This window comes from Sipha flava, unplaced genomic scaffold, assembly GCF_003268045.1.
Source record: "Sipha flava isolate LNK unplaced genomic scaffold, YSA_version1 45_pilon_pilon, whole genome shotgun sequence".
Taxonomy (NCBI): domain Eukaryota; kingdom Metazoa; phylum Arthropoda; class Insecta; order Hemiptera; family Aphididae; genus Sipha; species Sipha flava.
In genome coordinates this window covers 214,051-286,139 of record NW_020273227.1, presented here as the reverse complement: position 1 = coordinate 286,139, position 72,089 = coordinate 214,051, and the positions used below count along the sequence as shown (strand labels likewise).

General features: G+C 30.2%; 3 protein-coding genes and 1 pseudogene across 3 annotated transcripts; 3 read left to right on the top strand and 1 right to left on the bottom strand.

Annotated features, from left to right (window-relative positions):
* The first annotated feature begins 22,832 nt into the window (after positions 1 to 22,832).
* On the top strand, positions 22,833 to 25,461 carry LOC112689601. The gene is made up of 7 exons (XM_025563383.1): positions 22,833 to 23,012; positions 23,130 to 23,312; positions 23,505 to 23,654; positions 23,742 to 24,028; positions 24,105 to 24,252; positions 24,665 to 25,133; positions 25,208 to 25,461. The coding sequence occupies exons 1-6, from the start codon at positions 22,833 to 22,835 to the stop codon at positions 25,103 to 25,105; spliced, it is 1,389 nt and encodes a 462-aa protein (XP_025419168.1). The 3' UTR covers positions 25,106 to 25,133; positions 25,208 to 25,461.
* A 16,271-nt stretch (positions 25,462 to 41,732) lies between these two features.
* Positions 41,733 to 44,703, top strand: LOC112689629 (cytochrome P450 307a1-like). Its single transcript, XM_025563424.1, has 3 exons — positions 41,733 to 42,295; positions 42,468 to 43,268; positions 43,351 to 44,703. The coding sequence occupies exons 1-3, from the start codon at positions 41,914 to 41,916 to the stop codon at positions 43,686 to 43,688; spliced, it is 1,521 nt and encodes a 506-aa protein (XP_025419209.1). The 5' UTR covers positions 41,733 to 41,913; the 3' UTR covers positions 43,689 to 44,703.
* Positions 44,704 to 55,496: 10,793 nt separating this feature from the next.
* LOC112689600 lies at positions 55,497 to 60,562 on the top strand (annotated as a pseudogene).
* Positions 60,563 to 62,609: 2,047 nt separating this feature from the next.
* Positions 62,610 to 65,445, bottom strand: LOC112689613 (tubulin gamma-1 chain-like). The gene is made up of 9 exons (XM_025563399.1): positions 65,231 to 65,445; positions 64,446 to 64,651; positions 64,103 to 64,386; positions 63,840 to 64,034; positions 63,654 to 63,765; positions 63,211 to 63,345; positions 62,960 to 63,142; positions 62,708 to 62,896; positions 62,610 to 62,628 (listed from the first exon to the last, which is right to left on the bottom strand). Exons 1-9 carry the CDS (start codon positions 65,277 to 65,279, stop codon positions 62,614 to 62,616), a joined length of 1,368 nt encoding a protein of 455 aa, XP_025419184.1. The 5' UTR covers positions 65,280 to 65,445; the 3' UTR covers positions 62,610 to 62,613.
* Positions 65,446 to 72,089: the final 6,644 nt, after the last annotated feature.

Here is a 72,089-nt window from a genome sequence, read left to right as displayed (position 1 = left end):
TTCTTAATAAAAATAAAAATTAACTAAATAAAAATAAATTCTCCACCAACTACATGTGCAACGAGCTTATTAGACGGTTAATGCACCAATACGGATCCCTCCTTTCTCATGACTATTCACGAAATTCAATTACTCTTCTGTATTTACTTATTGTAAAATGTATTTTCTACTCATTCTACTGCTGTATAATATTCTGTCTGTTTCGTGTATTAATTTAAAAAAGGGCCTCGCCCGTATATTTTGATAAAATAAAAAAAAATAAAAAAATAAAATAAAATTATCTCTGTCATTTGTTCGTACATTGAATTTATGTTCGTTGTCATACATAGCGATTAAATAGTTTACTTCAATTTATATAAAATTAAATGCACACAATGATTAATTCAATATCCCTCTATTGATGGAGTATAAATTACATAATATTGAAGTTTTTATAAAAAAAATATATTGTAATAAATTTAATTGTAGTACAGAGTATGTCTAATGTTGATCGATTGTCCTGTCGGTCGAATATCCATGTTCTGATAAAAATTCGCAACGGTAAATATTGTTGCTGAGACAAACGAACAAAAAAAAAAAAACAAATGTTTTCGTAAAAACCCCGTGTTTTCTTGATAGTAACATATTTTTAATGGTTACTAGGTGTTATCCATTAGTAACAGTTTAGACGTTTGTAGGCGCGTTTACCTTATTGTTCGATAATGTCAATAGAGATGTTGAAATGTATGTTACTCTTATATTTTATACAAATATCGAAAAGTATTAACGTGTGTACTACGCACAATACAAAACACTTTCCAGATATTCGATCAATTTAATTGTATCTATCGACGGGGACCTAGATAGTCATTTTATTCACTTTAATAACAACAATACTACTGTTGGGCTTGGCGAATAAGTCGATAGAATACTAGGATGCATGGATGTTTGCCTTGACGGTGACCCGAGAACCTTGGTCGAAGGACTGCCATCTCTATCGTCATCGAGTAACTTCGCTAATACATAGTGGTCCTGGCTCGTTATGATGAGTCAATTAGAGTGGCAGCGAAATCGATGTCTGCATTTAAAAGTGACCGTTAAAGAAATTGAAGTTCCTCGTGGGATGCGACTTTTTTGATTGTATTTAACAGTTGAACACTGTTACTAAAAGCCCGTAGAAGGTGTGTGTACCACGTCACAGTTTAAAATTATTTCGGCTCCGCCGTCGATGAACACGTCTTGATTTTGCAGACTTGTGCGAATAGACGAACTTGTAGTAACAGATTTTTTTCTGTTCCTCCTTCATATTTCGTTAGAGAATACATCTCAACTATGTGTTTTATGGTTTGAGTATGCCCATATTCACAGAGTGGACTATCTGACATTTTCCATTTATGTAAAAAAAAACTTACATTTTAAAAAAATGGGGGTATGTGCGCTATACCTCCTCGTAGCCCCCTCCTCCCGTCTAGCAGAGTTGTTAATAAATAAAAGTCAGAGCGCTTAAACAAGATAATTTCAAATAACAACGCGAAGATAGATAGCATATAACAGGCGGCCTAACGTCGATAGACCGCCTAGCCTTATTAGCCGAATTACCAGGTGATGTTTGTGGTAGAAATTATCTATTGTAAGTCCGATGGACGATCAACGTTAAATGGCAGCTATGTAGTTTTTTCGTGACCTTGTTCAAAGAAACTATTGTGCGCAAAAACCAGCTAGATAAACACCACGATATTTAGATTGCTCGTGATTGGTCCAAGGCTGCGAAACAAATCGCTACACCAACGACAATACCACGTACCCGACAATTATGAAAATATATGTGGTACAATATAATTTCAAACAAAATATATATGTGTTAGATAATATATTTTATTATTTGGCTTCAAATTGATTTGATTTATGTAAAAGCAGTATTATCAGTCCAAATACTTATGAAAAATTTGTAGAATGTTAGTATATTATATTTAAACAAATTTTCGATGTTTCTGAAAACATGTAAAAAAGTAGATACGTGGTACAGTCATTAATGCAGCGAAACATCACAATTGAAATGTGTTTATATTATGTTATTGGCGTGGAAAATCTCCGTTTGAAATATTAAATGGATCGTGGCCGTTGTACATACACGTATGATACGAGTCCATGTGAAAATTGCGAAAATAAAAATCACGAAAATAAAATAGCGAAAAGAAAGAAATTATTTTCGTTAGTGGGTATACCTTTATTATATAATAATACTAGATCAGCAGTTCCCAACCTTTTTTAGTAGTGCAAACCACCAATTTCGTAGAAAATCTTTGAGGCCCCTCAATATTTATACATGTATAATGTGCGCTTATGTCAGTTATCACAATTTATTTATTAAAAAAAAAAAAACTTCATTGAACCAGAATATTCAAGAGTTAAATAATTTAACGTAATTTTGAATTGTCCCCATGAGAAAATCAACATCTGGATTAAAAATGATAAGTTTTAACCTTAAATCACTCAAAATTCAATTTATTCCTAAATTTTTTTTTAAAAAAATTAAAGTAGAAAAAGCTCGTTCACACCAACACACAGGTTGTCGAAATACAGCCCATCAAGGGAAATTTTAGAAATTGCTGGATAGTCTTGCAGAATATTTAACTAGAATGGTTATAATGGTGTAGTTTTAAAAATCGGTTTTAGAGTTTGATCACATGAAAGTTCAATCAACGAATCTTCTTCACTTGCTGATATTTAATATTTTAAAAATATATGTAAGTCATGTTAATATAATATAGTTCACGGCCCAGTACCACCTGTTCGCGGCCCACTTGTGGGCCGCGGCCCATGGGTTGGGAATCGCTGTACTAGATAATCAATAATGTAATTTTGTACTATTGCGTCTTGGATCACGTAATAAAGATAAGCCGTGGTTAAACCTAACCGCTGTCAAGTTTTATATATATATATATATATATATATATATATATTGTGATCATCGCATAATGTATTGATGATACATTTTATATACTAACACAAGTTTAGGAAAATATCAAATTTAAATTTTATTTTATACATCTAGTATTTTGATTTTAATGTTATTTAAATGTTAATTAGTTAATTATTACTTATTATATTATAAAGATATATCCAGGTATATTTCTTACTTTTTGCTATTAATGTTTTCGCTGTTAAAATATTTCGCGATTTTTATTTTCGCCCTTTTATTTTCTCGATTTTTATTATAGCAATATTTTTTTCACGATTTTAACTGGCACCCGTATGGTAAACGTAATACATGATAAAGCGCGAATCCAGACATATTTTCATATGTTCCTATGGATTCACGGAGTATTTGTACAGTATTATACTGTACAAGTCTTAGATCACAAACAGACTGTGTTCAGTTGCTATGGAAAATGTAATATTGTAGCATATAGAATTGAACTGGTGTTCCTTATTTATGATATGATTATCTAACTGGAATTAAAGTTACATCCCAAGTGATACATAGCATGCTACGATCAATGATTGATATTTTGGGGAAGAAAACAGTTCGATCTAGTATGAGTATAATATTGTATATGTATAGTAAAATATTATAACTATATAAATTATTGATTTTTGAAGGGTAATGTTTAAAAATGTAATTTCATTATGTTGTCCGAGAACAAACTAATTTACCATTTCAGTAAAAATAAGTAAATATATAATTTTAAATACTTATTGCAATATTTTAAATATAGTTATGAATCATGTTTGGTATTTGTACTGTTGCGTAATTTATACTTGATGTAAGCGAATGCCACGCAATTAATTGGTAAAAATGTAATTCGTCCATTTACTGAGATAAATCATTCATTGATAAGTAATTTATTTTGAACTCGTATTTTAATCAAATGACAACCAATTTCCAACTATAAAATAGTAATGTTAGGCTTCTGTATTATTGCTTAATAAATATAAATTCATATTTATATTTTGTAAGCAATTAAATAATTGAGATAAATCCCTTAAAGAAATGTCCTTTCTTTATGTATTTATTTACGGTTTCTCTGTAAAAGCTATAGTGAAATTATTCGAAGAAAAAAATGATTATGATTATATTAATTGGTTTTAAGAATAATACGTAATTAAGAATATTTCAAAAGAATAAGAATCATTAATTTAATACCTTGGTAATTCATCCAGATTTTTAACTTAACAATAGGAATCATTGTTATTCTCCATTTATTCAAATTGTTATTTATCAAACATATAGATTTTATAAAATATATATATTGGAAATAAATAATGAATACGCAGTAATAAATAATAATTATTATTTAAAATTTGAGATAATGTCATAGTTTTCCTGAGTATAAAATGAATGTAAACATGTAATTGGTATTAAATATAAATATAAATAATATTGATTACGTATTATTATTAAACAAAATAGTGTAAAATAATAAAATGATTTATAATAATTATTATATGAATTAAAAATAAAATTAATAATAACTTTATTCATCTTAAGGTCAGTTTTCAATGATTATTCATAAATATTTATACCAGGGATGAGAAACTCAAGGTAACTAGAGGTCCAATTTATAGAACTTGAAAATCTGGTCAGCCAGAGCAAAGGAAGCACAATATAGAAAAGAAAATCATTAAAATTGTCAATTAGTATTTATTTTTTATAATTTAATTTGATGAATGAACTAATACAATACTTACTCAATACCTAAAGCTATATTAACTATGCCAAAATATATTTAATACAAATTTAATGCCAAACATTTAATAAAATAGCTGCAGTTTAATATTATAAAAAAATATAATATTTATATTTTAAATCAACGCGATAAAATGAAAGACTGATAAACGCTGTATTGTATATTATATTAATATGTTAATGTTAAGAAGTAATTTGAAAATGTAGTGCAGGTCAGATAAAAAAAGTACGCGGGTCGCCATTCTTGATTTTTACGATTAAAACATACACATTGTCGTGACTTGTAAAAATAAAACACTTGTACAAAATATAGGTGAATAATTTAATTCAATGCGAATAATATTAAAAAGAAGATCATTACGTATAGATACAAATTAATCAATTATAAAATACCAAATGTTGGTTTAGAAAGTGAGTAAAAATAATTATCAACATTTTAAAAACTATAAAATTTATGCATATTTTATTTTAAATATAGGCTATAGAAATATAGAATTATTGAAAATATATTAAAAAAATTATAACATTTTTACTTTGTTCAGAAAATATAATATAACAATATGCCGTCGAATGAAAATGTCAAACTGTAGATTGATTTCATATAGTTAAACTCTATTGTATTTAAGATTGTTATTTAAGATTTAACAAATATTTTTTTATAAAAAAATCCGGTATTGAGAAATTGGTTTTTAATAATATATTTTTACAGTTCACCATTGAAAATTGATATACTTAATTCGTTTTTAAATTGATATTAAGAAAACCGTATAAAACCAAATTATTTTTAGTCATAGTGTTTTTTAAATAAATGAAATTCCAATGTTTGCACGTAAACTATCTAGCTGCGTTTAGGTATATCTATGTTCAATATAAGAAACAAAAATTATTCAATAAATTGACTAAAATTTTTTCTTAATTACCACATTAGTAAACACTGTTCATTGGAGCGAGTTAATTTAATGGACAGTTCACCATTCGCGTTGTTGAACACATATGTGGTATTTAAAATCCGTATGGCGCATTTGGTTGATTATCAAACGTATCACATTCGTTGTTAATGGTGTTACATCGTCGGGCTAAAACACAAGCACAATAGCCCGTGTACAATATACTGTTTGTGCGTCGTGCAGCACGTAAAACGCGCATCAATATAGCAGTTTATAATTAATTTTCAACATCGTATTGATCGCGCATCGCAGATATTATTAAACATGCACGTGTATATATAACCAAACTAATCTAACCTACATACCAACCGGACCCATTATGAATAATATAATGTACGTACGCATTTCCATACAAATATTAATGAATGTTATCGTGAGAATGACAATAGTTACGTTGTCAAGTTTTCGGTGGTAGTGATGTATCACTTGAACCCATCTTGTATCCGTTGAAACTAAGAGCGATTGGGTAACCTAGGAACATAATTTAAATTTGTAGTCACATGAGAATGATATTTTTGGGGCTTCTGAAGAAATGGAAGAACGACATACATCTTTGAATATCTCTGAAAAATTAGAAAATATATTCTCCAAATGGATTGGATTACAGATAATGCTAACCATTTAGTAAACGCTGTTCAATTACTTTCTTGTACAAGAAACGCTAACATTTCAAATGTGACATGTGCAGCTCATGGCTTACAACTTTGTATACATAAAGCGTTAAAAGAAGATTCTATTTCCGAAACAATTAAGCTAAGCAGCAGTTTAGTAGGTTAGGGACTTGAATTTAGCAAAACGATCATTATTAAATAAATAAAAACAATTAGGTATGTCTGAACAGTATTTATTGCAGTGTTGCAAAAAAAAAAAAAAAAATGGAATTCAATCTATCCATCTCAATCTAATGCTTGAACGTATATTTAAAAATAAGTGCCCAATTCAAGTCTGGATAAGAATCGAATAGGTACATATTTTTTTATTTTATTTTTTGTACTAACAACAAAATAATTTTTTTTATCTTATACGGTAACCACTTATATCATTAAAATTGATCACACATGACATCAATTTTTCATATAATAATGCATATATCAACATAATATTTCTTTTTCTGTATAGCATATTATTAAAACAGACTGTGGTATTTAATCAGATGGTACATTTTATTATACAGATAATTATTATATAACGATGCATTAATTGAAATGGTTGAAATAAAATTTAATATTTTGGCTTAATTAAAAAAAAAAAAAACCAAATTTTCTTACGTGTGATTTTATAAGAATTATTTAAAACGTTGAATCTGCATTAATCAGAATCTTTAAAAGAGCTGATCACCTCATAGCACGTGTATTTTTTTTTTTTTTGTGCACAAAATATTAGCTTGCAAAGAATAACTACGACAATTATACAACGATAGTATTTTAGCTTACAGTGCAGTATTTCGATACTTTTCGTGTACTACACTTTTTTATATTATCAAAGGGGGCTTTTTCCATCATTTTAATTTTGATTAAATAATCACAGAAGAACAAACACCGAGTTAACTGTAACTGTCACAATTATCCTACACAGATTGACCATTATTTTATTATTGTCTCGTATATTTTTGTGTTGAAAAATGTTTACCTGTACCGAATGTGCCAACGTTTTTATTTGTATGGATAGCTTACAAAAACATATGAAGCTGCACGCTGATATAATGTTTTCATGTACGTGTTTATGTATTTTATACATTTTTAAATATATTCTATACAATGTTGTTCGATTACATTAAAAATTGGTAGAATTAGTCCCTGCGATACTTTCTACTCATTCGCTTGAAGTATGACAAAATTATGGCTATGATAAATCGCTTCATCACATGGCGGATAGCATTGAGAATGTTGTTTCCTGCGACAATTCAGGTAGAATTATTTTTTAAAATATAAAATGCCAAATGGTATAATATGTTTGTCACTAAATTAATTTATTCCTTAGGGATCTCTAACCAATGTAATAACTAAAACACGAAGAATAATGGGCAAGTTAAAAGAGCTCAGTTAGATTTGGTGAGAAGTGCTGTTGATTTTATTAATAATAATTGGCGAAGGAAGTGAATCGTATCCACTGTCATCATAATATTGTGTCTATATTAGAAAAATTAATTATTTATATTTTCACAATTATTTGTTTTGTAACTTACCATATCACCAAATATATTTTTAAGCTGATCAATGTTCATTATTAATAGTATTCAGGTCTAACATTTAAAACTGAGAAAATACACGGTGGATATAAGGATTTCCTCTGCAGGGATTAAAACAACGATGTGAACAGACAAGCGCGTACTGGCCCACCAAGATACCGGGAAAATCCAGGTAGACCCTCTCAAAAATTATTAGACCTGGGCCCCTTATTAAATAGGTACCTTTAGTATCAGTTAAATTCAGTAATTTTATTATTTTTAACAATTACAATACAATACTGATTGACAGTCGACTTCTTAATTTAGTATTAGAAGTTTAATGTGTAATATATATTTCACAAATAAATATTACATATATCGTAATAAATGAACGGAGAATGAATAGCAAATATATACAAAACAATTTTATCTGACCTACCTTTTTACTAATACTAAATATCAGGAGTTTCGTCAATGAATTTTTGTTGAAGTCAAAACTTTGGAATTTTTATTTTTAATCCACTTGATTTTCTCTTTAAAAAAAAACTTGTAATTTTAAATTAGTACAATTGTAATATAATGTTTTAAATTTTTCAAGCTTTTAAGCATTAAATAAGTAGAACATAGAGTTGACGGTTTAATTTCTGTAGATAATTTGTTAAAATTTGAAAGAAACATGTTTTCCGACAACGATTTGGTTTTATATATTTTTCTCATTTTTAAAAGGTTTTCATAAGCCATTATATATCTTTCTTTTAATTTTTCAGGTAATAGATTTAGTGAAACTGCATTTGTCGTTTTAACCATGTATGGTGAAGTCAATGGTTCACTACAACTACTGTACTGATTGTCATCTTTCGTATTTATGCTTGTTTGCGCGTTTCGCAGTCAAACCATCATTGGTTCGATTGTGTGACATACTTGCATTGTTTGCAATAAAAAAGAATACTTAACATGGATAATTAATAAAATTATAACAAATGCCGGGATAAACGGGCAAAAAAACGCCACAGTAATATTAATAAAAAAAGTGATAATAAATATGATAAATCTAAAAATAAACGATAAAATCACGTATACTCCAGACGCGTTGTAATAATATAACAAATCGTATAAAATTAAATATAATATTTTAAACAAATATAACGGAAAATACCTTGGACGGTCTGGCGTTCGAGTGGTTATGCCTATACGACCGTATTCGCACGTGCGACGAACGCCATAACCAGCAGTAGAATCGGTTGATCAGCGGCGTCGGTTTCGATTTACAATAACTGGCTTCTCTGCGCACGACGATAACCGAAAGAAAATTTCGCGGACACGGGTCAGCTACGGTTCAAACAGTCGTCACACACACGAAGTTGTCATCGGAGATGGCGACTCCACCGTGCTATGCCGCAACCACAAAAACACACGGCTGGTGGCACGGGAAAAACGTAGAGTCGGACGTTCGCAGAGAAAGTCGGTGGAAAAAAGTCCCGGCAGTTATGGCGTCCATGTACCAGTAACAATCGTACCGCGATCACGCGCCGATCAAAATTTCTCGAATATTACACAGCGAAACCGTAAAGGTCGCTCCACACTATGCATGTTTCGCGTTTCGTGTTTCATAGTAGTTAGTACGAAAAGTACGAAAAATGTTTTCGTGTCCTTTGATTTCGTCAATTTTACCGCCTCGTTCGCGAAACACTACGAAACCGTTTTCACGAAAAAAATTTTCGTGAAAAAGCTATACACACTATTCACGAAATTCAACGAAAACGTGAAAACATGAAACGCGAAACGCGAAACATACATAGTGTGGAGCGACCTTTACTGGGTGCTCCGGTTAACACGAAATTGGATAATTTGAACGGCGACGTGACATTTGTGCAAACGATTTCATTTTATGATTCGAATTATTATATTAATCGCGCAAAACAAATTTATCCGTAACGTCCAACGCACTTGTGTGGAAATAGTGAAAACGAAATATGTTTAAATGTTTATGCGTCGTGCAAGAAGGTTATGATATGTGTGTAAGATTTAACCGAAAGTTTAAGTTTTGTACGGACCATGGTATACATTTAAGTTTCTGGTTGTGCTGAAAATACGGGGCCAGAGCTCTTGGAAATTTCCACTTTACTACACGGTGTTATGAGGATTTCCACTTTTCTACCCCTCCCTCCACACTTTTTGGGATTTCCACTTTACCGCCCGCCACTATGGGATTCTCATCTTACCGCCCGCTGGACGGATAAATGTGATATATCAACGCTTCGACCGAGGTCGAAAACCAAACTTTCGCTACTTATGTGATAAAAATGTTATACCTAGAGAGTCATGTTTTAATTTCGATTACCGTTTACCTTTGTGTTTATTATTTCGATTTCTTTATTGTATAGTACTTACGAGTGTAACGAGAACTTTGAATGGCTGATGAAATTATCTTTTGTGATGAAATTAATTTAACAGTGGACGATCCAATAAGTAAGGGAGCAGGTTTTGGAATTTTTCAAGAATTTTGTGAAAAATTAAATACTCAGCAAACGTTTTCAACGCTTATAATATATACAAAAACCGTAAGATAATGATATATATTGAAATAATAGTCTTGAAAGATTCTACCGATCTCGTCAAACATTTCCGTTCTCTCTTAAAATAACAATTATATACCGTCACCATAATAACACACCTTCACGAAAACAAATAAATTGATCTTGTTTCATCGTTATTAATATACCTAAGTTATTTTGAGTATTATGATTTTTACTAAAAGTAAGACTTTTGAGTTTATTATTAGTGCTTTTTCATATGCAAAACTTTACATTTCAATTGTATACTGATGTATCAGATTCCATTACCTATTACCAAACTGATTTTAAAGATAGCTATAATCCATCAAATATTGAATGTGAATGGAGATTATGGAGAAGTGAATGGAAACTTTTTTGTTTAAATTCATCTAACAGCATTCCAAAAAATGCTATTGAAGCTTTAAAAAAATGTAACAAAGATGAATTTCCAACAAATATATGTTCTGTTGAAAATATTATGTACCATACCTGTTACTACTGCATCTTTTGAAAGGAGTTTTTCAACACTAGGTCGACTCAAAACATTTTTGAGAAATCAACAAGGCAACGTTAGATTGTTGGCCCTTACGTTGATGACGATTCATTGTAACATACCTCTAAATGTTGAAGAAATTGTTAATATTTTAAAAAAAAATATATCATAGAAAAATGAATTTTACATAATATTAAGTCAAGAGCATTTTAAGTCTACCTACTGTAGAAAAATACTTAATTTATTATGTATCTTATTTAAATAATAAATTTAAATTCCTATATTTGTATTATTTATGTCTTAATTAAAACCACCCGTTCCCTTAAAAAATTCTAGCTGTAGCTATAGTGGGGGTAAATTGGCCTGTATTGAAAATAATTTCTATACACTGCCTTCATTAGTATAATACTCGTAATTATTCTAAAGCGGACTTTTTTTTTTATTTCGACGACGGTGGCAGCGTTACTCGCACCCGTAGTACAATGTACCACTGGTACATATTATATCAACCGACTGCGGATCGGTACTTTTTGTAAACTTTTCAAATCGATAAACCTTAATTATTCTTTACATACACGCTATTGTGTAAAAAGGTTAACGTAATTCATACGCGGATACGTATAGTGATGGCCAGGACTCAAGACGAACAAGATTTAGCGTTGTTAGCCGTTTCGTATCTAAATAAACGGCGTTCGACGTCCGTTTCACGCATAACATTTTTGTTACAATGTTGAGCGCGCACCGTGTGCTCACAGAACGTGCAATATAATACGTAGTCAATCGTCCGCTATCGTCGTGTGTACGCATTTAATTGTGCTGAATATAATATAATAATATAATAATAATTATTTTATAGTTTCTTTTTTTTTTTTTTTTATCAAAATACGTGTACACATTTATTGCGAACGATCGGCGCCGCAAATCCCGAAAGAGATTACCAGATACACAAAATCGTCTAAGAACGAATAACAATAACGATAATAATTATTGTAATATGTATTATGGCCGTCCATGTCGCAATAACACGGCTTAAACGTGCACTATATTATTTTAATGACGCGCTGTATGTTACTTTCATTCGGCGGGATTTGTTCATAAATAATTTACAACTCTGTATGAAATATGCCTTATACAACCTTATGTAAACCAAGATATTATACGAAATAACGAATTCGAATTGACAAACGCCGAGTATGTTACGAGACGACCACGATATTGTCGTCTATTATTGTATTTAACAAACAATGTATCTATAAATATATATCACAGAACTAGTGTATTATATAATATATGTTTCGAGACGATCTTCATAACTATGAATTAGATTTTTGAAATTCTATGAATAGAAAAACTAGAGACGTGTTCAAGAATTTTCAATTAATTGGTAAGTGGTGTATTATTTTTTCCCTAGGTTCAATAGAGCGCTAAAATCAAGTAATCATAACGAAAATGAAAGTACAAATAATTTCGATTATTTTTTTTTTATTATTATTCGAATATGAAGATGTCAATAAATAGCGCCATGATACAATACAGTGTTCACAAGAATATTGCAAATGCACCAATTATACATCTATTTTTACTCAAACTTTCATCCTAGTCTCGTTTAATTCTGTATTCGTTTTGACTAGTAACACACCATTGCCGATAAATTATTAAACTTTTCACATAAAAATTTTGCTGCACATTTCGTATACGTTTTTGGCATATATAGATTGAAACCAATTGATATAATCACGTGTAAAAAAATGACAATTTATAGTTATAAGAAAAATTTGAAAAAGATTTTGTCCTTTAAAAGTTAATATTCCACTGATATGATCAAAAATCACAATTTGACGTTGCAGAACTCGCCTTAATTAAAGTTTGGTTAAATATCACTTCATTTATCTTCAAAATAAACAACAATTAATACTTATTGCTGAATTACAAAATTCGTAAGTATGATATGATGTATTTGTAGTTATCCCTAAATAGAATATATTGTAAATGTAAGCGTATGCATTTGGAATTTTGTTTATTTTTTTATAATTTTTATATTGAGTCCTATTAAAGTACCAAGGTTCTACCGCATGCTCTTTATGTTTGTATAATATATTATTTTGTTGTAGAGCGTCTGTAAAAATGTTTTCTTAAAGCTTATTATTTTTTTTACAAGTCGTGTTTAAATAAAAATTCAATAATAGTAAATTCAAGGCTGAAATTTAATAAAAAAAAATAAGTGTAAAAGGCAGCGGAAATATTAAGTTTTGATTTATACATTTATCATACTTAACAAAATTTATAATGAAGTGCAAACACCAAATATAATAGTAATGGTAAATAACATCTATAATGGTAATTTTTTACAATAATAATAAGGATATGGATAAGGAAAAAAAGATAGTAAAATGATAAAATTAATTCAGATGAGATTGAATTGAAATAATATTATAATGATTAATCTAGTCAGTAGTACATAATATGTATTATAATATTGTAAATTATTATGAAATATTATAAATATTGTACCTTAATGCTGATCCTGATATAAACATACTTTATTACAATATTACTATAATATAAATAATGCTCAACAATTTAAAGACAAAACTATAAAAGTATAGCCTAAATATGATAACACAGAAAATCATAAAATTATTAAACTGCTTTAATAAAGAATAATAAATTATTATATTATTTATTATAGAATAGAAAAATCGTTCTTAGAATTGCCGTAAAAATAAATTTAATTATGTTGAAACAGTAGAAACACAATGCTAGAGAAGTGTATAAAAATTAGCAAAAGTGAAATATAGCAGATCTTTCACCTCTCTGTGACCGTATTATTTTATTAAAATTTATACATGCCATAAAAATCAAATAATATTTGTAAAACGTGCGTCATGTAAGATTATCTATTTTTTTATATTTATTCAATAATTTATAGTTATTCTTGTAATTATTTCTATGCATAAATTATACTTAAATGATTGAATTCTCTAGGATAAATCACGTTTATTTTCATAGTCTGTGACCTAACAGATTGATAATAGTACTTAACATTGTAGAAGAATAATTTAAAAAAAAAAACTCGTTACTGCAACTAATTATCATTAACTTTTTTCACGAAAATCAAAAAATTACTCATATTTAATAATAAATCAATAAATTACTGTAGTAATTATAGTATATTATTTTTTTATGATTTAGTTATTTTTATAAGTCAATAATAGTTATTGTAATAATATGTTTAGTTATAGGTAGTTAATAATATTTGTTTAATTTTTTTTTCATAATTATTATTCAGAAATATTTATAAATACATTTTATGATTTATAATATACTCTTATGCATATGATTTCATTGTTCGAGCTTACTTTGATTTAATACATTTATCACATTCATTTGCGAGTTTTGTGTACACAAAATAGTCGTTCTTGTTGAATAGGTGGTTAAAATAATAGACTCGTTTATAATTATTCAATATTTTACGTTTATTATGTAGGACGAATATAAATTAAATTAAATATTTTGGTTTTAAAATATTTTTACTATATAGAATTGTGTAAACATTGTCTATTCGTTCTAACATAAAAATGTATATAGTAGTATTGAAAAGTACTAATTTCGCCTACTTTAACAATCTTAACATCTTCGGTCATAATCTTATTGTATACCTTGCATCAATATTTGATTTTTTCTTTTGCTTTGCTACTATGTTTTAAACATTCGAATGCCGATATGAAGAGTGATACTGAAAAGCGCAGCGGTGATCAAGCTGCTCGCAGGTGGACTTCGTGGAGAGCGTTCAACAATGAGCGTCCGATGAAAGCTGCAGTGGCATAGGAAATCTTCAAATAAAATAACGTCTTAACGAATACATAAGTTACACTCCAAATAGAATATAATATTGTTTAGTAGTCATAAAATGTAAAAAATTGGACGTACTTGGAACATTATGTCAAAGTTACAACCACAAACAATACGATAAGTAGAGTTTATGTTAAATTGTACATTTATTCGCAGTATCGAACGTTGAATTTTTGTAGGACAGATTATAAATATTATATAGACGAATGGACAACCTCAGATTAATCGATGCTAGTTCGCAATTAAAAGATTCGAAAAATAATTTCCTAACAGCATTTCATGCCGAGAAAATACGAGTTAAAATAAAGTTATACGTATACGTGGGCGTGCAGAGGAAAGATTTTAAGGTTTTCATTTTATACAATTGAAAAGTCTAATACGTATTCTCTATTTTTATAGTATCACGTTTGGAGGTCAATACAAAGCTATACTTTTTGGATACACGTACGAAATTGAATTTTTTTATACAGTCTACTTGGATAAGCTTAGGAAATCAATCTAACAGTAATAAATTATAAATAATAATGCAAAAAATGTTCAACAATTTTGCATAGGTTCTATGGTAGAGATTATCGTAGCTAATATTTTAAAAACTTTACAGCAAATTTAAATTCCACGGCTGTAATTAATCTTATCATTTATAAAACTAAATATTTTATCGAGTTATGACACAGTAATCCACAGTATGAGTTTTAACATGTCGACTGATATTTTACATTTTCGCACGTATTCTCATATTTTTATCACAGCTCGTGGTACTGATTTATTCGTCAAAAAAAAATAATTTCAATATTCAAAACATTTCTTCGATACCGTGCAGTTAGTTTTTTAACTTTTGGAGTTTAAGCAAAACTTTTGCATACAGGAACGGTTCAGTCAAGTCGAGATTAACGTGCTCACGGGGGCTTGGCACTCTCGAATATTTTCCAAGTCCCACTCCGAGAAAAAAAACTATTGAAGTATGGTTTGAATTGAATCGAGGAAAAAAAAATTGAAAAGTTTGAAGCCTCCCGTTGAACATGACCCAACATCCTAGATCCATGTTTTTGCCGCTTAAAAATGCAACGGACCCGTGATATGAAGTTTCAGCATGTTTTCGATCAATTCGAGCCGACTGTATCCATATTTACCATACAGTCTTCCACAGTCGCCCGTGTTCCGTTGCAGTCGAGTAAGCGTGGGGGCGGCGGCAGCGGTTGCATTGCATTTCCTCCGTGCGGCCGTGCACCGCGCAATGCAGTTCGCGGTCGGCGTCGAATGCATCCCGGCAACGCGCCGTCGCCGTAACCGTCGCTGCAAGTGTTACGAATGTGAAACGAAAACAAACGGGTGACATTGTCACATATTATGTACATATTATTTATTACGAGAGCGAACGATTTTTCTCGTAACCTGCGGAACGAATCCGAACGGAACCAGGTCAACGACTACATGAATTTAAAACGGAATTACAAAATCGAAAAATAATGTGTGTACGCACCGCACTTGCGACCGGACTGTGATGATTGTATCCGTGGCTCTATTCGAATGGCCTTTCTCGACAGCTTTTTCGCGAAGAAGCGTTGTACGCGATGACCCGCGTCCGAAGCGTACACGCAGGGCCGATTACGATCACGGCTGTTCACGTTTGACGAGGCCCTTTCATCCGAAACAGTTATATTCGTTCAGTCGTATAGTGAGGTCTTGGGCTATTAATCTTATCTTTTCATACTATTCTTAGTGTTCCATAATTATTATTTCGATGTTGTTAACTTAAAAAAAAATAAATAAAAGTTGTTATAAATGCAATCTTGTATTTGTTGAACTTGATTTTCCGATCAAATGTGACAATTATATGTTATTAATTCACAATAATTGCTCAGGACTAACGGTGGGTGAAATAGAATGTTTCACTATAAAAAAATCGTAGTCTATCATTTTTCAACGAATATTGTAATATTGATCTACTAGTTAAAGCAATTAATTAATCGTCTGTTAATTGAAATTAATGATCTTAAAACTCAAAACACCTGAATAATGGATCACATTTTTCTAAGTTTATAACTTATGAAGTCAACGTGCACAGTTTGAGGGCGTCTAACTTATTAATATGCAATATTTCAGTCTAAATCAGATAAAGCAATTGATAGATTTGCTCACGATTTTAATATAGTTGGTGTAGTCATTAAAGCCATCAGGGATAGCATGGCACATCGTGATACCTAACTTGGTCCTTTTGTCACCTAGAAGATTTTTAGCACATAAGAAAAACTACCACACCAAGCTTTTAAAATATTGTTAAAAAATATATTGAAATTCACCAACTATAAAACTGAAGATAAAGTTTCATTACCAGATTCATGAAGAATTGATAAGTTTTTAAATAACTGGGAATCTATAAATGTCGATTGCAGATGAGTATGAAATAATTAATTGGAAGCTTAACAATTACGAGGATGATTTAGAAGATGACTCTATAAAAATAAGTAAATTTATGTGTAATAGTTGTAGAAACTATACACTGTGTTGTTACAAGTTATTGATAAATTACAATTTATATAGTAACGCTTATCAAGTCTTAACAGTTGCTTATAAACCTTTATTGTGTATTCCTGTTACCCAAGTTACCTGTGAACGATATTTATCTACATTAGTTACACTTTACTTATACTTTATTATAAGTATATAAAAAATAGGTTAAGAAGTAAACTTAGTAATTAAAATACTGAAGCGTTTATGTTAATGTCAGTTGAAAAAGAAATATTGATAAATACCTATTGATAATAATCAAATAATTGATTTATTGTTACAAAAAAATAAGCTTCTTTCAACTTGTCTTTAAAATGTCTTAACTTATTATTTATATTTAAAATATAAAATGAATTATAAAAGCTTAATTAATGTATATTCTTTTTGGTTTGTTTATTAATCGTTTATAAAATATGATTTATTATAAAACATTCCTTCTTATAGTAGGTATTGCTTATTTATTAAAATTAATGGTTAATTGAACTTTTTTCAATTATTTAAAGAAAATGCATAAAGTCACAGAGGTAGGCGTAACTAGGCCTTCAAAATTGAATTGATATAAACAGACAACAGTCTCACAAAAATATTGATACTGATTGAAGGATTATTTTTTTTATGTCCTCTTACATATAATAAAAACTAAAGAACTAGATAAATAAATAATTATAAAATAAATCGGTAGTGTTGTTTGGGAGGGGGTATAACACAAGCTCAGCCCTCTTCTACCTTCTCCCCCACAATTATAGTAACGGCGTATAAGCTAAAGATTGATATATGGCCTGGGTAATAATTTTTCCTAGCTTGAATTTTTCTTCCAAGTCGCCCCTGCTTATTTCTGATCTTGTAGATTTTTTTTTCGTATCACAAAATATTTTTAAACACAATGCTTACCCAGCATTAAGTCTAGTTGATATCTAATTTTATTCTAGCATTACATGATTTGATAAAAATTGTAGTATTTATTAATTATTATGATTAATAATATTTGTATTTTATTATAGTCAATGTGAAAAATTATGATCACTTGGTTTTTTTGTTTTAATTTTTTTCTCATTCTCTCTCGATAATAGTTTTTCCTTATTTTGTTTTATAGTTATAATTCTGATATTTATTTACTGTATTTTAACGAGCGTCTCGGGAGTAAAATTGCGTGACCAATCAGAGGCGTTCACATTTCTTATCAATATTTTTTTCTAATATATATTTCAAATAAAATAAAAATTCAGTATATTGCATTTACCATGAAGAGTTTCAAACGTTTTTTGTTTATTTTTCAATTTTACGCCATGGTCTGACTCTATATGAGATTTCAACATTTTTTTGTTTGTTAATGATTTATTGCATAACAAATCAAGGCATTGTATACTATTAATATTTTTGGATTTCTTAGACCCACAAGTAATTGAGTGTCGCTTTAAAATTCTTTTGTTACTAAAATATTTGTTACACACTAAACACTTAAGCTCTTCCGTGTTACTGGTTCCAATTTCCAACTCTTCCATATTATTATGTATAAATAATTAAAAGTGGGTAATTAATAAAAATAATAGTTAATAATAATTAAGTATAACGCCTGTATGATTGAAGATTATATCACAGAATAAAATAATATCAATATATTATCACCACAGAATATAACAATATCACGTTATATTTTGTATAAAGAATGATAAGAAATGTGAATGCCTCTGATTGATCGCGCAATTTTGCTCCCGAGACGCTCGTGTATTTTAGTGTATTTTTCTTATCAAAGGATAACTACCGGTACCGGTTTACCATATAAATATATATACGGTAAGCTGTTTTCAGCATTTTTTCCCTCGCCTAACACCGCATCACGTGTATTATGTGACATTAGGAAACTTTAGCTATTTCGTAACTCTTCCAGTAGGTACATTATACTAAAACCCCGGAAAAACATTTTTTTCCCTCTCATTCTTTACCGGTTCGTCCAAATCGTTTTTCTCTAAGAACACGGTGTACCACATAAGTGTCAACGCATCGTTTCGTTGGCGGCCTAGGTACTCCGCCGGACCGCGATAGTGTTACAGATACGTGATATTATCAATAACAGCCAAGCACAGCAACGCGATAACATTACGTTTATACTATTATCATTGGACCGCATTCCGAATCAACGATCTAGGTTATATTTTGTGCTTACGTACCGAAATATTGATTTAAATAATGCGCACTGGCCGGTCGAGCGTGATCCAGATCGTTGACGGTCGTAACGGTTACATTACAACTCGTACGCGTTATAAATGCGTATACGTAATATGTAGTATACGTTTCCGATTTGTTTTCGGATGGGTTCTTATGTTTTTTTTAGTATCACAAATATCTTTCCCTTACCCCTCTACTATTCCGTTGTTGTTGGTGTATTTTGCTGCCTTCGTTGAGTTTTCGAATCAACAACGGCACCGAATATAATTCATAAGTACACACAACGTTTCGGCTATAAGACGTTTTGATTGTCCGGACAGCGAGAAGGAGACTGCCGCTCGTTATTATATACAGAGTGACTATTTGTCAACCACTTTTGGAAAAATTATCTCAACTCGAATTGATAATCATCGTTCAACAGCATTGTTAAGTTTTTTTTTTATCTTTTTGACTCGTGTTTTTCTAGTTCATATTCTAATATGAAATATTAATCTGATATAATATTTATATATTTATATTAATTCGACATAATTAACTACCGCCCGGTCTCCCAGATCTACGTTAGTTGTTTTCAAATTGACGTGTTAAAAAAAAAAATCATACTCATAATACAAAGTGGATATTATTAGTTGTTATACGAGAAAAGTTAATGAAATAAAAATTATTAAACAGTGTGAAATTGAAGTTCTTTATTTTGAAGTAACTGATTGAACTTACTCGGTACCTATTGTTGAAGTTGTATAAAAATGAATTTTCAAAAACACTGATTGACCGAGTTGACAAGTGTACGTATTAAAATGGGCACTCTGTATAGCACCAGCTATTAAGTATTCGTTACGAAACGTATTCGAATACGAATTGTTATCTTTGTGTAAACTACGTGCAAAACGGTTAACCGTATAGTAAAACACGACGAGGCCATTATTGTTTTCTATTTACCGCTATTTTCGTTCATCCACCTGTCTCCGTTTGTTGTTAATGTTGTGTTTATCCGTTTGTCCGATGAGTGTTCGATAATTTTTTATTTTGTTTGTTTTACTTTTCTAATTTGAAGGTTGTATAAATGTACGAATGCGTTATATCAACTCAATCAATTGCGCCCATCATGTTTTCGATTTCCAGTTTTTATGACAAAAAGACGCGATTAAAGTGCGTTTACAATCGGTTTTTTTGGGTCAATTTTATGTAAGCAGTATAAAAAAATTTACTCAAATGTTTACTCAATGTATACATACTCATATATACATACATATATTTACCATATCGAATATCTTAAACATCTATTGTAAAGTCTGATTTGTAAACTATAACTACGAAGTTATATTTTTGGAAATAAATAATATTTATAAAAAAAATCTTATGAAATTTAATAATCTTTTCTATTATTTAATAAGTAATATATTCTTTTTTAAATGAGATAAAAAAAATAATTTATTGTTTTAATCAATTGAAAACAACATAATTTGAATCTATGATTTTCTAAGAAAAAAAGATGATAATTTTAAAGATTGAAATTAAATTTGATAACATTTTTTTGTATATAATAAAATCATTCAAGATAAGTAATAAAAACTGAACAATTTTTTTCTGCATTTGAAAAATAAACAAGATTGAGGCATAATGATTCTACGTCTGATGTCCACAGCAATAATATCATATAAAGCGACACATAACGTGGAGATAAAGCGGATTAATGGTTTTATAATAGTAATAAATATAAATTATATATTTTGAAGAACTACGTGGATGCAGGACGTATACCTGAAATTAGAAAAAGTTTGAAGATATAGAGTGTAGCATACTTTTCAAGTTCTTACTTTCTTTACCGAGCTGAAATTAAAAAAATTATATAATTTTATGAAATATATTTTACTATATTCTATGGATACAGATGTATATTATTTTAAATCATTTTAAGATTTAACAAAACATAATTTTCCCCGAATGCCGAAATTCAAAAACCTAAAAACCGCTGAATTTTCACCATGAGTACATATAACAATTAATATAGGAACAGTTTTCCATTCATAAATATGATCGGAATGGTGAAGTCCAGAAAAAACGATGTAGGTATAAACAAAAAATTATTATTTCTAATGTAAATATAATTGCATAAGAATAATACAATTTGAATGGAAAATAATTATGCCTATTGGCTTATATGTAATGCAAGTATACATTAATAGTTGGCTACTATGAATGAATAAATAACAGTTGTTATTTTATACCATGCACGTAACAACCAAATACGCTCTAGAGAGACGAATTATTAAATAACACTGAATTTTTAATAGTTGAAATATTTCATATACAAAATCACAAATCGTAATAGCAAATAATTAAATATTTCCGTCTCGAGAAAGTTTTGTACATCGATTCAACGCAATGGATTCTAGCAGTCAATCTTGTGAAGATCGCCATTCTGCCGTCCGTCAAATGATAAGAAACATGCAAATGTATTGTTTGAATGTGATGAGAAATCGTACAGTTGACCAACAGCTCAGCGACTTCTCGGGAATTATGAACAGTTCACTGGAACTGAAAATCATGTACAAGAAAACCGAATTGGAAGTCCGTTACAGCATTGGTTCGGCGATAAGCGCTTCAGTCGTTGGTGTTAACGAATCGGTACGTACGCATAAAAACACATTCGTCGGTTGTTTTACCGTTTATATTTTTCAATCATTCGTTTTTCCAGATTTGTGTATACCAGTGCAAACGAGATTTGTTGTGCCAACTAAGAATATTTTGCGGGTATACCAATAGGTTTTCAATGATATGTTTTGACTTGGCCAGAAAAAACGAAACCCCCGATTCGGCGGGTTCCATGCACGGCATATACTCAGAGGTCAGTGTAATGATTTTCGAAGAAATATAATCATACATTTGTATAATGTCAACTCCGTTATAATGTATATATTATGTATATCTACGTATAGACCGAATTGTATGATCCGCACGCGCCTGGAAAGGAACTGAAACTATTCAACGACACTGTGTTGATCGATGGAGAGATAAATATTTCAAATGATCTCTCCGACTTTATGGAAACAAATAAATCGCCGCTGGTCTTAAAAATAAATTATTTGCATACGGAACTGGAAATGACCTATGAAATCGGACCATACCGTTCATCGGCCAAGAGTTCCATAGAATCGGTATGTTTATTTAGAATATTATCACTATTGATAATCTAAGATTTGGTTTGACAATATTGCTTTATCGTACGTACATTTTAGTCGCGTATGCGTCAGTGCCGAACGCATTTGTTGCAAAAATTGAGCGCAGCTGTCAACAACGCCAAAAATTTCACTGACGATAATCCGATTAACCAAGAAGCTGAGACGTCAAATGTTATTAATACCATTTCTCCTGAGGTAAAAAATACCTTAACCGGCGGGGATTGGTATGATATATACTAAATGATACTAAAGTATTTAAAATCTATACTAAACAGGACGGACAAATTGATACCATGTCATGCCGAGAAAACGAACGACAAGAACTGACTTGCGAAAATAATTCAAGCAAGTCAATATTGAAGAATAAACGCCGGGAATCTTCAGATCCGACCATAGTTTCTACGGTGAATTCAGAAGCAACAAGCGACTGGACGGCATTGACTTATATGTCGTGGAATAATTCGATTGACACGGTACGAATCATGGGTTGTTTGTCATGTTTTTGACACATGAAAATTTTTAATGTTAAAAAAAAAGTTGTAAACATAAAATTAAAAAAAATTATCACCTTATAACATTTTTAATCGCAGAAAAATAATATTCCTGATTATGAGTCACTGATTCGATGGAATGAACAGAATCCTCGTATAAAAACGAACACGCCTGTCATTCGAATTTCGGAAGTTACGGAACCCACGGCATTTACAGCGGAAATACCAGCTATGACCAACGATCAACCAAAAAGGCCGTTCAATATTCTTAGAGTGCACGAGGTGATTAATGCCGGCCGCGAGTCGTGAAATAATTATATTATAAAAAACATTTGGTGTTATTATGTGAATGAATAATAAGAAATTACCATGTGATATAGAAACACGGTGGCGTGTGTTTTTATCATATTTGCGTGTGACGTAACGATAATTTTCGAAAAACAACTGTATGCTAATTTTAAACTTTGTTTTCAGAAATATGTCAAAAGAGCATCGGCTGTGATGAGAGACGTTACACCTGACACGTTTTCCCAGAGTGTCGATTTGTTTTTCGATGTTCTTGTCCAAGCGAACCATGCAAATCGATTTTACTTGGGGAAGGTCACAGATCTGATAGTGTTACAGGCACGCGCAATATTACGGCTTTTTATAATTTTTTTCCGCATCCACTTATGTGTATAACAGTTATTTAACGATCTGCAATATGCGCAGGCGATTGAAAGACCCGAGAACAGCACTATTTACGCAGAACTGTGTTCTCATGCCATCGGAAAGGCGTCTATGGATTCGAGGTTGACCGTATGTCAAGGGCTCCCGCGACAGTTCAAACACGAGTTGATCAAATCGTGTCAAGACATCTTAAGGAATGCAGGCGTTTTGCCCAATAAGGAACGTTTTGATGCGAGTTCGCGTACAGACCGTCGACACGACCCTCGCGAAGAGCAGGAATCGGAAGAATTCGATCATAAAACTCGCGTTCGTACGCTAGGAACCTGCAGGTAAATTCGGACTTAAATATTAAAAATATTAATCGATGTAATATATTCTAAACGTAATACACAACAATTTGTATAGATTCATGGGTGAGCTTTTCATGCAGGAACGCTTCAAAATGTTAAAAATCGTTCAAAGAATCGTGAACACGTTCATACAAACGCACGACGCGCTTTCGGTGGAATGCCTTTGCGTATTGTTGTCAAGAGTCGGAAAAAGATTCGAAAACGTAATCCTAGTATATTTATTATAATGCGTAGTTCTGTTTTGTTGTTTTCGCCGTTTGTTAATCAATTATTCATAAATTTATTTTTCAGTTTATACAACACCACTAAATTTAAAAGCCTAATTTACACTACTATTATGTAAATGTTGATATAAATAATATTAAGTAAATCTATGTAAAATTTTAGGTTGATGACTCAGATATCGAAGACTTTTCCTTAATAAAAAATAAAAAAAAAAAAATTTCGACGTGAAACTATATTAGTTCATATTGCGTCGTACTTAGTTGTGTAACGTTACAGTTGTATTATACCGTTGAATCGATGGACTTCTTGAAATCCAAAATCTTTAATTTAAGATCTTTAATATTGCATTTAATAACTACAACACACGTTATTCTGGTGTTGTTCTTGCAGATAAACGGAGACGCAGCCGCCCCGTGTCCACCGAATCAGGTGTACGAGAAGCTCGGTAGGTACTTAGCCACCGGGTGCGTGGGCAACAATCCCCTGCCCAGACGAACGTTGCAAATAATCGACACACTTCTCCGGGCACGTGAACTTTGTCGGGCCGGCCTATATCGTGATTGGTCTCAACACGCTGGACCTAACCAGCAACGGTTATGGCGCACCGCGAACGACCGCGGTACTCCGACTGCCGCAGACTACCGCGGTTACCGCAATCACCGTGTGAGACCGTTGTGGTACAGAGAAAACCCAAACCGTCAAGTAACGTTTGCACAACAATATAGCTTCCGCACAAACGCCGGAGCCGATGGGCTTTCCATTCGTTCTTCCGACCGTTCGTACGGAATCAGCGGCCGACGCCCAGACCGACGACAAACCCAACGCCAATAGCCGAGCCTGACTGCCAGCCATACGCCTTGTAAGTAGTCTTGTGTAACAAACGCGATCCAGTTCGTTCGCGTTACTAATTTTAAAACGAATTTTATCACCTAGGTCTTGGCGGCGCCGACGACATAATTGAGCGTAACGTACACGCAAAATAATACGGCTCAACACTGCTCGATATTATGACCGTGCTTACAACTTAGAGCAAGGAGTTGACAGTTTATTTATTGAGTTGGTCACGAGTGGATTGTAAAAAGTATAAAGAGTGTTTCTGAAATAAATCATAAAAGTAGAACCAAGTAACGCGATATGGGACGTCCCAAGTATCACATTTTTTAAATTATTTTCTCCTCCAAGATCTGGGTTTCATCAATTTGTTTTAGGTTATTGGATATAAAATTCAGGTTTTTGGAGGAAAATAATTTTAAAAATGTCCTCATTGCGTAGGCCTCCCATTGAGTACGCTTGTAGTAACATATTTTTCGTTTCAGAAACACGTAGTGTGTTCAACAATGAAGATAAAACGAAATTTAATTTTATTCGATTATTTTTTACTGCATACATAACTTAATATTACATTTATTTTAAAAACTTCAAATTTGTAAATTTTTTTTCTTGTGCACGTACTAAAAAACATTTTTTTAATAACATCCTGCTTTTTTAGTTTATAATTAAATTACATTTCATTATGTTTTTCTAAATAACTTTGATTAAGTAAGGTTAGCTCTATATTTAAAATTGTCTAATTGATAGTAAATAATAGTATTTAAAAATTTTTTAAATCAAATGGTACATTGTAAAACCGTTGGTAGACTGTTAAAAATACTAGAAATACATATGTTGTCCTTTCAAAAATAATCAGTTTTCAAGAAGTTGCCAATATTAATAAATAAATAGTTTATATATAGAAATAAATAAATAAAAAAAAAGCTTAGTCTGGAGTATTAATTATGTGTAAAGTTCGACCGGTTTTGTGTTAAAAATTCATCTTTAGGTGTATACAAAGCCGTGTACGCGATTCTATAAACTTTGTTCATACCTAACGATGAAATTCGAAACAGGTCGTATTTTACAACTATTATAACACTCCTGGGTAAGTATTTGTTAATTTATTTCTATTCTCTAACTATTTGTTTATTAATTATGACAACTTCTTGAAAATGTATTATTTTTTGAGAGGACAACATATGTTTTTATAGTATTTTTCAGTCCACCAACGGTTTTATAATGTACTATTTGATATAATCACACATTTCATAGATACTATTATTTACTCACCATTAGTCACTTTTCAAGATAGAACAAAACTTCCTTAGGCAAAGTTGTAAAATGTAATGTAATGTAATTCCAATATACATTCAAAAAATTTTGTTTTGTTGTATGTACACAAGAACATTTTTGACAAATTTGAATTTTTCAAAATATGCCCTTAATACAGTAAAAAAATAACATCCAAGTTGAGTACACAATAATGATTCAAAATATTTCGTATTACCTTTACCGCTGTAGAAAAAACTATGTTTGCTTTTTATATTGTACAAATTTTAAATGTTTTTAAAAATAAATTGAAAAATTATTTTGATTATAATTATTTTTTTTGTTTAAAAGTGTACTCAAGCTAGTAATAATTAAAAAAAAAAATACCTATATTCAATAAATCGATACATTTAAAAAAAAAAACATAAATAGATTGCATTGTGATTATGACCTTTTACTGTGTATTCTGAAATAATGTTTAAAAAATATGTATATCATAAATGTTTTATAATTTTATTTAAAAACTATTATTAAATCTTAAGTAGTTCTAAACTGATTAATATTAGCTATTCAAAATTAAGTTCTAATTAACTTTTAAAATTACTCTGTATGTTTCGTAAGGATTAAAAATAATAAATAGATCCACTATTTATGGACTGTTATATAGTTAGTATCAGTAACGTACCCGGGAATTTTTTATGGGGAGGGGTCCAAAATTTTTATTTTATCTGGTGGGAAATTAAAATATATTATATACTATTAAATCGTTGAGAATGTAGAAATTTCAATGAGGGGGTCTGGACCCCCCCCCCCCCGTGGATACATCCTTGGTTAGTACATAGCACAAATGTAAATTAATTTTATTATTTATTAATTTTATGTAAAGTATAGGCTTGCTCAAAGGTAAATTTTGATTTTAATATTACATTTAATTTTATATCTTTCAACACTTATGCAGTAAATTATCTTTAATAAAATTTAGATAAAATTTTAAAAGGTTTCGTTTTTATTCCAAAGAAACAATAAATCTTTTCTGTGTAATGCGCTTTCTGCGTTTTTGGTTCATCATTGGTTCTTTTAATCTATTATTATTATTTTTGTGATCATATTGAATATCTTGAATATCTCTTCAAAAATTTGGTTTGTAAACTGGAACTTCACAATTATATTTTTGTAAATAAATAATATTTAAATAAATTGAAATTTAATATTTTTTCAATTATTTAATAAATAATAGATTTTTTTTTAATTAAATAAAAAAAAATTAATTGTTTTATGCAATTAATGATTACATCCAAAAACCACACACTTTATGGATTGCTAGGTAAATATATCGTACAGCCAAATACCACACACGTATAATGGGTAAAAACCTCACTATTTAATGTATTAATAATAATGTATATTTTATATAGACGAATGTTATATACATATATAATTTTAAAGTTAATTTTTACATTGAAAAGCTTATCTGATCGCACGTTGATGTGCTCGAAATATAACCAGTACATTTATCGACCGAAACGCGTGGTATAACGTAAAGTTTATATATATATAAAAAACCTATTTTTTGAAACTATTGATAGTAATAGAGGTTGTGACATGGGGTGGTCTTAAGGCCCAATAACCCTAAGAAAAAGAAGAAGATAGTAATAAAGGAGGCAATTTTAATTTTTTTTTATTTATATTTTAATTTTTTGAAAAAACGTAGGCAAAAAATGTTAGCCTCAAATATTTTTATATATTTTTGTAAATTTTATGTTTTTAATTTTTCAATGCCTATATACATTGTACCTCAATAAATTGTTTTTGAATAAATTTGTAGTATAAATAATAAATAATAAATTATATATCATTATAAAATGTGCGGTTTTCACCTACTAAATGTATGCGGTTTTTGGAGTCGTCGCAATTAAAAATATCCTAATTTGGATTTATAATTTTTATATTGTAAAAAAATAATTTTAAATAATATGATTAAAATTATACTATTTATTATTGTTGCTTTTATTATGTTATTGGACATGTATACTTATTGCTGAGTCATGTTTTAAATATTGTCCTAAACTTCATGCCGGATGTCACACTCGTCGAGTGAAAAGTACAAACGAGTAAAATGCACAATTTCTTTAACAATGCTTTGGTTATTAATTTTGTGTAAATATTTTAGTAAAATTAGAATTACATGGATATTAACTATGATTTTACTATGATTTTATTATGAAAACCAAATCATTGTTAGGGAACCAGTGCATTTTACTAATTAGTGTTGTAACGTGGTTTTTCGACTTTATGTATGTATATATTTTTTTTCTAAAATATCTATGGTTAAACTTTATATGTACCTAAAGAAAAATTGTTTTATTTTTTGTATAAATAATATTTTTGTAAAAAATTAAGAATAATCTTTTCGTATTAATTGTTTCTGTTTAATGATATTTAATTTAATTTAATATCAACAACTTTTTATATACAATCAGAACGACTTACAATTATAGATGCAAACGCAGATACAAAAATAAATTTTTTATTTTTTATTATTGATTTCCTTATAAATATAAAACATATGTATAAAGAGTATATCTACTCCTGTAAGCGTAACTTGTGATGGAGCAGAGAGTTACATTTATGATCTTTTTATAAATCTTTCCTATATTTTACTATGACAAGTATATATAAATTGAGATTTGTTGAGATTTGTTGAGATTTGTTATAACAAAAATACACCTAATAATATACTTTTGCAATATGTTTCGGAAAATATTTCAGATTAAACTATTAATTTAAAATGATATATAGTAAACTAATTTTATTTGCACACTTTATGTCATAAACTTAAAAAATAGTACTTAGTCTTTGTTTTGGTGAATTTATCAAAAACTTTACTGAATATACTTGACTACGAGCGAATCGTCGTAATAATACAACAGATGTTTGAATAAATTAAATTAGACTTTCTGTTTTTGTTTTTAAAATCGTGTACATTATTCATTTTTTATTTCAATTTCAATACACTATGTAAAGTTTAAAAAATATGACAAAAATTTAGGAGACGTATTTACCAATGCGAAGCGTGGTACTGGGAAATATTTCAAATTATTTACGCTGAAGTTCATTGATAATGATCTGCTACGACAAAACAGATATAAACGGTCGATTTCGTAAAAAAATGTCATGCTAATAGAAAGAAAAAAAACTTTAGTAACGATTCGACCACAACATAATGTTAAGTATAACTGCACGACTTAAACATACACTGTATATTTAGCCATTTTTCTGTGTTGTCAATTCGTGTTATTAGGGAAAACATCATAGTTTATGCCTGACATAAGTATAATAAACTATAGATCGCCATGACTAGATGATATTAAATGATTTTGCCACCCACCATTTTGAATAGATCAAACAATGAGCATGATTTTCAGCCAAAATTTAAATTTGTTTACAGCATTTTGTCATTATATAGGTTGGTAATCTATTGACATACATTTAAATATTTTAAAATTGAATTCATTACATTTCATTATAACTGTACAGTTTTACCTGCGTAATATAATTCGATTTAATATATTTACCAACGTGATGGTGAAAATAAACACTTTTTAGTGAAACTCTTAAGATCTATTAATGTAATTATTGGCATTTTTTTACTAAGTACATAATTATTTGAAGCTATCAGACACTCACAATATAATTTGATAATTAAAACATTAAACGATTATCAATAAAATTATATTAACATGTCTTAATAGTTCCTTTGCGTAAATTCCATACAAATATTACATACAAAAGAAAAAAAAATTATTGAAAATACACGATTAAATGATATTATTTGTTTTGCTTAAAATCAAAACATTAAATAAAATATTTTATTTGTTAATCTAATTTTTTTCGTTAATTTCTTGTTAATAAACTATTTATGATCGAAAATAAAGTAATATAATAATCTATTTTTGTTATTATTTTGTATAAATAAAATATAAGTATAACACAAGTCAAGTAGTGTTTTGCACAAGCTTAAAGATGGTCGATTCAGGATTTTAACTTTCGTGGAATATGTACACTGTGGAGTCGATACCCCATTATGTAAAACGTGCATTATATGATAAGAATGATTATAAAAAAACAGATATTGCCCATTTACGCCACAATAAAAAAAGGTATGTTTTTTTTCCGATAGTCCACTTGTGCAAAATTTACCTGGTATAATTTTAATATAGAAATATATTTTTTCTCAAATAATAATCAATTATACAATTTTATTGAAATTATCGTCAATAGTATGATCTTTTTTAAAAATAATTAATCACAATATAATCATAACAAAATATAAATGAAGATTAGTTTAAAAAGTCACCGTATATAATATTTATTTTATTAAATTAAATTATTAGAATATATTCATTACTTGTTAATTTTTTGTTTTTATAATTATAAAAATAACTTAATAACATGTTACAGACAGGACGTCTTTAGAATATATGAATTAAGTCAAGTCGTAAAATGTTAACGCAGGTAAACTTGACACAAATGGACTGTCAGAAATTACTTACCATTTTTATTTTTTTTGCACAAATGGGCTGTATCCAAAACAAATGAATTTTTTGGCACAAATGAGTAATACCCTGATTTGTATGAGATTTATTAAGAGATCAAAATTGTTTTTAAAATGTTGTCGATTTTTTGATTTATTTTTGTTAAAAGATAAAACACTCAACAAAATGTGTCCCGGGATGATTCGGAAAATGCAATAATTTTCGTTCTGTTTATTATTATTATTTTTTTTTTTTTAATAATTTTATTCTACAGTTTCGAAAAAAATTAAAAAAAATTTAAATTTGCTAATTCAAAATAAATTAAAATGTTTATTTGATGTAATTTTTACTTTAAGTTATTTTTTATTCATCACGTAATATAACTTAAATTACTTGGATTACACATTTATTACATTCTACGTTTTTTGGTACATTCGTCGTTTATTCTCGTGTGAAATTTTAGAGTTTTAAATAAAACCTACTTATGCAATTTATAAATGTATTATTCAAATATTGTACAGTAAAGTTTGAAGAAAATTGCTCATCCAACTCAGTAAATTATGTTTACATTATTTTATACTGGGAATCAAATTTGAATTTTTTTTTAATAATTTATTGAAAAAATGCAACATATAAGAAATAAAAACTTGTTAAATACATCCACAAATAGCCTATAACTAGGAATTTCCTTACTTACAAACGACAAGAAATAAATCATTATGGAATTTTCATTAAATTATCTAAATTAATATAAGTACAATAATTATTAATATTATACTTTTAGACACCAATATATTATTTAAAAATAAATAAACAGAACAAAATATAATCTATTTGCCGAATCATCCTGGTTATGTGCTTGTATGTTTTATTACCTATGATAATTACTCACAATTTGTTTTTATAGTCAGCATATAATTGATGACCGTATACCATGCAGTGATTAATTTATTATTATATGAGTTGGATCGATATAATTATTATTAATATGTAATACAAATACTACGGTACACGATATTAGAACTATGAGGAAATAATATGATAATAAACTATTTATGTTTGAGCGAACAAATATTGTGTCAGATGTGATAGCTCAAACGTTTAAAATGATCATGCAACGGCTATAGAAAACTTAATAGCTACTGACTAATCCGTTAGTAAATATTAGAAGTCCAAGGGAAAGGAAAACAATTCGTGTCGATTAATGAAACTAATGAGCGTATAGAATATTCCTAAATATTTTCTTTTTTAATGAATGTTTATCGTTGTACTGGCTGCATTATACTTTTCACCTTTCGTGTAGAACATACTCTAGAGACCTAATTTTGTAAGCACTCTTCGGTTTGTTTTTTCCAATCTCGCCACAACAACGACGTTCGAGATTCAAATTGATTTTTGCTATACAACAGTAATGGTGACATATATTATTCACGTAATAATACGATGCATTATGCAAAGTAGGTGCGCGTTCGTTAAATCGGTCATGGCGGAGACCCTTTCTCGGAACGCAAAACTTGGGATTTTGAATTTATTTGTTTCCCTTTCCTTCTTTTTTTCTCACGCCGGTTTCTCCCGCTTCTCTCTTTTCACCCACGTGTGTTTTGATTTTTAATCATGTTCCGCTCATTCGCGTTATACGAGCGCAATGCGAAAAAAATAATGTATTACACATGAATTAACCATCAAGTTGATCATTTTGGTGGCTTATCTATCCCGTAATGTGTGTGTCATATGTACCTGACATATAACATCGTCAACATTTATGGATCGTGGACTTATTTAAGAGTTTAACACTTTCTGTATCTGTATAAATTAAAATACAATCAGCAATATACAAATAAACAAATTACAAAAACAAATCAGCTAGAAATAAATATTTAAAGACTCAGAAGACTACGAGAAATTTGAGTGCGTTTTCATATCTGTTATTGAAAAGGTTAGAAAAAAATCTCAACACCAATATATACGAGTATTGTGACGGCCAATGGAGTTATTAGGATTGAGGTTGAACATTTGAGAACGAGATCAATGGATTTCAATGATGTTATAATATGTAATGGATTCTTGTTTGTTGAATTTTTAACAATTTTAATATTAGGATTCTTATGAAATATTAGTTGGAAAAAACCAAGAATCATAAAAAATTTGGCGTGGAAAATTTATCTTTTATTGAAATCCCTTTAACGTTTTTAATTATATTGATTTTATACTACCTCATAATTGGGTGCAAAATTCTGAAACAACATAATAATGTATAATTCATAAAATACTGTATAGAAATGAAAAAAAATAAAAAAATTGCAAAATAATAATTTTGAATAATATTGCACGTCTACATACGAATCGAGTTGGTTTTTCATAAAATTAATATAAGTTATTTTTTAAATTTATTAGTTTTAAAAATATTATAGTTAAATATGTTAGTATTTATCCTACATCATAAAATATCTATCTTATCGTCCTGCGTGATTGTAAATAATTTATATTTTAGATGCCTCAGCTCATTTGCTTCACTAGTCTATATCACAAATGTTGTAATAAAAATGTAACTGTTGTTTTTATAATTTGCATTTCCACAAGACTCTTGTTACTACTAACTACCATCACCACTCCCTCGTAACTTACATATTTTACAAATAGCATAGCAATTACTTACAAAGTTTATTATATTTAATTGTTTAAGGTAATTCAATGATAAATTAAAAAAGTTAATTGTAAAAAATTAACAATTAAATAAATCAATTAATAAATATATTGTGGTCCAGAAAACAGCTGATATTAAAAAAGGTATTGTTAAATAAATAAAATGTCGGTAACATACGAAGAAAATAACTGAAACCCCGCAAAATGTTTGATGTCAAAAAAACAGCTGTGTTTTGAAAATTGTTATGGTAGTATATCTATGACCATAGTGATCATTTATGCAATGCTAGGTTAAAATTTATAAAACATTCATAAATGAGGGGTTTTCATGCATATTCATTATTATTAATTTATAATATCATTGACTTGTCCAGGTTTGGTTAATTGTAGTATCCGCATGTTCGTCGATTCATCAGAATACCGTGTTAAACGTTTAAGTGTTTCTTATTATTTTCACTTTTCATTAGGAACAAACATATTTTGATTTTCATACCGACAACACATCATCTCACATTTCGTTAGGAACAAATGCAATTATTTTCCCAGATTTTATTACGTACAAACATTTATCCTTGTAATCAAATTTTATGACATTTTATGCATACAAGCTACTGTAGTATACCAGGTCAGTTCGGTCGTTCCACTACGGGTTTGCCCGCCGCGTTAAATTTTTTACGAAACATTCGGCAAAACCAGCCGGCCGATTCGGGCGCACATTTCTTTTCCCCTCGGACCGAAACGGGACCGCCGCGGGACGGCAATATTCCATTTGTTTCGATCACAACGGGCAAACGCGTCGGGCCGCGCAAACGCGCGTACGTACGGCGGACGCGGTGAAAACGTTCCGCTCTCGTTGACCCTGCGGAGAAAGAGTCGGGCGGTCGCCGAAAACGTTCCGAGACGTGGAAAAGTTTACAAACACGCGCCGGTGAGTCGTGCGGGGATCGTAATGGGTCGAGTGCAAACGGTTCGTACGAACGCGCGGCCGCCGTAAACCGATGAATAAATCAGAAGCAATCGGTTCACAACAACCGACGCATTACCGCTGCGAACCGTTATGTTTCTGGAACGCGCGCATACTCGCGAGTTCTTGGTACGAAACGATATTCAGACGTTGCCCTGATCTACTTAAATTTACGCGCGCGTACAGCGCACCGAAGCCGTTCCCTACCACGGTTCCGCGTAACACGATTATTACGGTGAGAGTGAGAGAGAGAAAAAAAGAGAACAAAAATTCCGCCAACGTTAAGTAGACACCGTTTGTAGCAGTGTGTCGCGGCGGCGATAGGGGTTATCGCCAATACGTAACACATCTATTACGCGGAATAATGATTTGTAAACGAAAACAAATCCACGGTTGAATTTCGACGATGTTTATGTCGCATGGAGTATTTCCTTTTCGCGGAATCTCTATTTTTCGCTCGCCCGCGCGCGCCAGACGCTCGTTTACGGAACGCATCGTGTGCCGCACACGCGTGCCGGGCGCGGTGAAAATAATGTTGCAATCCTCGGTCTCGTCGTGGAATACAACAGAAACTCGATGTCTACGATTTTTTCTAAATTCGTTTAGCCAAGATCACGGACAAGGAGTACAAAAGAACAATTTTCATTATACGTTTACATATGCATTAAATGAAACGTATGCTAAATCGAAAGTAACGAGTAAGAAAATAGACGTATTTTTCCAGAGAGATGTTGTGACGATTCACTCTCGGTAGGAGCAGTCGGTGACAACCGCCATAGCACGAGCGGATCGCCAACCAGGCATTGAGGCTTTATTTAGGGCCGGGGTACCTGAATTTTGTATTACTTAATGTTTTCAATGTTTTTTATAATATGAAGAAGGAAATAATAAAAATAAAATCTTGGCTGTTTTATGAAAGAAAATACATTTTATTTAATGCAGAGCTCGGCGGACGTAAAACTCGTTTTAAAACAAGTATATCAGATATAAAAAAATAAGCTGTATCAAAAAAGAATCATTTTGAGTCATCATGTCTTTTTTTTAATAATTATAATAACTAATCGTTATACCATTGACCAGATGCTATATTTTATAACAAAAACTTTGTATACGAGTACCTGTCCTTCCACCAGGGCCGTCCCGAGGGGGGTTGTAGGGGGATTTCTAATTTGTTTATAATTTTATAAGAATATCATAACAACTATAATATTATTATTATTATAGTATTAACTGAAAAGTAAAATAAGAAAAAAAAAATTATAAAGAAACATTGTCGGTTAGGCTAAATACATTTTTAGAGCATAGTTGCATAGATGCAAGCACAATTATTACAAATATGATTGATACTTAAGAATATCTCTATGTATTTTTTTCTACAAATAATAAGGGATATGGTATAAAATAAAATTATCTGAAATCGAAAATGCGTTGCAGCTAAAAAAATGTATCAAAAATACGGTGGACAGCAAGAGCTTAAAGTATCAAATCTGTATGGGGTTCATTAAAAGCAATAATTAAAAGTCTTGATGAAATATCCGTTAATTCGTTAATGGAAATTTTGATAAAGGAACAAAATTCAAAGCAATGGGTCTTCAAAAACAATTACTTTCATTTGATTTTATTGTTTTTATAATTTTTATGAAAAATATTATGTGCAAATTAAAATGTCTTGCTGAAACTCTTGAAACTAAACATGTATGTTTAATTGATGCTATAGCTTTAATTGATTTCACTATGAAAATGATGACTGAGATAAAACTTGATGAACAAGTTATAAATACTTTAATTGATAGCGCTTTATCTTTTGCAACTTTACTTGGAACAAACCCAGAGAGTTATTTTAAAACACATCATCGTAGAATATTATGTCCTAAATAAATTTACTCGAGACCATCCAATGGAGTTGAATTTACAATACATTTATTTTACCGAAGAGAATTTAAGTTAGCTCTTGATACACTGATCACATTATCAAATACCAACTTAAAACAATGTATTTCTTCTATTCAACCATTGTTCAAATTGTTTTTACAATCTTTAGACAAATAAAATATTACTCTTGAAAATATTAAAAATGCACTCTCTTTATTTCCACCAGATAGTACAGATTCCAATCTAAAAGATCTAGATTTAGTCCAGGTTCAACTAAAGATATTATTTAACATGTTACCAAATGATTCAAACAATTTTAAATGTTTAATGGAAAAATCTGAAGGAGTCAAACATATTTTACCATGCGCTAATTATTATGTCGTGTGTAAATGATAATATGTAACTATTTACATAAGTGGAACTAGGAATTTTTACGCCCGGTAAAAATGTTAAAATTACGCCCTATCATAGACCAATAATCAAATACTCTTCTCGAGAATTTTTTTCTCATAATTAATATACAATCATAATTATTGAGTTTTAACTTAATATCAGTATTTAGCAAAGTTAAATTTTTTATTTAGTTTTTAAATTTAATTTCAAGTTGTGTTTTTTTTTATCACATTGGCCACTAACAATATTGATTATGCAACTGGCTTTAAACGTTACCAAGCAAATATATCGTAAATAAATTATTACCAACCAAATTCTAGATCATTTGACATTGTTCATGCTTTAAGAGAACACTAATTTTCCTGATTCTTATATCAAATCTTTAAAAAAAAAAAATGGGATCCACAATGAGGTAAACGGAACTACACAATAATATAATAAAATGAATAGTAACGATTTTGTTCTTCTGCCGCGCGAAGCCATCACGTCTAACGTGATACCGAATGCCCCACCGCATGTAAGACACGTATTGTTTTTTCAGTTCCAATCGTCGTTGCGTTTCCGATTGCCGTTGTAGTTTCGATGTGACCTCGGATACGGAAGAAACATGGCACTTACTGGTGTTTTATGTCATCTGCGGGTGGTCAAAGTTTTAGACCGCGATGACAGAGGACGACTATGGTGAGTACGGTTGAATTTCTCGATTCGCGCGATATGCCGAGAATGGTCTATCTGCTTATGCTTGTCACACGAGCCTCACGCATTCTCCGCTTTAACCCGCCGTGGTTTCACGCATCAAAGATTCCTTGCCGGAGCACTACGATGGATAATGTGAGACAGTGGACAGATCCGTTTCGATCGTTTTCACTGCCCCACGGCCACAGCCGACACTGGCACACAGACGGACGAAATGTCTGCCACCATCACCACAAGAGATTCAGTCGAACGCACTCGAGTGGGCACTCGTAACGTCGCGTGTGGCCATTTCGAGGTATCGTACGCGGACGGATGCACCCAAGTGAGCCCGGTTAGTGATGTCGCGTCTGGTGACGAGACCGTTTACGTGGACGGATCGAAAACATATGCACGATCACTCATGTCCATAGATATTACTATCTAGCTGATTGAATTTTTATTCTATCAGGAACCGACGTTAAACCGAACCCATAAATATTGGAAACTGCGGTTCTCACTATTTTCAAAGTTTGACGAGGGAATTATGTTCGACAAGGGTAAATTATAATATAACATACACTAATATACTTTCTAACGATGTGAATCTTTTTCCACGCGATTATGCAGCCAGTATATACTCCGTTTGCCCAGAGGTACGGGCACAACATATTGCCAAGAGGTGTACTTCATTCGGCACGGTCTTGGACCCGTTTTGTGATGCCGGGGGGAATGTAATACAGCTGGCGTTGACTTGTGACCATGGTAAGATTGTTTATACTACGATGTAACAGTATTATAATTCAACGCAATAAAACGATTTTTTTTTTAGTTATCGCCATCGACTTGGATCCAAAGAAAATAGCTTTGACCAAGAAAAACGCAGAGGTTTACGGAGTGGCCCACCGGATAGATTTTAGGATGGGAAATTTTTTCTTGGTGGCCGCTAACCTCAGGGTTGACGCTGTTGTTACCTCACCGCCGTGGGGCGGTCCCGGGTATGAAAGGCAAATAAAGTTTGACGCCAGAGACCTTTGTGGACGTGAAATTGGTGGCATGGCAGCTATTATTTGGATGGCACGTGCAATTGCGCCCACACTGGGTTCTGCATGTACCAAAAAATATAAATAAAGCCCAAGTACGCGTTATGCGATATCGTAACATAATAATAATATGACAACGTGTGACGTGTATAGAGTGACCATATTTATGAAAAAAAAAAAACGGAACAAATATGTTCTCTAAAAAAAGACCATATTTTCTTTATTTTTATTGAGTTGATGTCAATTGTTCATAATTTTCTTCATCACATCCTTTGAAATTATATTTTTTGATGAACTGATTGCATTTAATAGTTTTCATTCTTCTTTCATTCAATCTTACAGGAATATTTTTTAAAATTACTTTTAAGAACTATTATTGATAAAATCGATAAAACGATTTTTTTCGTCCGTTCATAAAATATTTGCGATTGAAAATATTCTTTTTATTGCTGCATTAGTTAATCTGCAAAGGTATAGTGAACGTATATTTTCTTTTAGGCATTTAAAGAAAAAAAAACAATAAAAGTGATAACACTAACGACTCGCAACAATTTAAATAAAAAGAACTGACACACAGTGGCTATAACATTAGTAACAAAAGATCGTTGCAATGTACACACGTTACTATGTTCGATTTTTCGATTAATATACCTATTATACCTACCGAATATCGTTGATTAAAAATATTACTGTATATTGGTAAACTATTCGTATTTAATATCGATTTCTTTAGAAGTCTCACACATGAGTTTGTAGTACATATATATCTATATGACACTATATGACATATCTTATTTATTTATTTATTTTACTCTCGGTTTACAATTTTTATGGAAGTAACGGGATTAAAACGGGACCCTATTCTAAAAACGGGACAAAAAGCATCCCGTTCAAAGTTTGTCGGGATAATGGGACATAATGATAAAAAAAGGGACAATCCTATTTTAAACGGGACGTATGGTTACCCTAGACGTGTACCATATTTAATATCGACCCCCGGGACAGCGTAAATCTCAAATTTTGGTTAAAAACAGATACTAGTTATACAGAATTTTCAAATACCTACTGCAAGTGATAAGTGATATTATAGAAACTTGTTGCCTTACATTAAAATAAATTAATTTAATTTAATAATATATTTTATTTTCGTTTCACTTTTCCATACACCGTAGTGTCTGCAGATGGCAATGGACGAGGGGTTCAGTCGAATACAGTACGAAACTGTATCGATCAACAAAAAACTCAACTGTCTGAACCTCTATCTTACAAGAGTACGTATTAAAATACTATTACCATTTCTGCTATAAGTATTTTATCATCCGTGAACGACGTTGAAATTCTATATCTCCACGTTATTAAATGTACCTTTGGCGTATTCAAAGCGCGTTCATTTTGACTTTCATTTCAGATCCACATAGTAAAGTTTCAAACTTTTTCTTACTAACTCGTTTCAATTGCCTTAAAAGTAATAGCGACTATTTTACCTTGATATTGTGTTATCGTTTTTAGAACGACATTCATGTACGAGGAATACCAGTTCAAACTACAAAATCAGTGCAACTGGATAAGCCATGTGACTAAAGAACTTTCAGTGTATATACTTATAAATTTGTAACACGTATGCAAATTTTGTTTTCTCTTTCCTAGCGTTTAATAGACAACAAAAAATTGAGCGTTCTCGTACAGTGAACTTGTTCATGTACAAGACGTATTTAAATAAGGTTGCCCGATTTTTAGAAACAAATCATATATAAATAATTCAGATTATTGAATATATAAGGCACAATGTAATATAAATTAATGAGGAACAACATATTTTGTTATTATTACTAATGAAAAAAATTTTTTTTTTTCTAGATCATTTTCGTCCTACCAAAAATACGAAAACCTCAAGAACTCGGCTATTTGTACTTTTACAAATTTTCAATTTTGGACAAAAAATATTCACTAAAATTCATGTTTATGAATATTCCTCGACTTTTTTTTTCGTTAACTAAATAATTAATTTTCCTTCTTTTTTTTTTTTGAGTAATAAACTATTTTTTTTTTTAAATTAATATGTTTGTATTTGTAATTTCCATTTATTATACTGCTGTATCTCAGATCATTTGATGGTGGACCCCTACTATTAGTTAATATCGTGATAAATATTATGCTCTTACCTAAATATTCTTCCAAACATTTATTTTTATATTTTTCTAAATTCCATAAAGTTGTTATCGAATACGGTATTCTACAAAAACATTTTTATGGCCTTGAATATCAAAATTAACTTAATTGGGATAAATGAAAAAATAATAAGTTAATTTTAAGTTAATCTGTTACGAAATGAGTTAAGTTAATAAGTTAAATTAACTTAACTTTTAACTTAAAAACTTATTAATTCTTTAATGCCCAGGCTTGGAAAGGAGGCACGTCGGCATAGGGGTTCACCGGGGAAGTCTCGATACCACCTATAAATATAATAAATATTAGAATATATGACAGTATTCTTACTTAAAATGTAGTGTTTTTCAACTTGAATTATATTTTTCTGTGAAAAAGTAATTGCTCTCATTTAAAATAGTGAAATATCTTTCAATCGGGAACAGATAATTTAGTTAGTTACTTAAAAGTTATAACACTGTACCATTTGAATTATTTTTTCGTTGAGTGTAACAGAAATCGAAATCTATAGATTTATCGTTTTACATTTGTATTGGCTATAATACTATTCATATTGATGTTATAATGATATACAATTTTTATTTATACATATATTAAATAAAAATAAGTGCATATCGTAAACCTAGTAAATGTTAACAATAATCGCATCACACAATAGCGATCAAATAGAGTAATACAAAATGGTAGTATAATAATTGTCAAACGAAAAAAATTTAACGTAAAACGTTTTGTTTTACATAATCGAATAGGTACTACTAGTGTGTTACATCTTATTTGTATATATTATATATATATATATAGTTTGAAAAATGAAAATTAAGTCCGAACGAGTAACATCCGTATACAGATTACGTCATGCGCGAACAAAGATGGCCGTTTAGTGTACATGTCTAACCGAATCGTCGGATTTTACATATTGTAGGACACCGGAGGGCAACAGGATGAAAGGGAAAAATTCTGATTTGCAATGGAAATCAATGTAATCCGTCCATATCCAATGCGCTCGGTCAGCTGATGCTGGCCGAGTGGTGGCTTATAAAAGGAAAATCCGAACGTGTCACTCTGATTGTCGAGCGCAAGAGCTCAACACGCACATCCAACATCCGCCGCACAGATAACAACACACGCGTACACACACACGCCACGCATACACACACGTACATTTGAGCTGTGCGATAACCGACGATTAAAAAAAAAAATTTTAATTAAAAAACGAAACGAAATTCAAAATTATATTAATTACGAAATACGAAAAAAAAAAATCAAATAATGGAGTTCGTGTTCAGTTCTTTAACATATTTATTACTCTTAGTGTTAACCGCGGTACTGTTGTTCCTGATCCGAGACGAATTGAAAACGAAACAAGTGGAGAACAACGTCGATCGACTTATCGATGCACCTGCGCCCAAATCTTGGCCAATACTTGGGCACTTGTATTTGATGGCCCGGTACAAGGTACCGTACCGAGTGTTCGACGAGATCATGGCCGATCTAGGATCGGTTTTTCGTTTGGACCTGGGATCGGTACCGTGCGTGGTCATCAACGGATTGCAAAACATCCGGGAAGTGTTGATGATAAAAGGCGATCACTTCGATAGCCGCCCGACGTTCCGTCGATTCGAACAACTGTTCAAAGGCGACAAAAAGAACTGTAAGTACTTCTATATAATGTAATAAAAATTTTTTAACATTCGTTTTTTTGAAACCACGTTGTTAATTATATTTCTAAGAAATATATCACATAAATTTATCATTACAATATTACATTCAAACGGGAAAGCAAATAGTCTATGTGTTATCATTCCCGTCGTTATTTTCCATAGCCTTGGCGTTCTGTGACTGGTCTCAGCTGCAAAAGACCCGACGAGAGCTGCTCAGAGCCCATACATTCCCGAACGCGACGTCCAACATGTATGTTCGCCTGGACAAGTGCTTGAAAACCGAACTGGCCGAGTTGATGGACACCATCGGTGCACTGGCCGATACCGGGTGCGTGGACCTGAAGAACCTGTTGCTGCATTCGTGTGCCAACACGTTCCTGTCGTACTTCTGCTCCACAAGATTCTCCAACACATACGACCGATTTCGAGAGTTCGTCCGGAACTTTGACGAAGTGTTCTACGAGGTGAACCAAGGTTCAGCTGGCGATTTCCTGCCCAGCCTGACGCCGTTTTACAGTTGGCATTTTAAAAAGATAAGAACGTGGAGCTCGAAGATCCGCAACTTCATGGAGACCGAGATATTTAACAAGAGGAAAGTGGCCTGGGTGCCGGGCACCAAGCCCGTGGATTTCGTGGACAACTTGTTGGAAGCGGTTATGCAGCCCGACCGGGACGACGGATTCGATCTAGACATCGGGCTGTTCTCGTTGGAGGATATCATTGGCGGTCATTCGGCGATCACGAACTTCATCGTCAAGACCCTGGGGTTCCTGGTGGATCGACCAGACATACAGCGGTGCATACAAGAGGAAGCGGACGCCGTAGTCCGAGCTTCCGGGACATGCGTCGGGCTCGCCGACCGCCCCCTAATGCCGTACACCGAGGCCGTGGTCTTCGAGTCCCTTCGGCTGATCGCTTCGCCGATCGTACCGCATTTGGCCAACCAAGACACGTCAGTGAACGGTAAGTCCCGAGCGATTGAAAACCGCAATAATAACATTAATCAACATATATACTCATAACTATCCTTGTATTCGGGTTGCAGGCGTGCGAATCCCGAAAGGCACGACGGTGTTCCTGAACAATTACAGTCTGCACATGAGTCCGGAACTGTGGGAAAACCCCGAGCACTTCAGCCCAGAGAGGTTCATAAACGCGGAGGGCAGGCTGTACAAGCCCGACTATTTCATACCGTTCAGCGGCGGCAAACGGTCGTGCATGGGCTACAAGTTGGTGCAGCTCATATCGTTCTGCACCATCGGCACGTTGCTGAACAAGTACACGTTGATGCCGGTCGAGGACGTGTCATACGCCGTGCCCAAGGGCAACCTGGCGCTGCCGTACGTCACTTTCCCGTTCCGGCTCCGGCCCAGGAAAAAGTGATCGCCCGTCGGCCGGCCAACAACCGGGACCGCCGCGCGCCGGTCTAGTAGTAGTATGTTTTGGTTGCACTGTCGTGTCACAGCAAATGATACGTTACGCGTCCCGTGACGAGCATCGAACATTGGCGTGTGTATGCGTCCATGTGTGTGTGTATGTGTGTGTGTGTGTGTGTGTGTATGTGCAGTCGCGTTCGTCGACGTGTGCGAGATTCCCCCCCCCCGTGTGTGTGAATGGGTGGGTGTTCGTTGGGATCCTTTAGCAGTCCCCCGTCGTAACTTTAGGCCAACTCCGATCGTGTTACAGGAGCGTCTGGTTTTTCAATTACATGTTACGGACTGCGACGCGTACTGATACGAACAGCTCGTCGTCAATCGCTCATGTTCGGCGATCGGTTCGGTTGACGAAACGTCTGGATAAATGTTACCAAAAGATAATTTCGGAATGCAACACGTAGTATTGCGTTGGTAGTTATTGTTTTATCGTTCGATGTAATCTTGATTTAGTGAAAATACATTAGACACCAATACTATTTCAATTGTCCCGCGGTGCGATTTGCGTGGCATTTTTCTAGTCTTAACAAAATTTTTAGATAAAATAATTAAAATTTGATGAAAAATGAAAAAAAAAAAAAATTAGGTAGCTGTTAGATATTATGTAAGACTTAATAAATTGTTTACTACATGTACGCGCGTATTATGTGTATATTATATGTGCATAGGAGCTACATGAATATAATAATATTATTAGGATAAATAAATTGTATATTTTACGATAGGAATGTGTAAATCACGATCCGCTCACAGTTATACCCCCGAATAGTTGTGAATGCTTTCAATATGAGCATGAACACGAGCGATATTTCTACTTATGAGTTAGTTCTATTGGTAGCTAAAGCGTATTGTTTAGAATCGAAATATATGGTAAAAATTACATTTGAAAATTATTCATAGTAATTTGATTTATGGCGAGAGATATTATTTAGAAGAATTTACACATTCATGTTATTAAATATAAACCAAAGATAATTTATTTTTATTTATACAACTTTTTATTATTTGTTTACTTTTATCATTTATAATTGATTTATATATTCAATATATTTAAAGAACGACTATTTGTGAATGTACTTTTAGATTATTATTTTAATTGTACTATAACCGATATTTAGATAAGTAAAAAAAATGAACTATATTTTTAAATCATTTGTGTAAACATTTAATGCTGTAGAATTTATGTTTATGTATTAAAATTGTGAAAATTTAATTCTTAAAAATGTTCTAGTGTAAAACGTATATTGTTGTATTTTATAATATTGATGAAATAAATACATTTTTGATCTCAAAAAAAAAAAAAAATTAATACTTATTGTTCATTTAAAAATCAGAGAATAATAAATAAATAATTTTTGATCAAGGTTAGTGGGTCATAAGATGTGATATACACGTTTATAGGTAATATATTATTTGTGTGGCTTACTAGAAGTCGGTTTAACATGTTTTTAAACGTTGGTAAAAATCTACCATCTTATTTTAGTTTATGGTCATGCAATAATCAAAATTAAAAATTAACTGATGGTGGCCAATCAAAATAGTAACATAATAAGATATATACTATTTGTTATATATATTTGGTAGGTAATGAGGAAACTTGCAATTCAAAGTAGTGCAAAATAAATTATATATAATTCAATTATTTAATAATAATTATTAATACAAAATATGATTGAAAACATTCTTAATATTTTATAGACAATTTTTTGAATTAATCAGTATTTGATATAAACTACAATAATAATGGTTAAAGAAATTAAAATGTATTATTCTAAATGGAAATATCGTTTAAATAATTGTAATGTGCCAATGGTTTAAACATTTATAAATTATTAAAAATCATATATTAATATATTATTAATTATTTTATCATATTAATGTATTATAATTTTATTAAACATTATTTATCCTTGAAAATATTTAAATATTTAAATATAGTATGAAAATAACAACAGTTATAATAAAACCTTGATGGTTCGCAATTTTTTAATTTATTACTTGTAGAAATTGTAAGTATCGATGCAGATAAGAAAATATTTTCTATATGAAACCTATTATGGGCTTAAAAAATGAAAAAATATCACAAACGAAAATATAAAATTGTATCACCAGATCTTATGATAAATAATATTACAATTAAAGCACTAAATCATCATCATACGTTTTAAAATTTTTTTATTTGTTCTATAATTAGTTACCGTTCATTAATTCCGATTTTCATAATATCTTCTGGTTATATTACATTAATTATTGAATAAAATACCACGAATTCCATCGCTGTAATATTATATCATGTATTTCCACCATAAATCATAATATATAGTATTCAGCTTTTTAGGAATAAAAAAAAATTGTGTACCGTACCACATTTGTAATGAGTAAAATTGAAACAATCGATTCGATTCAATTATGTTAAGAAAATAATTATCTCGTAAACTATAATATAACAGCTATCTACACATTTCCCGAGCCCTGTAAAAACGTTGTAACGCTATTAATTAATGTAATTTTATTTTTACTTTTTTGTTTTATCTTTCGAATCGAAAATATTCTTTCGTTACGTCATAATAAACGTCCGTTCGGATGAGCGTATTGGTTTGCAAAACGAATCGAATTTAAAATCATATTTTCGGAAGATAATGATTTAGTGTTCTGGTTGTACAATAGGAGGATAACACTTCATAACGCTCCGATCACATTATTTTCGCAACCAAAATGACCAAGGACTGAATAAATTATACATAATTTAATGTTTAAAACTCAACGTTCATCTTCGATCGTCGTTTGGACATAAAAAGAACGATTTATCATAAAATTTAATACGCGCGACGGACGTTTTTGAATACATTACGCTCTGGGTAGACGCGTCCACGATTCCATGTTGTATTATGCGCTGCACGCGACGTCTAGTGTAGATAGGTAATCGTCTAGATTTGCCTCGAGGCGTTTTTATATGTCATCGACGATCACTCTTCGCCACCGCAGTTCGATTTAATATTATTTCCTATCGCTTATTTACTAGGCATTGTGGTATTACTGATGACGGGTTTTACTCCATTTTCGTGTTACCTAATGCATGGCGAAACCGCCGTAAGAGCAGTGGATAGTAATAGGCAATACCGATGCTTTTTTTTTTCTGCCTATAGACGAATAGTGCGAGAAAAACGAACGGCGCGGTTCCCGTTGAGATCATTATTATAATTTGTCACCGTTCCCGGTCAGTACCGTATTCGTGCCTGTTATTATAATGACCATCATGCGCTGACAACTGCATTAGCGCACGCGGCAGTGAATATTATTGAATATCATTCGCTACGCGTAAGACTAGCGATCGATTTGACATTGATGGCGAAAGCAATCATTTATAATGAACTTTCTTCCGTTTACGATTGTCTCGAATGTTCTGTGCCTATTATAATGCGAATCACCGATTTATTTTTTAAACTACTCTCATTTTCTACACATCATCGTTTGACGGTTGATAATCTCCTGACGTCTTTAATTATATATCTACGAAAACGCAGAACGAAATAGTTGTTTTTCGTTTCCATACAATTTATAGATAAAAGCGATAAATCTAGCAACTTACTTAAAAATAGCTGCTTCGTCGTCGATACGCGAAGTTGCATTCAGTTTGCATTTTAAAACTATTTTGGGCCATGATTGGTAATAATTGTTGACCCTGTTTTACAATAGGAACACTTTATAAAATATGTTGTAATGTTACAATCACGAGTTGACCGATAAAATGAAATAATATACGTCGGGTACTGTATAAGTATAATAATAATAATAATAAATGAATAACAGAATTATACATTTATGATGTCGTTGTATTCATGTAAGGTGTTCAATTTAATATGTGAACCGTTTGCTACTACTCAAAATCAACATTTTTACGCAAGTAAAATTAATGGTAAACGCAGGTAATAACGTTGTTTTCGTGTTCTACGATAATTTCGCCTTAATATGGGCCTTGTGTGCTATGATTTAAACTTTGGATTCCAACATTTTCGAACGTATTCATGAATTCTTAACCTTATTTCTTATGTAATACCTGTCCTATTGCATTATGCGGTTTTTTTTTATCTCTCTTCCTCATTTGAATTGCCCCTGATTACAATATAATCCGATGCTCGGTAAATAGATAAGTGTTACAAAGTGAAAACTGAATACCACACAAAATTTAATGAACAATCTTAAACACGATATCAGCGAATAAAATGCGTATACATTGACGAACGAGGAAAACGATGCACGTTACATGTTTTATGATGTCGTACGATTGTAAGAAAGAACCATTATAAATTGACCCACGCGTTGTGTGAATTAAAATAGGGTTTTTGCATTATAGTAAAGGTTTAGGCACACAAACATTTCAGAAAATTTTTACTCACGTAAATATACACCATGGCAAGATAAAATAATTCATTTATTTTTCAAATCGTATGTACGAGCGAGAGATAGAAAACATAGCGATTTAATTAAAATAATAATTGTACTGTTCGTGATCTGTTTAAATTAATTTATTGGAAAGTGAAATTCAAGAGTTTCAAAAGTTTTTCTATTATATATAATTTAGTTAAAAGAGGTTAAAAGAGTTAAATTGTTACCAATCTTCCTCAACACACTATTCATGTAATTACAATCCTATGTAAATGTTTAATTTGATTATTGTAAAAATTTGGCTACAGATTGTAATTTTTAAAATAAAAAAATAAAAAATAAATTAGTTAAATCAAGAAAACCTTTTTTATGATAATACTTAAAGATTAAATCAGAATGCTTTCAATAATTTAGTAAAGTTGGCAATTGTAAAAAAAATAAGATATTTTTGTGTTAAAAGTAACTTAACCTTTAACCTTCTTATCGTTTATTATTATAATCATATTATGATTGCGTATTATTGTATTATCAATAGTGAATAATATCATTAAGGGAATATTTGTTTTTAAAGCATTTTTATTTAATATCTAAAGTGCAGATTTTATTTTTACTCATTTGGTCATTTAATTAAATTAATGTCATATATGAAATTGTTTTTAACAGTCCAGATTAATATATAAGTATAATATAGATTGAGTCAATTTCAGTAATTTTTTTCTCTACATTTGACAATAGTTGTTTTTGAAATACATACTTGATAATTAACGTATTTTTAAGTGAATGTAAAATATTTTTCAGGATCTTATACTTCTTGTTCTAGTTATAATTCAAAGTTAATTAACAAGGCTCAAAATTTTACGAGCTGAAAAATACTCAAATATGCACATAAATATGCATTAAAAACATCATAGTATGCAGTATAATATACACTAAAAATTTTGAAAACATGCAATTTATTAAATAAAATACAATTTACATAAAATAAGTGTACGGGGAGAAAATTTAAATCAAATTAAAAAAAAATAATCACTGTACAGTTGTGTATTGCTGTCTTCCTGTTATACAAGCTTAATCAAACCTTAATCTTCTTAAGTTCCTACAAAAAAGTCGAATTAATTAATATTTAAACAATTATATAGGTTATTTATTATGATTAAAAAAAATAATATTGTGTATAAAATGTATACTATAAATATTGATAACGACTACTTTATGTTATGGTACAATATTAATGTCTAGGTAAATTTGGATAAAAATTAATTTGGGCCGGTCGGCGATCATTACGACTTTTTAGTACATTAGAAAATATAATATCATTGTGAAATACTTTGAGAGCAAAATAGCCATTGATGAATTAATTTTTTCAAATGATATATAATATAGAATTTTGGTTGTGAAATTTTTATTATCTTTTTTTAATGGACTATAAGGATACTTAAATTTTAAAAAAAAAAATTGTTTCGTTAAATCTATGAAATATGTACATAAAAGTTCTTAAGTCTAAAATATACAAATTATCACAAAAAATAACAAAATATATAAGTATACAGTAAATATACAGTAAAAAAACTTTTTTACAAAATAACAGTTACTTTCTTAATAAAAAATAACCAAATCAAACCTATTTCCCATAATTTTAACACCAGAGGTAAATTAAATAGTATCAGTATTCCTTACGTAAATAAATCCGCCGCTCAATCTTCGTTTCTTTATATTGGACCATATATTTATAATAATCTACCATATGAATTACGTGATTATACAAATTATGTCGTATTCAAACTTAATTTATCAAATTGGTTGCTACAACAAGCTGCTGATATTTCATTTGTAATATAATCATCATTTCAATAATAACTTATATTTTTATGTTTAAAATTATCTTAAGTATATAGCTGTTAAATAACAAATGTGTTAAAACTTAAAATAAATTGTTAAGACTCATGGGCCTCCACACGAGCTTGCTCAGTGAGGCCCATTAACTTTGTACACTATATTATGTAATATGTTTATTTTTATGTAATATTTTGTATATTTGTAAATAAATAATAATAAATAAATAAATATAAATTTATGCAACAAAAATTTTTGTATTTGAAATTTGTGTATCTGCTATAGATCAATTTTTTTCAAACTAGAATTTCAATATGCACTTTTTAAACCAATATTCAAATGCCTAAAGTTCCGATCCTTGTTAATTAACAAAGCTTGATAATATAAAATGTGAATAGCAGATATTTAACGGGTTTACTAAATTAGTAACTACATTTTTATTATTTTGATATTTTTATTTAAATAAATTTAGTGAAATATACTATCATGATGATAGTATAGTTTTGATTCATCAAATTCAGTAAATATGATATCATTTAAATATTTTAATGAAATAGGTTATTAATAAATTTTAGCCATAGTCTGACAGCGACAAGTAATAATTGGTACACAATTAAATATAAGTACTCTGTCAACACGTAAAATAATGTGAATATGAGAATATCGTAATATTTTGATCAATTAAAAATTTCTTTTTGAAAATCTTACTTCATAGATTTTTCTGATATTGAATAAATGTATATATATATAGAGAGAGAGAGAGAGAGATCAATTCATATATATATATATATTTAAAACGTGAAGCATTAAAACAGTCAATTTTTGCAACAATCAAATCATCAAATCTAAAATAATAAAATATAATAATAAGCCATGAAATCGGAACCAGCTTGTTGCTAACTATTTAATGGAAAATAAAAATTGTCACTGCTCACAGAGTATCAACTTGAACGCATCCGACGTAAATTCTTCAGTTTTATATTACACTTATGATAATTATGAATACAATTATTTTAAATTTCTTTAATAAATTTCACTAACTCTTATGGATTGACATTACACTAAAACTGAACTTAGCTATTTTTGCTCCGACTTTAAAATATTCACCTATTAATGAAAGGAATGAATTGTTGAATGTGGTTCGCCAACGTTGACTTCGCATCTTTCTCTTTTTTTTCAGTCACTATTCATAAGACTTGTGGTCTTGGTTATATGATTATTATATTTATTCTGCATCCTTATTGTATTTTCGTTGATGATATTTCTGTTTAGATTACCATAAATTAAACTGCAATTTATACATTGTTCTCCGTGCAAATTTGTAACTATTAAAATAAATAAATTATTAATGATGTTCTTCACACTCGAATCTTATTATTTTACCTTCATCGATCACACAAAAAAAATACTCATAATTTATAGAGTTGGTAAAATGTTATAACATTTTTAAATACCTACTGCAAATTATCATATTAACTGAATCGTGTTAATTGTAATACTATTATGCATTAATCATACCAAGGGTAATATTTTTTATAAATAATTTATACATTTTCTTAGATAAATCTTTCAGGCGCAAAATATATTATTTTTACATTCCCATTTTTTTTTTTTTTTCATTATATGATCTAATACTAAAATTTTGCTAAATATTATTTAAATATAAAATAACAATCGAAATTCGTAAATTTAAATGGTATTTATCACATTTTATACCTTAAAAGTTATTAAAATTTATGAAAACCCTTCAATTTTTTCTATATTTTTTAAACTAAAATTTTTATATTAATTAATAAATTGTATTTATATTTGATTAGCTTTAATACTATTAATGTATTTATTTCAATTTTTTATTTTAGTATTAAAGTTTATTTAGTATTTATGAGTATTTATTTATGAGTGCAATGAAATTACATAAATATAAATTATTGTATGATATAACTGTTTATATGATAATTATTATAATAAATTTAAATGATTAATATACACATTTAACTGGTAAATAATTAAAATGGTTGGTATCGTAGATATGAATCTTTTTACATTAATTTTCAAATTTATTTCAAAAAGCAATACAATTTTTACAGTTCAGAATAACTAAACGATTTAAATAACGTACAAAATATAATGCATTGTCTTATAGTGTTATAAACGCGTGGAAAAATAAAATAAAACACAAACTTGGTGGTATACAAGCCTTCCGATAAAATTATAGATGGAAATTATAACAATATTTATGAGCATAAGAAAAATCGAAAAAAAAAATTCAAATATTCATATGAAGTATTCATACTTAACCTTGACAATGACCAATTCTGTAGGCCAGTAAAAACAAAAAAGAAAATAAAAAAAGGAAAAATACAGTTGAGTTTTCATTCATGAATGTTCATGTGATGTGACCGAGGTCAATCGATTTTCACTGTGGGATTAAATATTGAATTTTATAGATATATGTACTTACGTAGGATTAATATTTTTTATATAATTATTTTAGGGATAGGCGATAATGAGGATAACACAACATAATACAGTGGTGCAAACACAAATGCACTTATATTATATAAGATTGATTTCGTTTAATTTGTTTACAACCGGAAAAAATAGTGTAAGAGATTTGATAATGTATACTGAGAACAAAAATGTGTGCACAAATCTTAGTGATTTTAATCCCATGTGTACCTCGTCAAAATTAGTCGGTTCCGTTGTATATCTATTAATTCATTATACTTGTACGTAGATGGTGAGTAATAGTTAACGCTCTCTGTTGGTATCACTTTTTAAGGTAATATTACTCTTTTAAATAATACGTGTGGTATATAGGTTCTATCATATGTACCGCTTCTGATTTGCTATGATTTATTTTAATTTTATTAACATTCACACATCACTCTATCTCGCATACGTTTGTATAATAAATACATATGATATTAGTTTAATATTTATGCAACGGGAATGCGCGTGCGTGTGTATGTCTAAGATTAATATCTACTGGTATGTAGTACTGTGACTATTTAATGCATATAAAAATGTTTAAAATTAAGTCATATTCTTACGATAATACGAAAAGGTAATATTAAATGACAATTCAAGCTTCCTGGCTAAAAAAAAAAAATCATCAGATTTATAGCTTGTATACAATTAGGGTACCACAATAACAGAGAGAATAAATAGGGTATTAAGACATTTAAGAGAATTAATTAAATTATTACGTTTTAATGCAACGGAGGATAGCAAGCTTAATATCGTCCGTATCAACTAAAATTAAATTCGTGACTACTACCGTCCGCCGCTTTAAGAGAAATAAAGTTGTAGTGAAAACTAACGCTTTCGTCGTTCGTCTGTTCAACTGGTCAGAACGGACATTATTGTACTATTCTTAAATTTACGAGTTTTCTTGATTGATTTTTATCTGTTCTACTGATGTTACTGACCATGGAATAGAGACAGTCATATTGTCCACGACGTGAAGCTTCGTTGGGCGTGGGAGGGGGGGCAATGTCACAGTGGAGGATCATCACGCGGTAATATATCTCTTAATTATTTAAATACTCCCTGGCACGTATTCAATGATCTGTTTATATTTGTTTGTGGCCGAATGCTACAAAACGATTTCGGTCCACTTATTATTGATATTATTATTTTTTCTTGTTTTTTTTTTCTTTTATTGTTCCAAGTTTTATGCTGTATGATTTCATAAGAAGCCGGTTGGCCTATGAGTAAGGCTACTATCGTCGAAGAAACCCAGACTTAGTGAATAGCAATTGTCATCTATAAGATTACCACGGCGTGAGAACAAACGAGAGTCCTATGCGGAATGAAAGGTATTGAAATCACGACCTAATATGAAATTTAGTCGAACGATAACGAAAAGGGTAAACCAAATATTTATTTTTTACAGGAGTTGAAAAAGTAGTGATTAATATAGGAAAGTTGACTTCATGAGATTAAATGTTAGTATTGAAAATGTTAGTACTTAGAAGCTGGCTATTTATTTAACATTAGAATGTAAAAATAATTAGTATATCTAACAAATATTTTTCTTAAAAATTAAAGTCATTTTAAAGGAGATATTTACTATAGTCATGATCAAGTATCCATAGAGTGTTTTGCTTCACCATAATGACTTTATCTAGGATCGGTACGATAATATTTTTAAGTGTGCCCGAAACGTAGGCAATAATTACGTTGTACGAAAAATCGAGTACTAGTCTTATCATCTGTTCATATTGAAAACGGGTACCTATAGCTGTTGGTAATTATTGGACAAAAAATTCAATTCGATCATGTGGATAATTATATTTTTATTAAAATATATTTGAAAGTATCAATCGAAATTGAGGAACTTATTTAATTACTCCATATGAAAATATGAATATAGAAAGTATAGTTGCTGTTAAATGCTATATTAACAGCACATAATGAGGTCAAATTATCTATAATTAGTTGTAAACTAGGGGACATATTGAATTTTGTCTTATGAATATTTACAATATAGGTGAGACCAAGACCTAGTGTCCAGAATTTTTGTGTTTTGCTCTTCTAATTTTGTTGGAAACCATATTTTAGCCGGAACGGGAATTTACATCCAAGGATGATGACATAATATCAGAAAAAAATAATTACACAAAGGAACTAATTAATTGATGAATGCTTAATAAGCGCGGCGGACGATACATAACTATATACGTGATGATATACTCGTAATGATGATGATAGAATCGCAACTTAGATTTACTTGATTTAACTAGATTAACTTGATTTAGATTTAAAACATTAAACTATATGGGACGTTCACACTTGGATCCTTAAGAAGTATTACCTGGAATTGAAAATTATTGTTTCTAATTACTTAGGTTATTATTATATTAGTATATTGATGTTTTGAATTATTGAATCGTTAATCGCATTTTAAAAAATTGTATCCATATAAAAACATGAAAAAATGCAAACCATGCATGTTTTTATTAGTCGGTATTACGCCTAGAAATTTTTGTTACGTGATTTAATATACATACTTGATCTTAAAGTTGACTTTATGTTTGTGGTATAATTAGAGTCCGGCTTAGCATGCATTTACATTTTTGTAATGAGTGTATGCAGTTTGTAAATATTATATACAAATTCATACATTTTAAATTGGTGAATGTTTTTGCATATTATTAAAAGAAATAAGAGCATATCAAGGGCATATTTAAAGATTTCTTGATGCATATATGTATACTATATTAAGCTTTTTAAGTGCATACAAATCCGTACCCTAATTATAATATAACGGGGATGTATTATATAACAATGTATACATAATAGAATAACGTACAATAATGTTCATATAATATATAGTAACAATAATGTATCGTAACGTGAAATTTGTCCAGTAAATAATTATAAAAAATCTAATAACTAAAAATATTTCACAACAGTTTTTGGTTAATAATATCCGAAAATATAATTATGACTCAAAGTCTTGACTAGTGAATGGCTGACATAACACACGGCTATTATAAATTTCAAAAAAAGTTGTAACCATGTAAAAATGAAAATGACCTATTGGCTTTTACCCATCGAAGTGCAAGAGTTACGAAGTACACTATAAATCCACTCAATGACAGTAGATAATTTATTTCGGTGACCATATCCAAGTGCGAGGACCAAGAAACACCCAACGCGTTCGACGAAAATAAAATACAATATATTATGTCATATACTAAAAATAACAATATGAGAAAAGCAAACCACTCCGAAGAATTAAAAATATCTATGAGCGAAAAACAAACGGTGTACTATACCTGAGTGCCATAGATATAAATACATAATAAATTAAATCGGTACTGGGTATAAATAAATATACGATATATAAATACATATATATATATGAGTATACGAACCGTTCTTGCGCTTAAAAAATATAACATACCAATTGAGGTTGAGGGAAATATAAAAAACATATTAAGTACAATTATCACTATAAAATATCAAAAAATAAATATATGTTTTAATCTCAAAGTCGTACTTGCTGGTTGAATGTTTTTCTACGAATAAAAGGATTTTTGCGACTTTTAGAAATATGAAGGAAGTCGAATGATGGTCGTACTTATTATTACATTTTGTGTTTGTCGTACACTCTATAGAATTTTAAAACTACCCCTTCATTACGTAATGTATTATTTTTGATTAAGGGGCGTAATTTATCGACGAGTCGAATTTGTCATGGGCCACATTAAATCCATGAGAATTTCGATAACTATCGCGGTCTTAAGGAGAAAAAGCAATTTAAGTTAACCAGGGTTTCGAACTTTAAAATACACTGCACACAATTATTTCGGACGGAAAATGTTTATTACCCCGACGAAGAATACAAGTTGTAGATGCAATTGATAAACTCTTAATAAGACGTTCACATGCGGGAAGACGTAAAACGTTTTGACGCCAAGAACACATATATATATATTTCCTGTGCGCGTAAATATACGTTCCCGTGACGTCAGCCGAGCACGTCGATTTATAAATAAGTAAATTATGAGAAGCGACTGTTACCGGATATGCATTTTCAACGTAAACGTTTCATTTCATATTGTATGCACGTAGACCAACTGCACGACCATGGCACGACACTGCTATGGACACGATCGAATAATGCAAATGACATTGTGTTAGTTATACCACTCGAGTTTACTCTACATGTGCAAGGGTACGTAATGGATATATGACATTACAGTGTAACACGTGTGCACACGCTCTAGCAGTATCATACCGGGAAAAATATATTCCGACGGGAAAGACATTTACAGTTGTTTATGATCAATGTTAATAGAAAAAACAGACGTTGAATAAAAAAAGAGATAATAATAGATATAGAAAGCACTACATTATAACAATAATAATCACGTGGTAAAGCTTTAAAAATATTCAAATATTATGCATAGATGTGTATAACGCGTGCAGTCTTCGATCGAAATTAAACATGCAATCGTTTATATGCGTATATATATATATATATATTACATAAATACACAACTATGTATTTATTATATTCAAGCTATTGTATATATATTATGTATCAAGTACCTAAATCATGTACATGCACCAACGAGTAAAGGTATATTTATTTTTATTTTTTGAATACGATTTACATGTGCTTAGGGGCGTTGTAGCAGCCGCGCATACATCTGAGATGGTATATATCACATCGTTATGTGTTGGCCACGACGTCGTCTTAAAAATTCAATGTTAACCGACTGTAGCATTAACGCAGAGAGCACGTCATGTTAAACAGTGAATCTGTTTTCGGTTTCCTATACGTTATGCCATTTTTTTTTGCCAGCGATTTGTGGCATCATTCAATCGATTCAATTTTTTCTATCTTTAAAATATTTTAAATTTTAATTTGTATTCGCTCGCGCCCATATAGTGTATCTTTTTTTACAACGTTGATAACGATGACGACACACGTAAAAAACATCAGTACGAAATTGTGGGGGAGGGAGTTCATGACAACAGAAATAAAAAATTGCATCTAATTCTATTATCTATTCCAAAATTTATGAATAGATTTTGAATTGAATACTCAATCCAAAGGTATGTTTTATACCAAAAAATTTGAAAACAACTTTATCACCAATTTTTCGATGGGGAAAATTAATAATTAGCTGTATAGGTTGTTTCTCATAATTTAAACTAATATCGAGAACTTTTGGATTAAATGAATCGTTGAATAAGTTGAACCCTTATTTAGTTTTACAATTTATTTTTTTTTTTTTGTGGTTGATCTACTATATTGTCATTATCATTTAATGTTCTTGTTGATTCAGGAACAGGTTTAACAAATTAGTTAATGATTTTATTATAAATTATTAATTTTAACAAAATACAAAAAAAAAAACAATTTATATTAGTTTTAAAACTATTATCGGTGCGTAAAATATACGCACAGAAAAATACAAAACGAAGACACTCACTCAAAGGCACCGGGAACAACAAACCAGAAGTTTGTTCTAAATAATTCTAATAGATAATGAATATTTTATTTAGTCCGATACATCGACAATGCCTGGGTCAACATTTCAAAAGAATTGAAAAAACCAGGTAGACAATAAGTATTTTATAATATATTTCTTGAAATAATAATAATTTATTATTAGGTATTCAAATGTAAAATATTAATATTTATATTATTTATATATTATAATATAATATTATTAGTATGATATAGTAATTTAATAATAATAATAATTATTAATGTATAATAAATAGTTTTTAACTATTCTAAGCTGTACGATTCACAATTCCTTGCTACCATTCAACATGACCTTCATTGGATATAAAATATTCTTTGAATAAATTTCAGACATTTAAAGCTTCTCTACTTTAATTCGATGAGGTACGAATTCGTATTGGCATAGACACGTTAGATTTATTGGTTTTTTTTTTAACTGTCGCTATATTGGTTTGAGTAATTAATTGACGTGTTTAATTGTGGAGAACAACAGTAGCTAAAATTACTTAATCTGCGAGTTCGATGTGGCATTCTAATGGGCTGTGATGTATTCTCCGAGTGTTTGCTAGGATACCAAACGTATTTTTCACAGCAGTTTTGCTTATTGAAAGCCTCTAGTTGAAAATACGTTCATTCTCACTTAGTCGAGCACTTCAAGGATAAGGTCTCATGAGATATTTTTTAAAATGAAATGCCTCATCACCAACTATTACGTAGGGCAAACTCCTTCCTCTTAAATCTTCATCTTGAGCTATACCCATATTTAAGCTTGTTAAACGCTTTTCAATAGTGCCGTTACAATACACACTTACATCACTAACTCTTTCATATTGCCCAACACCAACACAAATTATTTTTTTATTTTCATAAGAGTAGATACTAGTGCTAGCAAAACAACCTAGAGATATTTTTTATAGTTGAAAAATTTTGAACCCTTATGAGTTGTAGCCTTAATACGAACATGCTTCCCATCGATTGCAGTAACACAATAAGGGAAGTTCCATTTTTCTTAAACGCTTTTTCTGAAGTGGTGGTCATCAAAACCGCACACTTACCGTTCATAACTACACATTTTACATCGTTCAATACCTCACATATTTATTCTATTGTTAAAAAGGGAAATTTGAAAGGTCGGTAGTTCAAAACCACACATATTTGGTTAACAGTTCCTTTTTCTCTGCATACTTTGCATGTACAGTTCACGTTGCCGGTTTCGTATGAGTCCCACACAAAATCTTTTTTTTATCCTGGGACCTACTTGGGGTAATGTTACATAGCAAATCGGGCGATATTTTCGTTTTTAACTGTCCGAGCGAGCGAATTAGGTCCCCGTTCGGTCTCGAGGTGCACTCATGTTACTTTAGATTAATGTATACGTAATTGATATATATATATATAAATTTATGCGGTATTGAACGATTTAATTTGTTGATAATATGTGGGATTAAGATATAAAAGTGTGCGGTTTTGAACGATAACCTGTTTTTGAAAGTGTGCGGTTATGAACGACGCCCTTCTGAAGCACTATATTTCTTCATTAGGATCAGGCATTATAAAAGGCTGAAAGTTTTTTCCATAGGGATTTACAGACTTCTTCGACTATGTTACTTATTATAGAACTGTCCATGCGATAATTGAAAGCTAACGACCGAAATTAATTTCCAGTGGCTAGAAACATAAAAAAAAATAACTAACCAATCTAAAATGTCTGCTGTCTATAAATAGGTTTTTATTTATATTTATATTTATCTTTTATTTAGTCGATGAACTGAAAGGTAAATGAAAGAAGCTTCAAGATTCTCACAGATAAGCTACATCAAAGAGGAAGGCAAAAAGTGGACAGGCTGCGAATAAAATGAAACCTTGGAAATACGAAGAAGTTATGTCTTTTTTTATCTAAGTCTTCTCCACGTGAGTAAGTATAACTTCTAAATCGTTCTTAGTTCTTTGATCGTAAACTTACTGCAGTATTTTTTTTTTTTGCAAAACTTACACTAACGTCAATAATTATGATGGCAATGATACCCTTGCGAACCTAGCAGATGAAGAAAATAAAATAATTGAGGAACATAGCCAAAATAGAAAACATAGAATTAGCATTGTCAAATAATAAAGAAAGTGAAACTCACAAGAAAAAACGTAATTTTGATGCAAGGAAATACGTATAGAATGTAGACAAAGAAAGTGACGTTGACAAAATAATATCATTTGTTGGAAACAAAAATCAAGTGAAAAACAGCTAGGAGAACTAAATTTTTTCTTTGAGAGTACAAAACGACTTTCTCGACGTTTAAAACTGCTAATTAAGCAAGAAGTTATGAAGGCAATAATAAATGCAGAAACAGTTCTTGGGCCAATCATCTGCTACTCCAACACCCTCTATCGTCAGTACTGAAATACTTGATCGTAGCATGATGGTTAGGTTAGATACACCTTCACCAGTCAGTCAAATATCATTCGTGACTGCGATTATATTATCTCTTTGGTATACACATTTTAAAAAACGACACTGGAAGTCAGTGGAAAGTTTAATACCTCGTATGATAAGGGCTAGGATTAATTTGTCTCTGAGGCCCTTGATTTCTCTCCACGGCCCTGGTAGTCATACATAACACATTATCATTTAATATTAACAACAAATTTGGATGGGGTAACTTTATTTAATTATATTTTTCATATCAACATAATATGATTATTTATTACTGTGTTAATACTGAATATTATGGTAAGGGAGGGAAGGTTCACAAATAAGTCAAGTGCTTACCTTGACTACCCCGTGCACTCACTTATGCATGTACGTATGTGATGTCACCGTATATGACTGCACACCGGCGTCGGAGGAGCAAAAGTGACCGACTTTATGTAATTTTAAACATGGAAATGAAACATTTTCTGATCGAATTATCCTACCAAATCTACACTGTTAAAAAAAAATGAACCAGTAATGCTAATAAATTCAGACGTATATAGCATTGTTGTTACTCACTACAAAATAATTCCAAAGTATATAATAGCATTTATCGGTAATTGTTACAATCACTTCCTGAAACATTTATTTTCCATGCCAGTATGTATTAGTAATTTGCAATAATCAATGTACTGTTGGTAAATACAGTTAAGAATCGCATTAAATCTAGTAAAAATCAGATTTTTCGCCCAAAGTTAAGGCACATATTTTCAAAGCCCATAGACATTGCAGTTATCATGTAAAGTATTTCAACAAGTAGGATACCTATTGTACATTATTGCTATTCTGATTTTTGACATTCGAAATTTGTCCTTAAAATCAAAACGTCAATTTTATTTAATTATAACAGTCACTACAGTTTACTTGGTTTACTACATTTTACATGTTAATAATATTGTGCTACTACAATAAATATTTTTAAAATTTTTAAAATTATCTAATTATACCATCTGTTGAGTATTAATAATATAGAAAAAGTATTAAAACTGTTGCTATTGTTTTTAGCAATTTTTAATTTTTAATAAATATTAAATTATAATGATTAATATAATGTTAATGTGAATCGATTATTATTTTAAACAATGTTATATTAATATGATATAAATAGTTTATTTCTGTTCTTGGCAAAAAAAATTTAGAAACATTATTTATTATGTTAACAAATAAGATAGAAGGAAAAAAATGCTATAAATAAAATCAAAATTATTTTATGTGAATAATATAATTTTTATGATTTTATTTAAGATAATAGAGTAGTAAAATGTTTTGTTAAAACAACGTAATTTTTTCTTTAATTTATCAAATTACTATTTTTAGAGATGTTGTAAAACTGAAATGATTGTTAGCCATTTAAAGTGTTAAATACAAAGTTAATAATATCTTAAAATAATACATTTAGACTTGAAATTATATAACTAATAATATTTTATTAATTGTTTTTTGTGTTAATTGGTATACACTAAAGATTATAAAATTAATTAAAGAAAACTAAACTATAAATTATATTAAAAAAATAATAAATTATATTTTTACAGTATAATTTAACAATTGTAGCAGACTTATATATCAAATATCATAAATTAGTTACTAATTATGTATCATAAAAATAATAAAATATAAATAAAAACATTCTTTGTGAGTTAAATTTATGACACATGTGTTGTTAGTTTAAAATATAAACATAATTGAGAGCTTAATTGTATTTGTATTCATAATCTATCTATACTAAACCAATATAAATTACGTTTGATTTGTATTTTACTATATGTATGATGAAATATTGCCAAAAATTCTAAAATTGGTAGTTTTAAAAACATCATACAATAATTTAAATTGTTCTACACATATTTCACACTTGACAGTGTGTTTCTACTAAAATAATAGCATTATATTTGACATTTTAAGATGAATATTAAAATAATTGTTTTTTCAAAATGTTTAACAAAATGGGTGATAGATTAAAACCATGATAGTAAGAAAAAAACATTTAAGATAAGCTTAACTTAAAATGATTAAATAAAATTAATGTTTTATAAAAAAATAAAAAGAAACACAAAATGCAGATTATATTGTTAGTAGACATAAAAATTAAGAAATATTTAAAAAAAAAAAAAAAATTAAAAAAAAATACATTGAATAAATCAACAAAATTGTGATGAACGTTAACTGCATTTGGAGCCATTTTGTTTTTGTTTATTAATTAATGCTATTCTGAAAAAAAAAACCGCCATGTTCATATAATATAATTAAACATATTAGAACATTTTTTTTTAAAACAGTATTTACATACATTAGGCTGCCATTGAAGATATGTGTCTTTAGTAGCTTCCAAATACTCATCCACAAGGTTTTGAACCACAGCCCTAGAATCATCCATTTCACATAGATCATCTTTAAACATATTTTGTTTACGGAATTGATCCAAAAACGCTTCTCTGTGTCGTAGTTTATCATACTGGTCCAGAACTCTTTGAAAAAGCTAAAATTGGTTTATATTAATACATAATACTTTTAAATTGAATACAAGAAATGTTATATTTACTTGAGATATGCTTGTATGGTTAGCTAGCATAAGACCAGAAACACGATGTGCAGTGGGAACATAAGGAGACTTTTTGGAGAGAGCAACTTGTATACTAGATGGGCCCCAATTAATGAAATTCACAGTTTTTCGTTCTCTAATTCTTTGGAGAGATTTATACACTTGTGCAGGATCAACATCACCCTATAGAAAATAATATAATTACACATTTTTAGATTTTATTTCATCAACTAAATGTATGTAATAAATACTTGAATTATATTTAATATTGATAAGTAGCAATGTGGTATAGTAGATCTTTCTTGTGCTGTAGACACCATCATATTTTTAGGTTGTAATAACCTTCGCATAACGTCAAAAACTGTAGTTTTACGAATATTAGCATCCTGTTAAAAAAATAATGGCATTGATATTACATTATACAGGATGTTTATATGTAAAGGACGAAGTTAAAATATATACAATACATATGGTGGTAAGAGCTATTATATACTTCAATTATTTTACATCATAACATAAAATGAAACTCAACTATGTATACATAGCCTAAATATTTTATCAAAAGTTCTATTTTTACTTCACCAAAAGAAATATTTTTAAATATCATAAAAATAGAAGTATCTAAATCATAATAATATCATGGAAATGTATATGAATAATTAGAAATCAACAGAAAAAAAAAACAGTAAAATACCTCATGATCAGTAGTTAATGGTGTATAACCTGTCATGAGAAAGTGTAAACGTGGTGATGGTATCAATGGTCCAATGAGACCAACCAAATCATTGTTCATATATGATGGATATCTAAACAGAACACAAAATATAATATAAAAGTAATTTAACCATATTATAAAAATTAAATATAAAAAGAAAAATACCTTAAAGTAGCAGTAGAGACGGACATAATAGTGGATACTAATGAATTTATTTGAGCAAATGATGGATTTTCTATGTGCAGACGATCAGTAGCAATTCGATTCAAAGCTGTATTATCTAAGACTACCACGCAATCAGCACTTTGAGCAAGTCGCTTTAATGTCAACAATGAGTTATAAGGTTGTACAACTACATCACTATAAAAATAAATTAATAGAAAACAAATATCACCACTCTAAATTAAGTAAAATAAGAAAATATTTACCTAATTTCATCTTGATTTGGAAAAACACTATAAGTTTCAATAATTTTTTTAGGATATCGATCAGTTAAATGTTCAAGTATATACGATCCCATGCCTGAACCTGTTCCGCCTGCAATAGAATGACACAAAACAAATCCTTGAAGACTATCACCACCTTCAGCTTCGCGATCTAATATATCAAATACTTCTTCTTGTAGTCTTTCACCCTGACTGAAACCTGACGCCCAATTATTTCCAGCTCCACCACCATGTTTAGATAAATAGACATTTTCAGGATTGTACAGCTAAAAATAATAGAGTATTGAAAATGTATAAAAACTGTTTAGAACCAATTTGAATTTACTTTAGAATAATTGGATGACATGATAGAGTGAATGACACGAGGTTCCAAATCCAATAAAACAGCTCGTGGTACATAATGATTATCATCAGCTTGATAAAAAAATACGTCTTTTCTATCACCAACACCTTCTGTGGCAAAAGGTTCCAATACTCCTTCAGGATTGATACCATGTTCTGCACACAATTTTTTCCAAAATTCAAAACCAACTAAACATAGAATATTTGTTAATATAATATTAAATACAATTCAAGAGTTTTAAAATCTATATAAGTATAATTTAATGAACATTTTCATGAAAAACTAGTACATCAAAGTATACAACTAATACATCGAATCCTATCAGTAGTATACTTCACTCAGTTTTTTTTTAATAAAAACACTTTCAAATATTTAAATAATTTAATTATTTAATACAAAATTCAAAATCGGAATCATCTTTAGTCTAATGTGTAAAATATTAGTCGATCAAAGATTTTATTTTACTACATATACATTATTTCAATAAAAATTCTATAGGTCTATAGTAGTATTATTAAAAGAAAAGTATCAACGGTTTTAAATTAATTCTGTCTACTATTATAATCGCACAGTAAAAAATATATTTTTATTTTACTTAATATTGTTTGTTTAAAAAAAAAATTCTTCAATTTACTGATAAACGTACTAGAGTACAAGGATAAAATAATAGTTGTAGAAGCTTTTGGTCTAATCAACTGCTATTGACTTAAGTTCGTTTCAAAAACTTTAGTAAGTATTTTAATAATTTTCTAGAAAATAATACTTGCTTTGGTTCCCACATTGTCCCAATTGGACCGTTATCATTTCGCACGGCATAATGATATAGTTGAATTTAATTCTAAAACATTAGTTTCGAAAAAAAAAATAACAACACGTTGCAATCAAGCCGGAGGAAAATCAGCGAAATTTCATAAATTAACATTAATAGGAACATCAATTCCACAATCGATGAGTATTGTAACGAGCCGTGGTCTTCAAACGAATGCGCTAATCAATTTTAACGAATGATAAGAGAACTCTAACCAAGGAAAAGGCGCGAAATTATAAACAATGATAACGATCACGGTATACAGTGTAGTACTCAGAAACACACAAAATAATATCGCGTTACTATATTTTGTTCTTCTGACAATCGGTAGTGTGGCGACTCTCATTACCCAAATAATCCATACTCATTGAAAAACATCTCTCGAAAAGTGTCAATTTGGTGGTTGCCAGTTAGTCACTACAAGGTCCAATTACTGGGTACAGTGGTTATATAATGTTGTAAATAACCTCCTTGGCGAATTTTATTTTGATGCTTATTTATTGTAAAAAAAAAAACCAATTTCAATCTAACTACTCAAACTTTGCTGATCGGCGCAATTTGTAGGCGATAAACTGCCGGCATCATGCGATAGTCGTAGATCAAAACGTTTGAAGTGACGCATACGTTTCCCCAAACCGACATATGAAGTTTACAACGGTATACACTTTTCTCCTAACGTGATTATGAAGAAGCAGCTCAAATGTTTACTCACACCTAGGCAAACTTAAATTTTGCCGCTCTTTACATGTAAATACAAAATCAAATATATATATTTTTTTTTACATAAGCATTACTAAAATAGACTTAAATTTGAGTTCATTAAATTTGTTTTTATAAAGTTTACAATTGAACAGATCAACACATTTATAAACAAGTAAACCAGTACTAATTTAAATAAAACAAAAATGATCAACAAAGTCTTATTTGTTATTAAAAATCATTTGGTATGAGTAGGTACTAGGACATGTAATCTTTTTTAAAAAAATTATCTTCAGTATAAAAATGTTTAATGCTGCCTTAGGCGTGAACCTGTGTCACCTACTCTTTGAGCCGGGCTTAAGTATTGCATTACAGTGATCACGTTAAAAGGCAAAAGTACCTTTACAGAAAAAGAATTTTCACTTTCTTGTTTTGGATTTTTTAGTCAACTGATTCATTTTTCATTTTTTCCTCATCAAACCTGTTGAGAAGTAAATCTACACCGAAATGGTTTCATGCAGCCACGTTTGAAAATTAAAGGACACATGACGAGAGTCCTTTAAATAAGGTTTTTTTTTCGATTTTTTCCGTAGATTTTTTTCGTCGACGTAGGGGAAAATTTAAAAAAATACTTATGTTTAATTTTAAATTTCGTTCTACATCTTATTATGTTTATTATTCGATAAGAAAAATAATTTTATGTTTTATGTACTGAGAGTCTTATGTTAAACCAATACAGCAATTTTATTCGACTGATTTAAATCAATATATTCAGTCTTGAATATTTATTTATTTATTATTATTATGTTTTTACAAGCAAAATCAATTGTTTTTGTACAAATTGATGATTGTTTTTTATGCATTTATTTTATATTATCATCTTTAGTTTAATATTCGTCGGAGAAAATTAATAAAACAACAAATCTGTGTAGGCCCCTTCATCTGCTACGAATTAAATTAAATTAAATGATTTAAAATTTTACATTTAAAATATAAACACAATATTTATTTAAAATCTTTCGTTATATTTTATGTTATAATTTCTTTCGTTATATTACTTGAAGTGTAGATCAGTATAGTAATCAGTATAGCTGTAAATTAGTGTAATCAATAATGCAGCTGACAGCAGATATTTAATTGAGTTTTTTAATATAAAAGTAAATTAAGAACTCATTAGTGGAATATTAATTTAATTAAGTTAGTACTGATCTTTCCATTAAATGTTGGTATTTTAATAAATTATGAAATATTATATTAATTTATTCAATGATAATATACCTTTAAGCCTTCATCAATGTTGTATCAACATTTTTGATACATCTATTATGCGCTTCACGGACTTCATTCTAATGATTAACAAGAAAATCTATGCATTAAAATATTGAAATTTTGTTTTAGAATTTTGACAGATACACATTAACTTCGTTGTTTTACCTAAATAATTATAACAAGATGTATAGTAATAGTACTACTAATAATAATATAATAACAAACCGCATGACCTAATCGTATGTATATAGAATATTGTTCGTGAAATAATTTAATTCCCTAGTCGTTGGCAACCTTTTCCCTAATTTCTATCTGTTAAAAGCGCGTAACACTCACGTATTTTCCGTTAAAATACATGTTCCAGTAGAATAGCTCTCATTTGTGTTACAATAGTCGTACAATTATCAAATTTTCCAAACATAAGTATGACAATATTATTCGTGTTTTTACGTTGGTTTTTTTCAATAGCTATAATACATTAATTTTTATTACCTGTGTAAGAAGTTAGTTTTTTGCAATATTTTTTGCATCATATAAACTGACCGAGTTGACTTATTTATTATATCCAACATACAAACACAGATAATATTGTCATCTTTATTTAGGTAAAGTTTAGTTTCTTTATGTTCATTGTAAATTAAATGAGAGCTGTTCTCCTGAGACATATTTTTACTATTTTTAGACATTTTGATTCATATTTACAATCGTCTAGTGCTGCTCTCGTGGTTACAGCGGCAGCATTCTAAAATCATACACACTCCCCACGCCGCGCACAGTACCGCACCGATTGTCGAAACCGGTTATTAATTATTGCAGTCATTTAGGCAAACGATTTATAGATACCCAAATTATATTATTAAATTTTAGAAACTTGTAGAATATGACTGTACCTACTTTTAAGGGGATTTGATCCGTGTAGTTTTTAAGGGGTTGAATATAGGCAATTTGTCACACGTGTGCGTGAACGCCATGAGAGTGTGTGTGAAGTAAATGATCACTAGTGTGTGTAATTACCCCGCTTTATACCCTCTTTCAATATGCCATGCCGGGCCATATTAATCTCGTGTTGCTAATCACCAATGCATCGGCGCGGCGGCAGAACCAGTTTTCCAATAATAGTCCGTTTTTACTACTAATACTATTGCCGACGTAATTGACATTTTATCATAAATAAAGTCATCAATAATAAAATTAAAAATTAATCATCATTTACGTTTTAAAATGACGCGGTGGCGGTGGCGTTAAATTTGTACACACGTATTGTAATGGGAGTCCGCACATGCTGGCGTTAATTCGGCCGCGGTAAAATATCGCCTCTACGATATTTATAAAAACCGCAGCATGCTCGATTTTACCGCCACCGTTCAGCGGTATTTTCAATTGACTTATCAAATATACGCTATAAGTATCTGTACTATTTAATATATATGTTGTATATTAGCAGGCCTGGCTCAAGGGGTACGCGACATATACCTACGCCTAGGGCGGAATTTTTCCTGGACAATTTTTATGTATAAAAAAAAAATATTTGATAATATATTTACGCTTAAGGGGCGGCAAAAACTAAATTTTGCCTATGCTTGTTTAAACACTTGAGCCGGGCTTGTATATTAGTCTAGACTTGGATTATTTCTTAGAAACTATTCAAGTTATAGTTTAATATACTATCTAACTTAATTAAAAATAATTCATATAAAAATAATCAATACAATATTGATATACTAGCTAATCAGTGAGACCAACAATATTTGTAGTATTCTACGGATCTATAAAAATATTCTATTAATAAATGTCATTTAAATATTAATTAATAAATTGTATTAAAAAATGGAATGCATTTTTATCTATTTTATTATTAGCTACAACTTGTGGCAGATTACTGTCAACAGGCATTATGTATTTTTGCTGTTCAATTGTGGACGTAAGGGTGATCAGTTTTTTGACTTTTGGAATCCTGTGATATTGTATGGTAGAAAGGGCGATTGTTATATGTTCATTATTTTTACATATACATTTTTTTTCAAAATTGTATTCACCCAAATGGGTTAGATAAATTAGATAAACTTACAGATTGGGAGGGACTCGAGACATATCAGTCTGTGATTTATTTTTATTAGGAGTTTTCTTTACATCTTGTGAGTGAATTACACTTACTTAATAAGATCAGCCGTCCATATATTGTTTTGTTTAACACATAATTAGGTAAAGGATCGAATTGTTCTTATTTGGATTTCGTTTCCCCAAGGTTAAGTCGAACACTGCATTATATCATATTACAGGGGTCACCAAATATCGGCCCGTGGATAGATTTAAACAATCTCGAAGAGAAGAAACTGAAAATGTAAAGCATTACTATTACGCACGACTGTTGTAATAATTAATTTTATATGTAATCTCCTATTTTTGTGTGTCAATGGTTATTTTAACGGTAGAAAATATATTAACCGTGAAGCATATCATACCTTATCGACTGTTTTCTTGTTTATTTTTGTCAATCGGCAGAGTTATAAAATATAATATGTAAAATAATGTACAACGCATTTTGATGTACCTCGAGAATTTTTCGAGTTCTTAACGTGGCTTTCGAAAAATATTAATTGGTGACCCCTATCATATTATATAATGTCAACCTTGAACTAAGCAAAATTTTATAAGAATAACGGCACCTCACACCCTCGCATTAAACTCTTAACATTAACTGTATATTTTTATCGCTTAATAAATTAGCTATTTTGCAGTGGTGCAAAAGGATTAATTATTCTTAACCATTTTCATGTTATTTGTGTGTATTATAGTCACACGCTATAATAATTATCAAGAAAAAAGGGTAAAACGGCTTAACACAATATTTTAAATTATGTATAAGTGTATTTATGTTTTTAAGGTGTAATTCACGATTGCAACATCAAGAAGAAATCAGAATTGGACTTTTGGTTTTCTGACAAACAAGTTATAAATTACACATTATACTTGTGGTATTTAATATTACGTTTTCATTGAATATTCGATTCTCCAAGATGTAATCGGATGCATAGCTGTCTACGTAAAATTGGTAATGAAGAAGCAGGTAAATAATATTGACATTTTTTTTATTTGTTTCAATTCTAACGAATATGTAATCATTGCTAACGGTGGTAACGATAGAATTTAGTAGAATATATATATATATAAAGACTATGTTATCGTCTGTTTTTGGCAAAGTTAGTAAGAAGGTGAAAAATTGTATTTTACTGTATAAAAAAAATGTTAATAATCCTATAATCATCGCTCGCGGGCGGGCAGTCATCGTGTACGCATGTACCAATTACGCTCTCGTTATTTTTGTTTATTCTTTTGTGAAAATTCACCGATCTTTTTCAGATTTTTACAAGAATGGAACATTAAAATTATTGATTCACACTTTCCGAAGAACGCTCAAACTAAGGGGGTCTGATGACCCCCCCCCCACCAGGTAATACTCACTCAAATATTAATTACCTATATTTACTACAAACGGTACAATATGTTACATCATACCATGCCGCGTAACAATAAGTCGCCGCCGACTTCACCATCCACCGTTATAAACACAGATAAGCACGCACCGATAACACCAATTAAAAGTTAATCGCAACATTGTTCTAAAAATAGCTAATACAAACTTCCTCCTATGTGATAATACAAACGACGGAAATATTGATATCACCGACTGGGTAACAGTCGAACTCACATCACCTTATGTATATAAAAAACTTAAATCCTCTATTAGCTTATCTCCTAAACAAAAACAATCAGTAGCAACCCCTCTTAAACCACTAAATAAAATCACCGTGTTAAATCCTCTTGGCAACGATACGAATAATATGGATACTGATCAATCAAATATTAATTTATCTGAAACCAAAACTGAAACACATACTCCACCGCCCATATTTATAAAATCAAGTTTAAATTATAATGGTTTTTGCAACACAATAAAAACTGCATTTGGTTCAAATGATTTTACATGCAAAAGCAATTTAAATTAATTAAAACTTTAAACGTTCACTTCTACCGGATACAGAAATCTAATACGCTTATTAAAAGAAAAAAATGTCAATTTCCACACTTATTAGCTTCAACAAGAAAAACCATTCCGTGTGGTTATCCGTAATCTTCATCACACAACTGATATAAATTACATAAAAGAAGAACTTGAAGTGCATGGTTACACAGCAGTCCAAGTAGTCAATGTTCTCTAATGGCAAACAAAAAAACCTCTTGCACTTTTCTTCGTGGATCTGAAATCTGACCAACACAACTCTGAAATTTTTAAGCTATCTTCTATATGTTTCACAAAAATTAAAGTTGAAGAACCTCGTCCTCGTCAGCATCTAATCCAATGTCAACGTTGCCAAAATGTTGGTCATACGGAAACTTATTGTAACCACCAACCACGCTGTGTTAAATGCAGTGAATCGCACTTGACTATAAATTGTCAAAAGTCACTCGACCAACCACCTAAATGTGTTCTCTGCGAAGGACAGCATACTGCTAGTTACCATGGATGTCCTTTTTATCAAGACATCCAATCCAAACGAAAATCCTCTCTTACAAAAAAAGCGAAGACTAAAGACTAAATAATAAAATTTCAGAAACTTATATATAAGTACCCATTGGTAATACCTCTAAATACGAAAACCAAAATAAACCAAATAATACACAAAAAACGTATTCCATAGCCGTTCAAAATCCACAAACTAATAACCACCCCCAACATAACAATAATGATTCTTTAAATTTAACGAATCAACTTAGCTCATTTATAAATGAGCTTAAATCTATTATTAACCCTCTAATCACACTAATTACTACAGTAATAAACAAATTTC

Excerpts from the sequence above, each read along its gene's own strand:
- LOC112689629 (XM_025563424.1), top strand. The coding sequence starts at position 41,914 with ATGGAGTTCGTGTTCAGTTCTTTAACATATTTATTACTCTTAGTGTTA. Across the intron at positions 42,296-42,467 it reads CAAAGGCGACAAAAAGAACT|CCTTGGCGTTCTGTGACTGG; the intron begins GTAAGTACTTCT and ends TATTTTCCATAG. Across the intron at positions 43,269-43,350 it reads CCAAGACACGTCAGTGAACG|GCGTGCGAATCCCGAAAGGC; the intron begins GTAAGTCCCGAG and ends TTCGGGTTGCAG.
- LOC112689601 (XM_025563383.1), top strand. The coding sequence starts at position 22,833 with ATGTCATGCCGAGAAAACGAACGACAAGAACTGACTTGCGAAAATAAT. Across the intron at positions 23,313-23,504 it reads ATATTCTTAGAGTGCACGAG|AAATATGTCAAAAGAGCATC; the intron begins GTGATTAATGCC and ends CTTTGTTTTCAG. Across the intron at positions 24,253-24,664 it reads TCGGAAAAAGATTCGAAAAC|ATAAACGGAGACGCAGCCGC; the intron begins GTAATCCTAGTA and ends TTGTTCTTGCAG.
- LOC112689613 (XM_025563399.1), bottom strand. The coding sequence starts at position 65,279 with ATGCCGTGCGAAATGATAACGGTCCAATTGGGACAATGTGGGAACCAA. Across the intron at positions 63,346-63,653 it reads CATTAACTACTGATCATGAG|GATGCTAATATTCGTAAAAC; the intron begins GTATTTTACTGT and ends TTTTTTTAACAG. Across the intron at positions 62,897-62,959 it reads ACCATACAAGCATATCTCAA|CTTTTTCAAAGAGTTCTGGA; the intron begins GTAAATATAACA and ends AACCAATTTTAG.